This window comes from Aphelocoma coerulescens, chromosome 4 (assembly GCF_041296385.1).
Source record: "Aphelocoma coerulescens isolate FSJ_1873_10779 chromosome 4, UR_Acoe_1.0, whole genome shotgun sequence".
NCBI lineage: Eukaryota > Metazoa > Chordata > Aves > Passeriformes > Corvidae > Aphelocoma > Aphelocoma coerulescens.
The window spans coordinates 26,349,285-26,416,899 of record NC_091017.1 but is presented as its reverse complement, the minus strand read 5'-3'; the positions used below and the strand labels follow the sequence as shown (position 1 = coordinate 26,416,899).

Genomic DNA, 67,615 nt, shown 5'->3' with positions numbered 1-67,615 from the left:
ATGGCTTTGCAGGTAGGCAAGACAAAGACCCACAAGTAGCCTGGTGGTGGCCTACAAGGGACACCCAGCAGGTCCTGCTGGGTCCTGGGGACCCTGTGCCATGGTGGGCAGCTCTGGGGCTGTTCTTCAGGCATCCACAGGTAACCCCTTCGTTCCGCGGCTGTCACATTGTGGCCGCTGCGCTGTGCTGGGCCTGTTCCCTGGAACAATGTCCTGTAATTTAAAGGTGTTAAGCTGCATAGAGCTTAGTCTGTTATTTGAGGTCAAAGCTACTGAGGTGCCTCAATAGGGTAGCCTCATCAAGAGTTCTGATGCACTTCAGGACCTGCGTGGGTGGCAAAATTCCAAAGAGAGGAGCAGCAATCAGGACCTCTGGCTGGTCAAGAGTGAAACACAAACCTGCCTGTGGGAAACTGCCTCACTGCCTTGCATGGAGGGGCTTCTGTAGCAGCAATGTCAGCTTTTGGGGCCACATCATGGCACTCAAAGGAGCAGCACTAAACAGTGCAGCTACAGAACTCAATACCACAAAAAACCACGCTAAATAAAACTGGGAAGAAAGGTAGTGCTATGTGGGCAAGGAGCATTTCATCGGTTTCCATCTCTGCTTTCCACAGAGCATTTATTTTCTCCAGATTTGGTGCTTTCTGATAGAAAAGCAACTGTGTTACTGTGTTCTTTAGTATTATTAACAACTTTCACCTTTCTCATGTCATCAGTAGGACACTTGCCTGGTCAGGGCTGCTGTTTTTCTAATGAATGTGGCTCATTTGTCTGTTTCCCTCCCTCCCCGCTCTGCTTTTTGTCTGCTTGCTCTTTGGGTAGTAATTTGATGTATTGAGCTCTCACCACCTCCGCTGCCCCCGGGGCTGAAGTTCTGACAATGCTAAACAGTTAAAATGCAATGCAATTAGAGGCAGTACAGAACAGCAGAGAATAAGCCAGCAAAAATTCAGTCGTGCATAACGCTGTGGAGACTGTGTGGCTGTCAGTCTCCAACTCCAGGAGATAATTTGGGCTTTTTAAGAAGCAATAATTGAGCCTTTTGCATATGCTGCGGTTATGAACTAGTCAAAAGTCTGTTTGCTCTGCACCCTGGAGTACCAGATGGATTGGATTGTCCCTGCAGGTCTTCGGGGGCTGCCAGCTTCATACTTCAAGACTTTTCTAGCTCCTGTACTTGTAAGTTGTTCTTCTGACAACTCTTATGCATACAAGCACCTTGTCTGAATTTAGCTGGCAAAGTGAGGAAGGAAGGGTGAGGAAGAGCATACCAAACTAAATCCACATAGCTTGGGGAGTTCAGAGCCAGAGCTGAACTCTGCTGCCACATCATCCAAAGAAAAGCTGCATGTGAGAGAGAAAACCACCTCAGACCTTCAGCCCTCAGAGTATGGTAAGTGCTGTGTGCTGCAGGTCAGGCTGCAGCTGTCCCATGCCAGCCAAGCTGGTCACACTCGGAATCTTTCAGTCCTGTTTTCACAAATCCCACGTGCGCATTTCCAAAGAAGACTCGGTACTAGGAAGCTCAACAAAGAGCTGCTACTAGAAAAAAAGTAATCGGAGGGAGACTTTTCCCTTGGGATTTAGCAGCTGACCTCAGTGGAGCACGCACCTGATGGAAAGAGCAGAGAGCAGCAGCTGCTCTGCTGACGATCGGGGATGATTGGAGTTGCAGGTGAAATCCCGAAGGTGAGTTACAGAAATGTCTAAATGCTCCCCCCCCCCCCCCCCCCCTCAGTCAGAGCCCCTGCTTATGGAATGGGGAGCAGGAGGCAGGATGGGAGGAAAAGCACCTACTGGGTACAAACCCCTTATCAGCCCCAGGCTTGCTGGGCTTGCTTACCACACTCTCCCTAGGTCGCTTCCTCACATCCCCAAACCTGTGGGCATTCATTGCAGAGAGGGATAGAAAAGACTTAATCCTACTGCACTATAGTTTTAGTTCTGCTCAGTGCTCGGCATGAAGGGCCTGGCCTAAACCTCTGGAAGATGGAGATCAAAGGGGCCAGGATATGAACCAGATTGCACTTTCATGCTGCTTAAGCCAGGTGCTTTTAGGAGCCATGGCAAGCTGTCACACACCTGTGCCAGACTGTGCATGGCCAAGGGGCTGGGAGAGACACCAGGGGCCCACTCCACAGGGAAGCTGGCCCTGAGGCACTTGTGTTCCCCATCACCCCAATAATTTCTTTCAGGTGCCACTACTGTGTATTAACTGGGAAGATTTTGCCTCCCATCTCACCCTCCCTCTCTCCCAGGTAGGTTTCTTATTGTTGGGTCTGCTTTGCACCCTCCTAAATGCTTCTCTTGGCAGAGGATGGAGGCTTTGGGGCATCTTCCATCCTCCAAAAACCTGGACATATTTGGGTCCCCTTCAGTTGCCCAAGCTTGGCTGCCAGCTTAGGAGCAGGAAGGCTGAGCAGTGGGAGGAGGGGTTTGCTGGGGGTCTGTGCAGTAGTTCAGTACATTTCAGTTCCTAGTGCTTGGCACGGGATGATGATGGGTCTCAGTGAGGGGGAAAATTGTTACTGTCCTGTTGCCGCGTTCCTTCCCTTTGGAGAGGTGCTGCTTTCATCTGCTCCCTCAGGCAGGCCTCTTCTAAAAAACCAGTGTTACAAAGGACAAAACATCCACCCCTCTCCAGGCTGTGCCTGCTGCCCTCACACAGCCATGAAGGTGTCTGCACACTGAGAAGAGCCCCCTCCACACAGCCAGCATCAAGCTCTTTACCTAAAAACATACGGTTCAAAACTCCATTTTAAGATTGGTGTTCAAGGTGGGTACCCAACTCCCTGTTCCCAGTGCCCAGCTTCAAAACCTGTACATGATGCAATCCAGAGTGATGCTTGCCCCTTCAAACAGTTCCTCACAGCTCATAATTTTTAGACTTCTTTTAGACAGCATTTTAGCGGTTCTTTGAAACTTTGCTGGCCTGAAGCAGTAGCATGCACAGGACCGCAACACAGTGAAGGTGATGGAAGAATGTGGAATGAGAAGCATAAACAGGAGTTGGGCAGGTGGGGAGGGGCCAGCCTGCTGCTTCATGCAATGTCTTGAGAGCAAAGGTAAGGGGTGGCTTTTGATAAATGAAGAATGCCAATATGCTGCATCTCTGCTTTCTGGGCTTTCAAAGCTCCAAAAAAACCCAATTCTCCTGTGCCTACAGATCAATAATGGAATGAGCTGTTTGGGGATTGTCCCCTTGGTGAGGTGTGCCCCACATACTCCTTGGAGGAACTTCCACAGAAGTCATCCCTGTGCCATCTGTAGTCTGGAAAACACATCCCAGCCTTCCTCCACGTGGCTTTGTTAAATACTGCCCTCTTCAACACAGCAGGGCTGGGTCAGCTGTGATGGTGCTTTGTGCACACACTCAGTTTTCTACCTCCACACAGGTCATAAATTAAAGTATAAGGAGGAGGAATCCTGACACTGAAAAAGTCAGTGGGGTCCTGAATCCCTGGGGCAAGCGGGTGTGAATTTATGTACCTGTGCATCGTCTTGGGGAATGAAATTAAAGTGTGTCGCCCTCTATTTTCCTGGAGTGCACCAGGTGATCTGATAAGATTGTAGCTGTCTCTGAGGGACTGCAAGGCAGATGCGTGGGTCTGATGGGGAGATAAAGAGCCTTGCTTTCTTGCACTTGGAAAAAACTTGTCTGAAAAAACTGCAGCTTTCTGAGCCTTGCCATTGATTGCAGAGTGGAGGTGACTTCTAGATCCAGAAATGCTTGGTTTAAAATATTCCAGACTTTTTTTATTTCCCTCCTCATTAAATGAGGACACCTAATGTGCTGGTTTACTGTACCAGTTTTAGGAACAGAATCATTAGGATTCAGCTGCAGCACAAAGACAATGCACTAACTTCAGCTGAGCCTCAGTCATTAGGCACATATGGTTTCTATTTTCCATAGCTGTGTCTGACATATTAAATTAGTTATTTTGCCCCTGTGTGTTGGAAGCAGCAGGAATTAGTGTAGAGTTTAAACAACATACCTGGTAGAGCGAAATAAGGAAAAGTTAATGACCACAAGTACTGAAGAATTTTAAGTATGCAAGGTTGTGTTCAGGGAAGAAGAAACCCTATTATGGATCAAATAATCTCATGGCTTTCAGAGAACTCTTTCCAATAGAGCACATGAGTATTTAGAGTCTGTGTTTTGTAAGAGAAAATGAGTGACCTTATTCTCACGTTACCAAGGGAAAAAACAAGACTGAAAGTTCATCACGTTGCCAAGGCATGACAGGTGCCTGTGGTGGGGACAGGGACAGCTGCCATCCAAAGGTGACTCCTGTTTTGCTGTGCAGGTTTCATGTCCAGGGAAACACCTTTCAAGCCTGAAGTCCTGCAAGTGAAATAGAAACCAAGGGAAGCTGCAAGAGCCAGTCATCCAGGCTAATAGTGGGATAATGTTAACCCACCCTGTTTTATTTTTGTTTTTTTTAATTTAAATGTAATTTAACTTTTTAATTGTTCACCCCTCCATGTTTTTGTGGCTTACCTGAAGCTACATGACAGCAGGTGCCTTACCAGAAATATTTGGCAATCAAACTTGTTACATCAGCCCCCAAACTGCCTCTTGCCACCTCAGAGCATCAATGCCCCAACCACCACTCCCATGCCATTTGCTTTCATCTCCCACATTAATCAAAATTGTTTTTAGCTAAGCTGACTTGCAATCTCCAGCACACCATAGCAAATTGCTAGAGAAATACTGAAAACTTCTGGGGCAGGTGTAAAACAAGCAAACAAAATCAAAGCAGTGGTTTGGATCTGTTGGAAGAAGTAAATGCTCAGCACACAACCTATGAAATCTATAAACTTGCAATAGAGAACTAAAGAATTCTATCCTAAAAATACCTGTTAAAAAGTTCATTTACAAAAGGAAGCAGAGCTTTTTGTATTGGACAACTTGCAGCACATGTCTCTCTTTTAATCCAGAGAGACTAGAAATGTCAGTGTAACAAAGTAACCATCTTTTTCTTTTCTTCCTCCTCAAGCAGCAAGAAATTTGGTGTTCTGATTGCAAATGCCCTTAGATGAACCCTGGGTGCCCCACTTGCAGTGGTGGTGGGTAGGTAGCAAAGCCTGTGGTGGTTTATTTTTCCTTGGGGTTTCCGTCCCCTGGAAGTGAAAAGTCTGCTTATAAACTGAAGAATTTTTCAAGGGGAAATGCAAGAGGAGCCCTTGTGCAGGGCTGCCATGCAGGGAAGGATATTGCAGCAGCAGCAGCAGCCCCTGAGCTGTGAAGTACCATGGCCAGCTGGCAGATGGAGATGTTCACCAGCCCTGAAACCAGAGCTTGGGAAGTGTAGGTCTCACTTAGCCCTGCAGATAGTTAAAGAGCTGTGCCTTCAGCATGATGCTTTCTCCCAAATATATGGACAGGTACATGCCATTGGCACTTGCTGGCCATGTCCCATGTAACTCCCTGTGATGAATGGGGCCACTTGCTGCCAGCCCACATCAGCACCCTGGGTCTAGGAGCTGCTACTGGCTCCTTGTCCCCCCTGGAGACAATTTGCTTTTGCAGTGGGAAAGGTAAATGGTAATGATGAAGATGATGATGATAGTGATGGTGACGCTGATGGTGGTTGCTTTATTTCTTTACCTCACTACTTACTTCTGTCTTCTGTTTTGCACGCTAAGTGTGGAACACAGCAGTCTACACATCCATGTTCTTGTGATTGCCCTGAAGCTTACAGGCTTTTTAGAAGGGCAAAGAGCTTCAGAGAAGCTGGCAGTGCTCCTGTCATCAGCTGGCAGTTATCAATGGGATGCTAACCACAACATAATGGAGCAGCTTGGACCATAGAAAAGCTGTCTGGATACCTATTCTCAAAGAAAACTGTTTTCTTTGCATGCGTGCACAACCTGCTGTTCTTTCAATCTTCAGAACACCGAAATCATGACATTTTCACCAAAACATCCACCAGAGTCTGTCCTTAGAAATACAAGGCCTCACACCCCAGCAGGGCCTGTTTCTTTCTCCCCATACAACACACACTGGCCACAAGGACTACAAAGCTTATGTCTTTAGCACATTTCCCCCAAACCAATGACTACAGTGGGATGAAAGGAACGAGCTTCTGACTGCTCAAACCAAGAGCCTTATTTCCACCTGTTAAACAACATCTCTGTGTCAGCAGAGTCCAGCATAGAGGAGGAGACAGACTATATTTAAATCAATCATTTCTCATTGAATTAAATGAAACTATATACAGGAATAACTATATACATGAAGAAACAAGTCTCGACATCGCCTCTTCTCCAGGATCCATCTGAGTCTGTTCTGAGCAGCAGAAGTACTCATAGATAAATGGGATGATACAGTCCTGGACTGAGGTCCACCCTGCAGGTTGGGCACATGTCAGCATTCTCCAGGGCAATAGGGAGGCACCGACTACAGAAAACATGGCCACAAAGAGTTGACACAAGCTGTCGTTCACTTTGCACAATCTGGAAGAAAGAAAACCACAACATGTATTGGGAGGAAAGAATTTGAGTTTGCTGCTCCATTGGCACCAGGCAAATGAGACTTTAGAGCACCTGCAGTCAGAATAACCAGGGACCCACAGATTGCCAGTGCCATCTTGGCCAAGGCTTCTCCCTGTACGTTCACCACCAAGAAGGGACTTGTGGAGCTTCACAGCAAGGGCTCTGCTTCCAGCAGCTGCCCGCAGCATCCCACATCAGCCCACCGACTTGAGCAGCTCCCCTTCTGTCCCCTTCCCCCTCCCACAAAGCAGAAAAGATGACACTGTGTGGATCCTCACCTCTGAGTAAGTATCCATGCAAATTGGACACCTTATAACAACTCCTCTCTGGGCACTAGAGGGAACAGAACGAGAAAGAACATGCAGCTGTTAATATCACCACACTGCAGTGCTTATTGAGACATAAAAGCTCACATAATCCTGCAACTGCACTGACCAGCCATGACACATTTCCTTTGAAAAACCCTGCGGCCTTTAACTCTCTTTGCTGCACATGATGAGCAGTTAGGGTCTCCCTGCCCTGACAGAAAGAGTGTCCTGGTCTTTCACCAGGAGAAAGGTGCAGCCAGTCATTCTGCTCTGGGATTTGAAGTAACAGCAGTCTCTAGCAGTTTATGTATGGCAGCTTTGACTTCCACCAGGTCATCAATAACAGCTTTGGAACTACAGCATCCAGCTTTCCGCTGGGAACTATTCACCCCAGAATATTCATTCCAGGACCCAGGTCTAACGCTACAGAGTAACACGGCTCTGGCCAGCTCCAGCCCCAGGAAGGAGCCCTTGGTCCATGTTAAATGCTGCAGCACTGAGCTCTTTCAGCCTTACCTAAACAGAGCAGGAAGGCTCATTCAGTAACAGAGAAGCTTGAGACTGAAGGAACAAAGTATTCCTTTTTTATATTAATCAAGTGGTGGGATTTGTTCACCGACAGACTAAACAACCAAAACTTAAACATCTACAAATTCAATAGCAAAATGCATTATGGTTTAGAATAGAAGAAGCCCTTGAGGTGGCATATTTAAGACCTGACACCTAAAAGTTCCATACTCAAGTGCTCTCCTACGTTGCCTTGCCAAAAGGCTCAAAGCACACCAGCTTCGTTAAAACCTGTGTCTTTCCCCCCCACCCCAAAGAAACACTTCAGAAAACCTTATACCATCATTCTCATCTCCTTTGTCTCCCCTAGTGACATGGACACCTGATTTAATTTCACCAGTCTAATGCACTGCACCTTTCTTATCCTAATGGAGTTCTCCTACAGCAGGACTTTCCTGTTTCCCCCTGCAGAATGGGGCTTTTACTGTGCAGGCACCCAGCTTGGGCTGCAAGATCCCCATCACACATGCAAACAAATCAGGCCTTGTGACAGCCAGGACTGGCCATAAAAGCATGACCTCCACAACCGCCTGTGTGCAAGCCTGCCCTGGGAAGAAGGGCTCCAGCTCCAGGAGAGAGGCAGCCAGCTGATGCCACGTGTGAAAAAGCAGGGAATTTCTGCTGGAATTTGCCCAGCTGCTGCCTGCCGGTCCCATGATGCCAAGCCTCATCGATAACAATGGAATTATTTCCATATCTAACAGCGCTACTAGAGCTGGTCAGAAAAAGTAAATGCAATACATTATGAGCTGTGACCAATCCCCCTTCCTTGCCATACCCCCGCACTCGTCTCTAAGGTTGTGTGCAAAGTTGTACATCTGCCTTGGGCTGCCCTTTTCTCCCAAAATGCAAAAGGTCTCATTTACTCATCATGCAACATGGGAGAAGGAGGGAAATAACTAGAGTAAGGGAAGGCTTCCCAGATAAACCAGGCACAGCAGTATAACTCAGTCCTGTACAGAAAAGGAAAAAAGGCACAGAATTCCGTGTTTGGTAGGGCATGAGCCATACGTACTCTGAACTTGCAGTGGCCTCCTCCTCTGCTCCCTCTTCTTCAGGGGCTGCATCAGCCACAGGTGCATCATTAGCTCCTGTTCTATCAGCAGAGCCATCCACCTGCCCGTGGCTGTTCAGTGCGACATTTACCCTTTGCTGTTCATGCCCTGTAATTTAATTTTCGGAAGTTATATGTCATGCAAAATGTAGAATATGTAAAAGATTTCTTAAGGAAGGATACTGTTTGTATAGATATATTGGATCTTTGTATACTTTCAAGCCAAATCAACTAGAAGGGAGATTTAATCCATGAAATAGACAGCAACTAAGAGGCAAGCTCTAAGTGATTCCATGGGTTGGAAAAACAAATTCCTTGTTGGTAGAAGTGCCTTGTAAAGGTTCAGGGCTTGTCATGCTTCAAGGAGCTCACACCTAGGGGAAGGTTAACAAAGCTTGCCGAAAAGGATGCCCACTGAGAGTGGACACAAAGAATGCAGAATTGCTGCGCCAAAAGGACACCTGGCACAGCTCCTGAGACAAGGGAGAAACTGAAGAAAGCAAAAATCCCAGCTGTCCTGCAATCAGCTCTGGCCGGTAAAACTAATTCTGGCAGGGGGAGATTGCGACCACCGACTCATGGAGCAGCAACTCAAGAAATTCCCCAGCCCAACAGAAGAGAGAGACTGAGCATGCGGACTAATTACCAGGAGAAGTGAGACAATCATTAACCAGGAGAAGACAGAATACTAACTAATAAGATAACCATGTAACTTGTAACCAATAATACTCATTCCTTTGTTTGCTAAAATTTATAAATAATGAAAAGTTTTGATAGTGGGTGTGCCTGACTTGTGAAATACCACTGAGCACCCAGACTTGTGCAAGGCTGGAATAAACAATCACTGTCTGTCTCAAGTGTATAATTATTGACCTGTTGCACCCCAGTAACAAATTCAACTTTTGTGGACAACGTACTGACCAAGTTAAAGGGAGATCAATTTTTAATGGCCTGGTCAGATACACCCAAAGGGTCACAAAATGCTGTTTGCCTTTTACCCCTCAGAAACCACAGGCAGCAATGACCTCTGCAACTCCAGTGTCCGTGTAACACTAATCAATCACTAATCAATTAAAACTGCAGAAAGAGCCAGCAAATTAAAGTTCCTTCTGCATAAGTCTTCCGCTACAACTTTTACTGCAGGGATTTTCTGCCATGACTGCTAGAGGCCATCACACACACATTGGATCCATTCTCTAAGACACTGGCCAGAGGCTTTAGCCCTGGCCGTTGCCGTTTGCTAAAAGTAGTTTCAATCCCTGCTGCTCGAGTTGCTTGGAAAAGAACAACAAAAATACCTATAACACTTTAGATAAAATCCATTTTCAACTGTAAAACTTCAACTCACCTTGAAGAAGCTTCCATCGATGCATAAGGGAAGGGAGAGAAAAGAAGATACAATTAGGCTTTGGTGCGCACCCCCGTGCTGCAGGCAAACCTCAGCTCAGCAAGCAGCTATAGCACAGGAGGTGAGGAAGGGTGGCGTATCGCCCTCTAACTTTGGTTAAGAACATTCAAAGCAGTAGCACAAAGAGCTGCTGCCCTGAGAACAAATAAGTGGGTGCCACTGATTCTGCTCTCGCTGCTGCAACGGGGTAGAAATGGAGGCACTTAGGAACTACCTGAACACAGTACTCCCTGCTCCCCTGTATCAGTCCCTACTTGGATTGGGGCTGGAGCTGTTCCCTTCCCTCTTTCTCCCCAAACTGGCTAATTCTGCTATGATAACCCTAAACACTTCATATTGGAATATCAGCAGCTGAAGAATGGAAACCACAGAAGGGATTTGGGACTAAAGAATTCCATCAGTCAATGCTAGAACTACAAGGAACACACAGATCTGCCGGTGCCATCCTGACAAGGGCTTCTCCCTCTAGGGATACCACCAAGAAGGGACGTGGAGGGACGTGCAAGTTGGAGCTTCAGAGCAAGGGCTGAGCTTCCAGCCAGCTGCCCACAGCATCCCACCTATGACAACTGAGTTGTGCAGCTCCCCTTCTCTCCCCTCCCTTCCCACAAATCTGAAAAGACAACAACATGTGGATCCTCACCTCTGCGTTGTCATCCTCCCTAGTTGGAGTGCTAACAAGACCTCCTGGCGGTTCACTAGAGGGAGCAGAACCAGAAGAACATGCAGCCGTCAATTTCACAGTGCACAGAGGGTTACCAAGACATAAAATTGCAGAAATCAGAACATCCCCTTAGTCTCAGTTAGCAACATCCCAGCCCAGAAACACAGCCCGTGCAAGAGCTTTTATGTACTGCAAGCATTTCAGTCTGTCGCTATCCATAATGTAAGAAACATTCAAGAATGACTTCCTGAATGGAGAAGGAAGGTTTCTCCTGGATTTTGCTGGGTTTAGGGCTTTCTTTTCCATTACTTCTCTTCCAGACAGACCACTATGTTCAAGTCAGAATTCTTCAAGCAGAATCAAGCAAAACCCAAAAGATTGGCAAAATCCTGTGTCAACTGTATATCAGAAATTATGGATGCTGAGAAAGGCTAGCAGAGAAATTTTTCGAGCTTTTTACACCCTCTTGTGAAAGTCTCTGTTCTCACGCAAACTAGCTGAGAAACCGTTTGCTATTTTGTAAATTATTTTTGCAGGTGCAGGTTGTTGGGGAATACTGTGGATATTGTTATGGCTCATTGAGAATAGTATTTTGAGAATGGGTGTTGTAGCATTCAGCCAATCATTCTAGGAGGTGGATGGTCAAAGGACCAATGACCTCCAGCCACTCTTTTGGACCAAAGTGTATAAGCTGGTCTGTAAACAAATAAAGGAAGCTATTCTTCCCTGGAATTATGTCGTGATTCTTGCCGCCGTCCCTGAGGACAACAGCGACAAGAAATTAGCCTTTGCAGAGACACTTTATCTGTCACTTACAATTCAATATCTCTTGGCTCCAGAAAAAGGAATCTTGGCAGAGGTTCAGACGAAGTATCTGATGAGATGGAGCCGAGCGAGTACTGCTGGCTCCGTTCCCAGTCCTGTAGTGGGGTGAAAATGGAGACAGATTAGGATCTGCTTGAAGCCACTCCGTCCTGCTTCCCTGTTTCAGATCCCTGACTGGATTTGGGCTAGAACCTTTTCTTTCCCTCGTTAGCCCCCAAAAAGGCAACTTCTGCAGTCATAGCCCTAAACACTTCATGTTAGATGAACAGTTCCTGAGGAACGCAAACCACAACTACAGGAATTTGGGGCAAAGAATTGCAGATAGCTGCTCTATTGGCACCAGGCAAACAGAACTTGGAATATGTGCAGTCTGTCAGTCAATGCTAGAACTACAAGGAACACACAGATCTGCCGGTGCCATCCTGACAAGGGCTTCTCCCTCTAGGGATACCACCAAGAAGGGACGTGGAGGGACGTGCAAGTTGGAGCTTCAGAGCAAGGGCTGTGCTTCCAGCCAGCTGCTCACAGCATCCCACCTACGACAACTGAGTTGTGCAGCTCCCCCTCTGTCCCCTCCCCTCCCATGAAGCAGAAATGATAAGAACGTCTTATAAGAACATGATCCTCACATCCGTGATGTCATCCTGCGAATTCGGAGGACTCTCAAAACGGTCTGGCCATTCACTGGAGTTCAAAGAACTGAAAGAACATGCAGCCGTCAATTTCACAGTGCACAGAGGGTTACCAAGACATAAAATTGCAGAAATCAGAACATCCCCTTAGTCTCATTTAGCAACATCCCAGCCCAGAAACACAGCCCGTGCAAGAGCTTTAATGTACTGCAAGCATTTCAGTCTGTCGCTATCCATAATGTAAGAAACATTCAAGAATGACTTCCTGAATGGAGAAGGAAGGTTTCTCCTGGATTTTGCTGGGTTTAGGGCTTTCTTTTCCATTACTTCTCTTCCAGACAGACCACTATGTTCAAGTCAGAATTCTTCAAGCAGAATCAAGCAAAACCCAAAAGATTGGCAAAATCCTGTGTCAACTGTATATCAGAAATTATGGATGCTGAGAAAGGCTGGCAGAGATATTTTTCGAGCTTTTTGCACCCTCTTGTGAAAGTCCCTGTTCTCACGCAAACTAGCTGAGAAACCGTTTGCTATTTTGTAAATTATTTTTGCAGGTGCAGGTTGTTGGGGAATACTGTGGATATTGTTATGGCTCATTGAGAATAGTATTTTGAGAATGGGTGTTGTAGCATTCAGCCAATCATTCTAGGAGGTGGATGGTCAAAGGACCAATGACCTCCAGCCACTCTTTTGGACCAAAGTATATGAGCTGGTCTGTAAACAAATAAAGGAAGCTATTCTTCCCTGGAATTATGTCGTGATTCTTGCCGCCGTCCCTGAGGACAACAGCGACAAGAAATTAGCCTTTGCAGAGACACTTTATCTGTCACTTACAATTCAGTATTTCTTGGCTCCAGAAAAAGGAATCTTGGCAGAGGTTCGGATGAAGTATCTGATGAGATGGAGCCGAGCGAGTACTGCTGGCTCCGTTCCCAGTCCTGTAGTGGGGTGAAAATGGAGACAGATTAGGATCTGCTTGAAGCCACTCCGTCCTGCTTCCCTGTTTCAGATCCCTGACTGGATTTGGGCTAGAACCTTTTCTTTCCCTCGTTAGCCCCCAAAAAGGCAACTTCTGCAGTCATAGCCCTAAACACTTCATGTTAGATGAACAGTTCCTGAGGAACGCAAACCACAACTACAGGAATTTGGGGCAAAGAATTGCAGATAGCTGCTCTATTGGCACCAGGCAAACAGAACTTGGAATATGTGCAGTCTGTCAGTCAATGCTAGAACTACAAGGAACACACAGATCTGCCGGTGCCATCCTGACAAGGGCTTCTCCCTCTAGGGATACCACCAAGAAGGGACGTGGAGGGACGTGCAAGTTGGAGCTTCAGAGCAAGGGCTGTGCTTCCAGCCAGCTGCCCACAGCATCCCACCTATGACAACTGAGTTGTGCAGCTCCCCTTCTCTCCCCTCCCTTCCCACAAATCTGAAAAGACAACAACATGTGGATCCTCACCTCTGCGTTGTCATCCTCCCTAGTTGGAGTGCTAACAAGACCTCCTGGCGGTTCACTAGAGGGAGCAGAACCAGAAGAACATGCAGCCGTCAATTTCACAGTGCACAGAGGGTTACCAAGACATAAAATTGCAGAAATCAGAACATCCCCTTAGTCTCAGTTAGCAACATCGCAGCCCAGAAACACAGCCCGTGCAAGAGCTTTAATGTACTGCAAGCATTTCAGTCTGTCGCTATCCATAATGTAAGAAACATTCAAGAATGACTTCCTGAATGGAGAAGGAAGGTTTCTCCTGGATTTTGCTGGGTTTAGGGCTTTCTTTTCCATTACTTCTCTTCCAGACAGACCACTATGTTCAAGTCAGAATTCTTCAAGCAGAATCAAGCAAAACCCAAAAGATTGGCAAAATCCTGTGTCAACTGTATATCAGAAATTATGGATGCTGAGAAAGGCTAGCAGAGATATTTTTCGAGCTTTTTGCACCCTCTTGTGAAAGTCTCTGTTCTCACGCAAACTAGCTGAGAAACCGTTTGCTATTTTGTAAATTATTTTTGCAGGTGCAGGTTGTTGGGGAATACTGTGGATATTGTTATGGCTCATTGAGAATAGTATTTTGAGAATGGGTGTTGTAGCATTCAGCCAATCATTCTAGGAGGTGGATGGTCAAAGGACCAATGACCTCCAGCCACTCTTTTGGACCAAAGTATATGAGCTGGTCTGTAAACAAATAAAGGAAGCTATTCTTCCCTGGAATTATGTCGTGATTCTTGCCGCCGTCCCTGAGGACAACAGCGACAAGAAATTAGCCTTTGGAGAGACACTTTATCTGTCACTTACAATTCAGTATTTCTTGGCTCCAGAAAAAGGAATCTTGGCAGAGGTTCGGATGAAGTATCTGATGAGATGGAGCCGAGCGAGTACTGCTGGCTCCGTTCCCAGTCCTGTAGTGGGGTGAAAATGGAGACAGATTAGGATCTGCTTGAAGCCACTCCGTCCTGCTTCCCTGTTTCAGATCCCTGACTGGATTTGGGCTAGAACCTTTTCTTTCCCTCGTTAGCCCCCAAAAAGGCAACTTCTGCAGTCATAGCCCTAAACACTTCATGTTAGATGAACAGTTCCTGAGGAACGCAAACCACAACTACAGGAATTTGGGGCAAAGAATTGCAGATAGCTGCTCTATTGGCACCAGGCAAACAGAACTTGGAATATGTGCAGTCTGTCAGTCAATGCTAGAACTACAAGGAACACACAGATCTGCCGGTGCCATCCTGACAAGGGCTTCTCCCTCTAGGGATACCACCAAGAAGGGACGTGGAGGGACGTGCAAGTTGGAGCTTCAGAGCAAGGGCTGTGCTTCCAGCCAGCTGCCCACAGCATCCCACCTATGACAACTGAGTTGTGCAGCTCCCCTTCTCTCCCCTCCCTTCCCACAAATCTGAAAAGACAACAACATGTGGATCCTCACCTCTGCGTTGTCATCCTCCCTAGTTGGAGTGCTAACAAGACCTCCTGGCGGTTCACTAGAGGGAGCAGAACCAGAAGAACATGCAGCCGTCAATTTCACAGTGCACAGAGGGTTACCAAGACATAAAATTGCAGAAATCAGAACATCCCCTTAGTCTCATTTAGCAACATCCCAGCCCAGAAACACAGCCCGTGCAAGAGCTTTAATGTACTGCAAGCATTTCAGTCTGTCGCTATCCATAATGTAAGAAACATTCAAGAATGACTTCCTGAATGGAGAAGGAAGGTTTCTCCTGGATTTTGCTGGGTTTAGGGCTTTCTTTTCCATTACTTCTCTTCCAGACAGACCACTATGTTCAAGTCAGAATTCTTCAAGCAGAATCAAGCAAAACCCAAAAGATTGGCAAAATCCTGTGTCAACTGTATATCAGAAATTATGGATGCTGAGAAAGGCTGGCAGAGATATTTTTCAAGCTTTTTACACCCTCTTGTGAAAGTCTCTGTTCTCACGCAAACTAGCTGAGAAACCGTTTGCTATTTTGTAAATTATTTTTGCAGGTGCAGGTTGTTGGGGAATACTGTGGATATTGTTATGGCTCATTGAGAATAGTATTTTGAGAATGGGTGTTGTAGCATTCAGCCAATCATTCTAGGAGGTGGATGGTCAAAGGACCAATGACCTCCAGCCACTCTTTTGGACCAAAGTATATGAGCTGGTCTGTAAACAAATAAAGGAAGCTATTCTTCCCTGGAATTATGTCGTGATTCTTGCCGCCGTCCCTGAGGACAACAGCGACAAGAAATTAGCCTTTGGAGAGACACTTTATCTGTCACTTACAATTCAGTATTTCTTGGCTCCAGAAAAAGGAATCTTGGCAGAGGTTCGGATGAAGTATCTGATGAGATGGAGCCGAGCGAGTACTGCTGGCTCCGTTCCCAGTCCTGTAGTGGGGTGAAAATGGAGACAGATTAGGATCTGCTTGAAGCCACTCCGTCCTGCTTCCCTGTTTCAGATCCCTGACTGGATTTGGGCTAGAACCTTTTCTTTCCCTCGTTAGCCCCCAAAAAGGCAACTTCTGCAGTCATAGCCCTAAACACTTCATGTTAGATGAACAGTTCCTGAGGAACGCAAACCACAACTAAAGGAATTTGGGGCAAAGAATTGCAGATAGCTGCTCTATTGGCACCAGGCAAACAGAACTTGGAATATGTGCAGTCTGTCAGTCAATGCTAGAACTACAAGGAACACACAGATCTGCCGGTGCCATCCTGACAAGGGCTTCTCCCTCTAGGGATACCACCAAGAAGGGACGTGGAGGGACGTGCAAGTTGGAGCTTCAGAGCAAGGGCTGTGCTTCCAGCCAGCTGCCCACAGCATCCCACCTATGACAACTGAGTTGTGCAGCTCCCCTTCTCTCCCCTCCCTTCCCACAAATCTGAAAAGACAACAACATGTGGATCCTCACCTCTGCGTTGTCATCCTCCCTAGTTGGAGTGCTAACAAGACCTCCTGGCGGTTCACTAGAGGGAGCAGAACCAGAAGAACATGCAGCCGTCAATTTCACAGTGCACAGAGGGTTACCAAGACATAAAATTGCAGAAATCAGAACATCCCCTTAGTCTCAGTTAGCAACATCCCAGCCCAGAAACACAGCCCGTGCAAGAGCTTTAATGTACTGCAAGCATTTCAGTCTGTCGCTATCCATAATGTAAGAAACATTCAAGAATGACTTCCTGAATGGAGAAGGAAGGTTTCTCCTGGATTTTGCTGGGTTTAGGGCTTTCTTTTCCATTACTTCTCTTCCAGACAGACCACTATGTTCAAGTCAGAATTCTTCAAGCAGAATCAAGCAAAACCCAAAAGATTGGCAAAATCCTGTGTCAACTGTATATCAGAAATTATGGATGCTGAGAAAGGCTAGCAGAGATATTTTTCGAGCTTTTTGCACCCTCTTGTGAAAGTCTCTGTTCTCACGCAAACTAGCTGAGAAACCGTTTGCTATTTTGTAAATTATTTTTGCAGGTGCAGGTTGTTGGGGAATACTGTGGATATTGTTATGGCTCATTGAGAATAGTATTTTGAGAATGGGTGTTGTAGCATTCAGCCAATCATTCTAGGAGGTGGATGGTCAAAGGACCAATGACCTCCAGCCACTCTTTTGGACCAAAGTATATGAGCTGGTCTGTAAACAAATAAAGGAAGCTATTCTTCCCTGGAATTATGTCGTGATTCTTGCCGCCGTCCCTGAGGACAACAGCGACAAGAAATTAGCCTTTGGAGAGACACTTTATCTGTCACTTACAATTCAGTATTTCTTGGCTCCAGAAAAAGGAATCTTGGCAGAGGTTCGGATGAAGTATCTGATGAGATGGAGCCGAGCGAGTACTGCTGGCTCCGTTCCCAGTCCTGTAGTGGGGTGAAAATGGAGACAGATTAGGATCTGCTTGAAGCCACTCCGTCCTGCTTCCCTGTTTCAGATCCCTGACTGGATTTGGGCTAGAACCTTTTCTTTCCCTCGTTAGCCCCCAAAAAGGCAACTTCTGCAGTCATAGCCCTAAACACTTCATGTTAGATGAACAGTTCCTGAGGAACGCAAACCACAACTAAAGGAATTTGGGGCAAAGAATTGCAGATAGCTGCTCTATTGGCACCAGGCAAACAGAACTTGGAATATGTGCAGTCTGTCAGTCAATGCTAGAACTACAAGGAACACACAGATCTGCCGGTGCCATCCTGACAAGGGCTTCTCCCTCTAGGGATACCACCAAGAAGGGACGTGGAGGGACGTGCAAGTTGGAGCTTCAGAGCAAGGGCTGTGCTTCCAGCCAGCTGCCCACAGCATCCCACCTATGACAACTGAGTTGTGCAGCTCCCCTTCTCTCCCCTCCCTTCCCACAAATCTGAAAAGACAACAACATGTGGATCCTCACCTCTGCGTTGTCATCCTCCCTAGTTGGAGTGCTAACAAGACCTCCTGGCGGTTCACTAGAGGGAGCAGAACCAGAAGAACATGCAGCCGTCAATTTCACAGTGCACAGAGGGTTACCAAGACATAAAATTGCAGAAATCAGAACATCCCCTTAGTCTCAGTTAGCAACATCCCAGCCCAGAAACACAGCCCGTGCAAGAGCTTTTATGTACTGCAAGCATTTCAGTCTGTCGCTATCCATAATGTAAGAAACATTCAAGAATGACTTCCTGAATGGAGAAGGAAGGTTTCTCCTGGATTTTGCTGGGTTTAGGGCTTTCTTTTCCATTAGTTCCCTTCCAGGCCACTATGTTCCAAATCAGAATCCTTCACACAGAATCAAGCAGAATCCAACAGTTTGGCAAAATCCTGTGTCAACTGTATGTAAGAAATTACACTTTGGAGAGACACTTCATGTGTCACATACCCATCGTTGTCTCTTGGCTCCTCTTCATTGTAACCTGCCCACAGCTCAGCTGAATTCTCTGCCTCCCTGGAAACAAGTGGAGACTGCTGGCTCTGCTCCCTGTCCTGCACCTCTGAGTTGTTGTCCTCCCTCGTCACAGGAATAGCAGGACCTGCTGGCCATGCACTAGAGGGAACAGAACCAGAAAGAACGTGCAGCCATTTATTTCACTGGGCACCAAGGGTTACCAACAAAGAAAACGGTGGTACTTAAAACCTATTGCCCTATTCTGATTAAGCAACATCCCAGCCCAGAAACACAACCACTGCAACAATTTCTATGTACTGCCAGCATTTCAGCATGTCGAGCCTTTCTCTTCTATACAATTATGGCTTCACAAACAGAGAAGAAACGCTTCTGCTGGATTTTGCTGGGTTTATTTTAATTCTCTTCCAGGCAGGCCACTCTATTCCGGGTCTGAAGTATTTGCACAGAAGCCAAAAGCTTGGTAAAAACTTATTCCTACCACATATCTGAAGTTGGAGTTTAGATAGTAGATACTTTCTCTCTCACATACCCATCATTTTCTCTTGGTTCCTCTTCATCATCCCTTGCCAGGGCCTTGGCTGAATTCTCTGATGCTCTGGAAGGATGTGGCTGCTGCTGGCTCTGCTCCCTGTCCTGCAGGGCGATAGAAATGGAGGCACTTAGGAACCACCCTGAACACTGTACTCCCTGCTCCCCTGTTTCAGTCCCTACTTGGACTGGGGCTGGAGCTGTTTCTTTCCCTCGTTCTCCCCCAAACTGGCTAATTCGCCTGAACACTGCTTAGTACATGAAGAGCTGCTGAAGACATAAAACCCCATACCCAAAGCTGCTCTTCAGGAGATAGCTCCCATGCTATGTTTGCTGCATGTTTCTGCTTTGCACAGCAGCAGCGGCACCCCAAATTTGAGCAGACACACTGCCCTGTGGGCTGGATCAAAAATATTCTGAAACATGGATTTTAAAAGAAACATTAAGATTTTAGTTAAGGGATAGCTTTGTTGAAATTAGTTAAAGTAGATGGCCCAGCTGGAATTGATAAAGTGTTAATAAGTAGTTAAAGAGAGCCAGACCTGAAAGAAGTTTTTAGATGTAGGTAGCTAGTTGCCTGTCACTTTTCTATTTGTTTAGCTGTGCTTTTAACGAGAAACAGAAACCCTGATAAATAGATTCAAAGAAATGGAGACAATTTCTAATTTCCACCTCTGAGAGCCTATTCAGAAGTCACAAAAGGAGGAACTGGAAGTCCCCTAAGAGTGATTTGTATTGTCAAAAATCAGAAAGGTAGAAAGGTCAAAGTGAGGGAGAGTAGCTTTACTTCATCTTTTAAGACCACTCCCCAAATAAAGAGACAACCAACGCAATTCAAAGAACAAACTACGCATGCTTCATGACTTTCAAACTAAATACCATACGAAGAGGAGAATGGAAGGTGTCAATGTTATAAATATGCATTTGTATTTTGAATATTCAAGACCTCTTTAATTAAACAGACTCTGTGTTTGGCTAGTAATTTTGCAGTGCACATCAGGGAGCTATCCTGCACAGCTGCCTGGCACTGGAATAAACATACACTTTCTGACTCTACTCTGTTAGAGAGTATATGTCCGTCTTAGTTGGGTGTCGATATTAGATCAATACCCATATTTTGGTAAATCAATTCCTTCCAAATAGAAGGGGAAAATTTAAAAAAGCAAACAAACGTGACTCTGTTAAAGGCTTCTTGGAATAAGGAACAGAACTAGTTTGCACCCCAGTAAGGTGCAGTTGTGTTTTACACCTCAGTGGGAGGGGTACCTTAAACTGATGTTGCAGCTAAAACACTTCTCATTTGAGAAGTCAAAGACTTCCTGTGGTCTCCTTTAAATCACTGAAGCAACAACCTCTCTTAGGTTGTTCATCCCCTCTCTGCAAGCGATTCTCAGGGATGCTGATGTGTTCATGAGTGTGTTTGGGCTCGACTGGGAACTGTGTCTAATGTGGTAAATCAGAGCCATGTTCCAACCTTTGAGGCCAGGGTACTTAGTAAGATGCCAGAAGACAGGCAAGAAAACTAATTTGACTGCAAGATGGAGGGGAGTGTGCCATTCACTACTTACCACATCAGACTCATCGTCACTGATAACGATGACTTCAGGCTCAGAAGATTCGCCCGTGAGATCTATGACGACTTCTTCATCAGCTGAAAAACAGAACGTTAGAATCAAGATCAGAGATTGCAGAGGAATTAAAAGGGCTGCCAGTGCGGAGCAGGCTGAGGTTGGATTCACTGTGCCCTGGGTTTCTTTTTTTCAGGAGCACGTCCAACATTGCACTCAAGCTTTGCCCCAGCAGTCCACAGGGAGCACTACCAGCCCCGTCCTCTGAAGGGGCAGTGCAAGAGGAAGAGCAGCTGAGCCCCTCACAAGTTCTGTGGGATGTCAACAGCTATGGGAGCTTCACAGCAAGAAATGATTCATCTCACACAGGGGAATGTTTAGCACACAAAAGGAAAAAAGCAACCAACCAACACTAGAGGGGATCCTTTTTTTTTACAGTTTTACCATACTGTAGATTGTTCCCTTGAGGGATGGGACACAGCTAAAGACAAACTTTTCCTTATCTTCATCCACTTTGGGAGATCCCAAACTCAGCTTGCCACCCTCCCCTGTGGCATCTATGGTGACCACCAGCTCATCAGAGCACACATTCAGGTGTTTGAGCAGCACTGGAGGACCTTTGCTGCAGAGCTCATCTCCCACGAGCAGCCAGTGTATTGAGCTCAGGAACAAACCAAAACAGTTGTCAGAAGGCTTGCCGTTAGGGATGCCATATCAGGTGCTTCCTAAACCCCAAGGTTTCCCTTCCTCCCCAGTAAAGGGCCTAGAAACTGGCAAAAGCACACATTCAAATGAACCCAAACCTTCCAGAGGCAACTGCTGTTCTTACCAGGCTCAAAAGCAAGTGTACCACTTCCTTCAAGGTCTACTATCTCTGCCTGCGAGGTTCCACCAGGACTGGAGGGCAGCAGCCTGCTCCGTTTCCGAGCTTGAGTGGAATCAAGCGGTCCTCCAGGGCGCTTTCGCTGATGCTGAGAGAGAACAAAGCCTTAGCATTTTCTGTGGCAGCAATATTAGCACGGCCCTCGGGTTCTGCAGCACCAATGACAGCACACGAGGATACCGAAAACACTCCCGCAAAGGCTGGAATATGCATCAAATGGTGCTATGGACCATTTTCACCTTAGCACATCGCATCAGGGAAAAGACATCGCCCCTCATCTCCTACATGTTGCCTCACCAACAAATAGCCTGTCCAATGGCTTGAAAATGAGGAGACCAGTTCCCAATTCCATCATGTTGTTACTCACACTGTAAGCATTTCTGAACTATTGCCAGCACCCACAGAGATTCAGAACCTTCAGTATCCAAAAGCGGGAACTCACAGGAAGTTTGGAAAGATTTCTGTTTCTGTGCATTTGCTCCAAACTCTTGAATTCTTTTCTAGAAGTCCCTTGCAAAATGTTTCAAGAATCAGATTTGCATTGAGTAGTAAAGTACTTACTGAGCTCATGGTGTTTTGTGATCTAAAACCACCAGCAAAGCAAGTGGGACTAACACCAAAAAAGGAATGTCAGGGAAGAGATCCCTTATGTTCCTCCTGGTAGCCCACTGCAGATTTTTCACAGTTCCGGAAAACTGTTCTTCCAAACCTATCAGAAAAGAAGAGATCAACTATTTGGAATGCCTGTTCTCTTGAATACCCCCATGCCCCAAGACTCCCACTCTTGAGTCTCCAGTTTCTGTCCATAACTGGAGGGGAAGTCCGTGACCCCAGTACTTGAGCCCACCTGCAGCCCATCCTGCAGCCCAGACCAGCCCCTCAGCATCAGAAGCCTTTTCAAGAATTGTCTGCACTCACCTGTATAGTCAGTCCAGATTTTGGCTCTCAAAAGTCAGCAAATCGTCTTTATTCCCACCTGGGATGGAGAAGACGGATGCTCCACGTCTGCTGCGCAGCAGAGAATCCGTCAACTGGCTCAGCAGACTCTGTGTCAACAGAAGCTTGGGAGCAGGAGTGCCCCTGGCAACCGGTGCCAACATTCCATGCCCCAGTAACGGGTCTCCGTTTCGCACACCCATGGAGCTCCAGAATGCCATGGAGGCACCTCAACGATCACCTGGTTCTGCTGCCACCCCCCCGATCAGGCTGCTCAGGGCCCTGTCCAGCCTGGCCTGGAACATTCCAGGGACAGGACATCCACAGCTTCTCTGGGCAGCCGGTTCCGATGTCTCAGCACCCTCACAGCTCTGCCAAACATCTGATCCCAATCTCCCCAATCTTCTAGTCTGAAACCCTTGCCCTTCTCCCATCGCTCTCTGCCCGCTTTAGGCACTGGGAGGCCGCAGTGAGGCCTCCCCGGACCCTGCTCCTCTCCAGGCTGGACAGCCCCGGCTCTCCCAGCCTGCCTGCAGAGGACAGGTGCTCCAGGCCTCCACACATCCCCACGGCCTCCTCCGGCCCTGCTCCACAGGCACATCCTGCTGCTGCTGGGCAGAGCTGGACACAGCTCTGCACGTGGGGCCTCACGGGGCCTCGTGGGGCAGACCTGCACCTCCCTCCGCCTTCAGCCTCAGGAACCTGAGGATCACTGGAGCCCTTGGGTGGCAAAAGAAAGCCCACCCAAACACACCTGCCCAAAACAAAGAGAAATTTAAACTCTGCCTTAACCCTCCTCCTCCAGGTTTATTAGTCTGTTGCTGTTTTAACCCTTATGAGAGTGTTTTAACTTTAACCCAGGTAAACAGCAATTAAAATAAAATAAAGTTTGTGGGGTTTTTTCCAAACTGTTGGAAGTGTAGCCATTCAGATTGTTATTTCAAGTCTCTGAAGTCTTGATATTTTCAAATGTTCAACTATTCCTCTGCCAGAATTTTGTAATAGGGCTGAGGGGGTTTGCTCTGCTCCCAGGGACCGACCTGCTCTGTCACGAAAGGTAAAACAGCAAAAAACCAGAATTAATATTCAGTTTTCTTCTTGCCATGCTGCTGCTGGACCTGTGTTCAGAGGGATGGGCTGGTGCTCCTGAGAGCAACAGGGAACCCATCTCAGGCCTGCCAGAGGCAGGGCTGCTCCTCAGCCATTGGTCCCATGGGCCCTCTCTGGTGTGGGAAGAGGGGTGGAAATGCATCCAGTGCTGAATAAGGATATTTTAAGCTCATGCTTTACATGAGGAAGATCATTTCTCACAAAAATGTTTCCATTATAACTGTTGGTTTTAGGTAATTGGCAACACATTGAGTGTTTAAGAATGGGTGGGGATGACTTCCCACTTTTCTGAGTCCAGTGTCTGGGACCTGAAGCACAGGCTTGTTCCGGTCATCATATTTGCATCCTTCATTTCTCATACTTAGTGCTTTGAGACCAGTAGGAGCTGCTTAATTATTTATGTATTAAATTCATATTTGGAATTGCTTTAGCATATTAGCATTTTCATGCAAAGTATTAAATCACCTTTAGGATTTTTCTTATCTAATCCTCTGCCCTTTGGACCCAACATTTTTGGAAAGCAAAAGTGTTTAAACAGCTGAGGTTGTCTGAGTGGACTCAGTACCATGTGCATTTTGGGACAGGACTGGATGGCTTTTAGAAGAAATGTGTCATCATGGGTAAGGGACAGGGGAGCACTGAGGAAGAGGGGCAGCTTTCAGTAAGTCAAACATTTGAAGGCTCTAGGGCTTGATCTCCCTCATCCCCACTGAACAATGGCAGCAGGGGCTGGGAGACCTTTACTGTAAAGCCCAACACTTTTTAATTAAAGATCCTATTGAAAATACTTATCGCTCAATGGTGAGAGGGAGAGAAATTTCCTGCCCCTTCACTGCACATCCCAGGGAAGCTGCAAAGGCCACATTCCTGTTTCATCTCCTCCCATGTGGGTCAGCTTTGAAGCAAGGTGTAAGACCTTTAAACACCCACTGCCTTTCCATTTCAGGAAGGAAGAAGTTTTCATCTATTACCTTCCAAAAATAAAAGATTATTTATAGCCAACAGCCTAAACTAAGCCCAAATTGAGCTGGCTTGGTATACTAATCACCTGGAGGTACAGCATCAGTGTTTTGCACATGATTAGCTACAGTTTGCCAGGAATTTTTGGCAGGAGAAGACACCTCAGGGAGTGAGAAACCCAGAGTTCACTGGACAGGGGTTGTCAGCTCTGTACTCTCCCAAATCAGGGCTATCCTGAGGATCAGAGCAAGGGTCATGAAGTAATTTAAGAAGGGTGAATGTAGTATAGGATATTGTATATCAAAGTAGTCCACTGCAGGGCAATCACTGATGACAAGAAAACCTACAATGGCATGAGAAAACCTACTTTGCACCCCAGCTGGATCAATGCTGCCTCTCTCTCTGACTCACTCTCTTTATTAACCAAAATTATTTTGATCTGAAGGTAGACAAATAACTGGATTCCACAAGGCAGCAGAGGTCCAGCGACGAGCCCAGTCCTTCAGTCCCATGACCATGGTTGTGGTTGCCCACAGGGGTCCTGCCCATGGGCAAGCAGGTTTCACTACCAGGCAACCCAAGTGAAAATGGGATGCATCACCCTCCCAGGCTGCCAGGGACATATGGTGGGTTATTAGTGGGAGGCAGCCAGACACCTGGCTTCCCACACAGGTTGGCACAGGAGCAGGTCTGCACTCTCTAGAGCAACCCTGCAGACCAGTCCCTCTAAATCCACCATAGGGATGCAGGGAAATAGCAAGGATTACCAAAAGAAGCCCCAAAAAGATTATATTCTTGAATAATGATAATTTTTACTAGTCTCACTGAGGATTGCATTTTACTTCACATGTCAAAATGTGCCTTTGCTTGACTCTAGCAATGGTTGTGACTTCAGGGTATGTTTCCTCAAAGTGCTGATGGATGGTCTATTAGAGAAATACATATTAAGACTGTTCAGAGTAAGTAAAAACATTTTTTACCCTCCCTGATGGTAGGCAGTAGGGGATGGCTTGTTCTGCAGAACAAATATGTCTCTGTCTCTGATTTCCTTTGCTCATTTTTTTCTAATACTCCTCAAAGGTTTGAAATTCTTCCACAGAGTCTACATGGTCTTGAAAGCTGAGCAAGATTTGTAGCTTGCTCTGAATCTGAGACAACATCTATGAGTGTGCTTGCAGGGAAATGGGCTTTTCAGGCAGTAACGAAATGGGGAATGTTTTTCCATATATAGCCTATGTTGCTTGTTCATACCCCAGGCCTAACACCAGGAAAACTCATTTTCGTAAATTGCTTTCTTGTGAAGGCAGGTATCATAAAGCGTTTTATACAGCGTTAGGCAAAAATCATCTTTAAGAATTGGGTCACTGTGGTAACCACTTCTTATCTCAAAATCAAATAGCCGTTATGGCTGTAATTAAACAATATATGATTTCTACTAAGAATTATTCTGAATTATAATTCATTTTCTGTCACAAGCTGGAATTATTTTTATTGCCCCCAAGGGCATCAGCATTTGATCTAATTCAGCAGTGCAAAACTTCACAGAGAGAGACTATAACCTGCTTTGAATCTACTGTCAGAAATCATGGTCAATGCCTTCAATCTCTTAAATACTTCAACCAACTCCACAAAATATCAGTAATAATTTTTGAGGAAGGCAGAAAGTAAACAAGGTCTCCTGAATCTTGTGTTTCATTGCAGCTAGCCACATGTCCTGAGCCCAGTGGTGCACAAAGGGGCCAGGGCTGCTGCCGTACACAGGTGAGTGGACAGGCCACAAATTCAGATTTTCCCTTGGCTTAAGCAGAAACTTTATTTAAAAACAATAAAAAAATATTTTGAAAATAAGAAAACCTCTCCGTTTTTCTTCCTTGGGCATTTTTACCTGTCACTTCTGTTCTTGGGATCAAGGTCATGCACAGAAACCTTGGCAGACTACTGGGACACAGTAAACATCATTCACAGGTGAATCACTGTGACTGCCTTTAAAACCATAACATAAGTAACAGGAGCACGATGCTCCACGTGGAGCCCAATCAAGCTGTTTTTCAAATAAAGGGGAAAAAACCCAGCCTTGTGATTAGGTGAGCTGCACCAGCTGGCTCTGATGGGAGTTGTCCACAGGTGGCTTCAGGGAGGAGCAAAGCCCCCACTGCTAATATGAACCATTTCCAAGGGAGTAGTGGTAGGGTGGTTCTGTTCTTTCCTTCTTGGTCTGGAGCTGTACCAGGTCAGGAGGCTTTTAGCAGGACTTTTTGGTACTCGCACCTGGGAGTCCTTTTTTTTTTTTTTTGGGTGGAGGGCTGCAGATGGTTTGTTCTCTAGCTAACACATTATGGAGCAAATATATGCCTATGTTCTATGTAAATATTAATAGACTTGTTTGCCTGAATGTTTGGTTTTTTTTTTTTTATCTCTCTCTCTCTCTCTCTTCAAGAGAGAGGCAAAACAAACATTTATTTTCCTAAAAACCTGTAAATTTTTGAGGCACTTGTTTCCCTATAATGCAGTTGTGAATCCCTGTGGGCTCCTGAGTGTTTTCTCCTGGAAGTGAATTTACTCCTTAGTGGCTGCAGTTATTCCAGAAAAAAAACATGGAAAGCCTTTTGGTGCTTAAAATGAGGATTTTTCTCTTCCTGGTCTGGAGGAGCAGTTTCCTGTGCTCCAGATGAGCAGCAATGTTAGTTTAATGAGCCATGGACTAGTATTTTTTATTCTTTTGGAGCTATTCTGGCCACCCATCTACCCCAATGGCTCTCAGTGGAAAAATATTTACAAATCATCAGGCTGCCTAAAGACTTTCAGGAAAGAACCCTGTAGAAAACCCCAGTCAACCAGAAGAACCCAAATATGTCTATGGGGCCTGAGCATTGCACCCAGGACAGTGGCAACCCTGCCTGCAGTGGCACAGCCACTGCTTGTGTTTTGGGTCTTGCACAGGGATGCTCTCAGCACTGACTACAGCCTCCCCACCACAAGGGTAACGCTGTGGGCTTTCCAGGTGAACCTTTTGAGTGGTGAATGGCTTCATTAAGCCTGGACTAATAAATAGTTTAATTTGCTGAAGCACAGCTCAACAAAGTGCAGTTCAAAGGCGAGTTAGCTCCAGCATGCTGTGCGGAGGGCAGTGGAGGACGCAGGCAGTGGGAGGGCTCTGCAGACTCCTGCAGTGGTGCTTCCGTAGGCATGGAGTGACACTGAATGGAGGGGCAGCATCAGAGGAATGCCCTTCGCGAGAGGGGCATTCCTGACCCTGCAGTTTTCCCTGTCACTGCTCAGGGACAGGACTAAGTGTAAGGCGGCTCCTGTGGCAGAGGGATTAAGCCTTCTGGCCTTGAGGCATGTCTGTGGCTTTGCCCTGGGCATCCATCCCTTAGCTCCACTGCAGAGCATCAGTATTTTGACCTTTCCTCTGTTGGCTTTTTCCAGAGCCTCCCTGTTGGTTTCTCTGTTCTTCTTTGACAGCTCAAGCTAATGGTTTTGTCCCCAAACCAGTGTCTGATTTTTTTTGTCTTCTCTCTTCAATTTTTTTGAAATATCCAGCAATTCTCCTTTTTCTCCTGAGCTGCTGCAAAAGAGTCATAGCTGAGCTGTGGTTCAAGCTATGGGAAAATATCCTGTGCCCACTCCCCACCCCAGCCCCCAGTGCAAGTAGGTTTTAGTGTCAAGCAGTGTCTTCAAGTGGGATATCATTGGCAGGGGCTGGATCTTTGCACTGCCATGAATTGTTAGCCTCCTCTGCCACCCTCATTTCTATGCTTGCTGGCATAGCCCTACCCTTAGATTCAAGAAATGAACTTGTCTGTGTTGACCCTTGAGACTACACTTTTAGTTTTCAACAGAGGGTGTCTGCAGTGTGAAATCCTGCTCACTACCAAGGACGTGCTTCATAGTCCCAGCCAGTGGGGACAACAGCTCCTCCCTTGTCAAGCTGCTTCATGAACAGTGGAGTTGAGATGTGCTGCAAGCAACACGAAAAAATGGTGTGTTAGTGCTGCACCCTTGAAACTGAAGAAAGGCCTTCTTTCTTTATCCAGCCTTCTTATTTTGAGCTGATCTTCCCTTCCCAACTCTCCCAGCAGCACTTGGGGTCAGAAAGAGTTTTGAGGGAGGGGACTCCTCTGCAGCACTGCAATTTTGGCAGTCCTCGTGCTGAACTCTGAGGAGCCCTTGGCAATGATAATTACTCAAGATTGCAGAGGCTATGTAATCAGAGCCATGCGAAGCTTGGAGGAGCCTACTTCAGTTTGAAGTACATTAGCCTGCTCAGAACTGGAGAGCAGAAACCAGCATGAGGCACCCTCATGCCATGAAGTGAGAAACAAATCCTGTTGTTTGAGCTGGCTACCAGGATGAGGTGGCCCTTCAGCTACCTTCTCACACTGAATTCATTTCCTCATCCTCTGGAGAGGGCAGGACACGATGGCCCTTGCCCATCAGAAAGAAGGAAAGAAGAGAGATTTGCTCACAAGACAGAAACAATACATTGCCAAGGTAGGAACCACCCATCACCTCTCTTTTGGCAAACAGAACATCAAGCAGAGAAAAACTCTCCTGAAATTCCAACATTCACTGCACTCATCCCCTACTCATTGTCCTAAAGATGAGGTAATGTTCTTAAAGGGCTTCCCTGTGCAGGAGCATCTACCCTGCAACCTGCTGGTAGAGCAGTTCAAGAAACTGGGCCTTCACGCTGCTTTTTCTTCTCAAAATGACATCCTGCCATGCTATGGCTTTAGAGACTTCTCTTAGGTATGGCAGTGGGCTGGTTAATGGGATTGGAGGAGGAAAACCAGGCTGAAAGAGGTGACCAGGAGATCCAAGTAATGAAATGTGACATCAGCAGGGTCCCTGCCTCTCAGCAGAGGTCCTTCAGCCAGGTGTACCTGTGAGGGAGAAAGGACCTATGGATGTATCTGTTCCTGGTGCCTCTGATAGCTGTTGTGTGTGAACAGATTACTTGCACTGAAAGATGAGTACCTGAATGGTCAGAACAGCCTTTACAGTTCCCTGAGTTTCAGACTTCAGAGGGGACTTGTTGGGGTACCCTCTCCTGTGTCTCCTTTGTGCCCAAAGTCTGTTTGCAGTTTCAGCCACTGCTGTATCAGTTTTACAGACACATCCCAGATTTCTGGTACCAGAATGCCTGGGCCACAGGCAACCAGGTGCTCTCTCTATAGCTGTGGGCATTAAAGCACCTGTAACTTCCTTATCCATTTACAAAAGAAGAGTTTGCTCCAGGCATCCTGGGTGGATTACTGTTGGTCTCATGGCATTTCTTTAGTTAATAAAATGCCCTCATCTGGGAAAAGCCCATGCTCTGTGACCCTGCAATGTAAACTATACATTCAGGCTGGTTTATTTAGAGAGCAGACACAAGCACAGGCCTCCTCTTGCAGCACCTTTATTCAAAGGTAGATAGTCAAAAGACATTTGCCACTTGCCTTTACTGAGGGAAGAGTCATTGTAACCACATGATGCTTCTGCTGAAGCTTAGAAAATTTGTAGTCTCTTGCTGTCTTCCCCTCTGCCCAAATCTGGTTTTCCCTGCTCTCACCAACATAAGTACCCTGTGCCTCTATGCTGAACAAATGCAAGAGGAAAGGGAACTCTAAAGGGTTTCCTCAGGCCAGTGTTTTCCTGCATCAAGCAAAAAAAAACCCCAACCTGTTGTCTTTTGCCACAGGGATGCAAACGGTGGTCAGAGCAAACCGGAAAATTGGGTGTGTTACTTTTGCAAGGCCTGAGGCAGCCGTGGCTGGTGTCCACGGCTTCTGGAGCAGAGGAGTGTACGCAGCTGGGAATTAGGAAATACAATAATAGTTCCTGCACTATGATGTAGGGTGTGTATCTCATTCACAGGTGCTGCTGCCCCCCCCGCCCCCGATTCATGCTGTGCTTCTGCTACACTGAAAACTGCCCTTGCTGTTATGTAAGAGGTAACAGGATGCCAGTAGATGTATCAGTGAACTCTGAGGTTTATGTGACTGCTGGTTTTAAGATGCTTAAAGCCTATCAGGGCTGTGTTATTTTGTCTGGTTGAATCAGGGCAGTGCCTGAAGTCCCCAGGTTACTGCTCAGACCTGCTACCTGCCAGGACTGGCTCAGTTTAGTGTTGATGTTATGGAGATGGGAGTTGCCTTGGTTGTTTTGTCTCAGCAAGTTAGATCAAGAAAGCTTTAAGAGGAGTTTCCAGCAAGCTTTAGGACAAATGGACGATAGATTTAGCTCTGCTCATCTGCTGCAGTGTGGTCTTGCTATTTGGCCAAGACACCTGGGTGCTACAGCAGTGGTGGTGAGGCAGAGAGAGACATACACAAAATTCCCATCCTCAGGAGCCAAGGTGAATACAGAAGAAATACCTGAAAAGAAATTTTGCACTATCTGAGCTGCCCATTTATAAGGTAGTGATCAGCTGGGATTGCTGGGTAAATGAGTGCTTGCCAACTTCCAGGCAGGTAATTTCTATATGTGAATGAGGATGGCAAAGGCAGGTGCCATCGTTGTATACAGGCAAGAAACCAAGGGATCTTCAGGGTCTTTGAGTGGCAACTTGTCACCGCTCCAGCAAAGTTTGCACGGAAACACATCACAGTGGCTTCGTATTTACTTATCCAACAGGATTCTGGTTTTTGGTTTGAATTTTATTAGCTATTAAATGGGACTTATGGAGCACCAGACTGCATCCTTGACAGGTTGTGAACATGCGTTTTATTCACAAAACTCATTCCCCTCGTACAGCCAGGTGTAAAGGTGGTCAGGAAAGGACCAGCTGGGCTGGCAATGCTGTGCCAGTCCTCAGTGGCACTGGAACCTTTCTTCCATCTCTCTGCTGAGCACTCATCCTTTGGATGATGAGAATTCATTTTAGCCAGCTTTTTCTAAACATTGGAGCATCTACAAAAGGCTTTTCATGCTACAGTTTTTCATCCATTATATACATAGGGGGAAAATTATCCCAAATCTTATCTTTCAATGGGTACAGGAAACTACTTACTGGTCTGGTTCCCACCTCATATAAGAAGGAGGATGTGTGCAACTGGGTTTTCTCCTCATCACTGAAAAGGTGAGTTCTGTTACAGTTGTTACTGCTGTTTTGTCAGTAAGCTTTGGGCAAACAGCCTGGGAACTGCTGAACATGCCAGAGACTCAAGGCCCTGACTCATTTGTTCATCCCACTTTGCAAAATAATTTAATAGAAAATAATTTAAGTGTGGACTTAGCTGTGTTGCTGAATTGAGACTTTGGGGTAAAGTCCCTGCTGGATTCAGTTCATCTTAAGCAGATATTTATCAGAGCTTGGGCAAAGCCACTGACATTTTGCTAAAAGTGCTTCATAAAAATGCTGCTGCTGCTAACTTGGACACAATCACATAGGCATTTTGGGAAACAAATGAGTACCAATCAGTGTTGTGCTGGATGAGTCATATGGGAAAGGGGGAAAATTGGCTGATTTTGCTGTTTTTAAGGCAGTCAGCCATACTGATGTGAGTGGCAAATAGGAGAGCCAGGCAAAAGTCATCTATGATGGAGTCTATGATAGCCTGCTATTCATTTTGGAGGAAAACTGGCAGTAAAAAGGATCTGGTCATCAATGAGCTCCAGCAGAGTTTATTCTAATTTTGTCAAGCTGACTCCTTAATTAAATGGCTGTTTTATGGGGAACTGGAGAAGTATTGGATGTGTGGTAGCAACAGGTAGAGGCTGTCATCGCAATTCATCTATTTTTTCCGAACTCTGAGAAAACACTTTCCACCTCTGAGAGGCTCTTCTCCCAAAATCTACCAATCCTTCCCTGAGCAGACAAGATTAAAAGTGTGCATCTGGGGGTCCCCTTGTTTCTATCATAGCCACCTGCTGCTGTACCCCAGCTACAGAGGATAATTTTGCTTTTAGTTTCCAAACAGTGCCCAGACATTTTTCTTTTCCTAAGGGATAATTCAATTCCTTTTGTGAACTCATTTTGGGTCATACTGCGACTATACTTCAATCCTCTTATTAACCCCATATTGAAGGCAAGCATAGTACGATTGGAGAAAAAGAAGTACAGTTTGTTTATCTTTACTGAAGGTCTTGTTTCCTTCTCCCCATGCCCAGGGCTTTCTCTGGGTTTCAACTCAGCAGCCCCTCCATCTTAATGCTCTTCTAGAAGAGCCACAGGACATGCACCAGGGCACTTGGTGGAGCAGAGAAGAATGAACTGGGGGGTCCACAACTGCAGAGGTGCCACCTTCACAGTCGCAGCCAATTAGTATTAGTAACCTGTCACAGGTAGGTGTTTTCCAGACTCCTTGTGTGGCATGCAGTGGGTTTTTATCTGATCCCCCTGCCTAATCATGAGCAAACTGGAAAGCAGATGGCAATTATCCACAACACTAAGGGAGGCTTGGGGGGAAGGTGTTGTGCCTTTCCTTCCCGGTGCCTCAAGTGTGAAAGAAAGGTAGTGAGTCCTTGTTTACTGGGGTGAGGCAAAGCTCACAGCTAGCAGGGGTGCCCTGATCTCCAACTTGTGACTGAGAGAAAACAGCTGCTTGGAAATGGGTTTGAAAACATGGCGGTGCCTGGTTCAAAATGTCTAGCTTGATGACCTTGTGTTTTCAGGAAGTCCCAGTTAAGATGTATAACACTGGAAGATGCTTATTCTGCCTGCACTTAAGTCTTTCCCCAAACAGGTCTTGTTGATTGCTGAAGAGTATGTGTTGACATACCTGGTAGTGATAAATTTCACAGAGCTGGAGAATCACAGATGCTTTACTGCCTTTGGGAATACCCTAAGGATAATTGCATTTAGAGTTAGTATTCTTTATATATTTTACTGTCCAGTGAAAAACTCTGCTCCCTGAGGTGTGGATCCACACCTTTCTTCTGGTGAGGCAGAACTACAGTCTAATTCATTATAAAGATAATTTGGCAGCAGGAAACTCAGAGGCCCCTTGATAATATCAGGGAAACTGACACAACCTTAAAATATTTAGATTTTATTTTGTGATGGAGGTTTCCATGCAGCCTGGATTTTTACATTGCACTGCTTTTCCCCCCTGTACATCCAGGGCAGGGGATGAGGCCAGACACACCTTGGTGTTTGCTTGTAAGGCTGGGCTTGTGCTGTGGACTTGTGATGCAGAGCTGCACTGGGGCTGACAGTGCACTGCCAGCTCTTGAGAGCTGCAGCATCCCCTGAACCACTCAGCCTCGTGCCAAGATGTGTTCCCAGGGAGGCCTGAGGGCTCACACCCACCTTTAATTAACACTGCCCCATCCAGGCTTTGGATAACCTTGAGTAGTTTCAGGCCTTTGCAACTTTTACCATAAAAAAGAAAAAAAAAGGAATTTGCCAATGGAGAGGGGATGTTGCCAGGTGCTGTCCCAGCAGTACCCCCTATGTGGCAGAGATGGTTTTACAAAAGGTCCTAAATCCTTCTGGGACCAGTTGCCAGGGAGCATCCCATGCAGAACATGAACCAAGTAAAAATGCAAAGCTCATCTTGCATCTGTCTTACCTTAAGAAATTCTTAGGGCACTAAGGACATAGTATTACAGTACTTGTACCTTTTTAATCCATAAGTGAAAGCGATGTGGGTTATCATATGTGGTAATGTTTGAGAGCTGAATGACAGAGCTGTCAGCTGTGGGACACTGAAATGACAGCCCTTTAAAGTGCTGTCAGGTCTTGTCAGACACTTTTACCATAACACTTATTTTAGCCTCTGGAAGACAAATCTATTGTGTCTTCCATTTCTGGGGGTCTCCTTAAAGCACTGCTATTCAGCAGTGGGATGTTTAACAAAATGGCTTTCTTGAAGCTGTCTGCACTGTAGGTAAGATCTCCTCCCTTACCAGATACAGGAACCCCACCAATGCCATAGTCAGGGGCTTTGAGCAGGGTTCCCAAGACACAGAGACATTTTCCAGGCCTTGTGGCTTCCACAAAATGCAGAGATCTGTGTGCGATGCTCTGTGATTGCCTGGTGTTTGCATGTGACCTGCTTGGGCCTGCATGGGATCCCCCTGTCTGGCAAAGCCCACCACTTCCCAGGCCCCGACCTCTCTGGTGCAGAACAGCTTCATACAGCAGTGAAATCTGCTGGGGCTTGGCAGTGTGTTGGCCTGTGCACTCATTGGAGTGATAAGGAAAGAGGGGACACTCTCCATAATACCACCAGTGCTAAGGTGGGCTGGGCAGAACCTCGCTGCTCCCATCCAAACACGAGTGCCAGTGTTTGGCCTCGCCTTCTGCCCTCCTGTGAAAAACGAGGTTCACTCTCCTGTGAGAATTTAAAGGGTTTAATATAAAGGCAATAAGAGACACATAAAGTAAAGCAAAGGGGTAATGGCTGGGTGCCTTGGCGCTCTGCCAAGAGCACACCTGATGCTAGAGGTGAGTCCTTTTTATACCATTTTTACTGTCTGTTCTTCATCCATATTAAAACTTTTCCCGGAGTATTACCGCAGGCCTGGTTCCTACGGTATAGCACCGTGTCCCGCAGCCATAGGGAGGAGGAGGAGGAGAAGATCCAGCAGGCAGGAGTTGTGCAGCAAGATTGATTTATTTAATTATTTTACAAACTCTTTTATAGACTTTTTTCTTCATAGCCTAATTGGACAAAGGGCCAGCCACCCCTTGGGGGTGATTGGCTAAAATCCTAAAACATCCATTGTCAAAATATTTTTCTACTATACCATAAACAAGACTTTTCAAGGTTGCAGGTGTCTGGGTTGTTTACATTCCCTGCTACCTCTTCTGTGAGAGAGAAAAGTCTCTCACGGACTTAGAAAATAACAAGAAAATCCTCGCTAGCAGCATTTTTGTATCTACAGTTCCCCCTTTTTGTTTTATAAGATAACAACTCTACTATTAATGCCAAATAGAAATCTACATCAGTTATTAATTCTAAATATGTCCTTAAGGCTTTAACTATCTGACTCCATAACAAGAAATTTAAAGTTCAGTCTCTGCTTGTGGAAGGACCATCTGCCTGATGGTTGACATCCTGGTCATCATCAGAAGAGTCATTAGGCTGATGCTCTACATTCTGGTCGCCATTTGGATGATTGGCGTTCTGGTCATCATTCAGAGGTTGCCTGTTCTGCCTCTGGTGCCGTAGGTCAGGGCGAACGCATTTTGCAGGTAGCCACCGTATCCCAGTATCTGTGGAAACGCAAGCATACCCACGACCCCAGACGATAAGCTCATGTGGGCCTTCCCACTGGTTAGTGAGTAAATTCCGCACCCAGACTTTTGCCCGGGGCAGTTGTCTGTCACCTGCAGACTGCAATGAGAAAAAATGATTCAGAATAACAGGATTATTTGAATTTTGTGGTACTGTAAGGTGATTAATTGTATACAAAGCTTTTGCTAGTCGGCTCTGTGGGGTTTCTCCATGCATTCCCCTTTTCTGTTTGTCCAAAACATGCTTCAAGGTACCATGAGCGCATTCAACAATGGCTTGGCCAGTAGGAGAATGTGGGATACCAAAGGTATGGTCTACACCCCATAGGTGTAAAAACTGCCGTGTCTTCTCGGAGGCGTAGGCAGGACCATTATCGGTTTTCACAGAAGCTGGCACGCCCAGGACTGAGAAAGCCAATTTCCAATGGGCAATGACATCACGGCTCTTCTCTCCAGTGTGAGCAGTAGCCCACATAGCTGAGGAGAAAGTGTCAATAGACACGTGCACATATTTCAGCCAACCAAATTCTGGGACGTGAGTTACATCCGTTTGCCAAATCTGCAAGGCTTTTAGCCCTCTGGGGTTTACCCCTGCTGGCAAAGGCGCAGCGAGTCCGTGACAGTCAGCACAAGCGCTGACAATGTCGCGCGCCTCGGTTGGCGTTAAATGAAAACTGCTTCTGCAGGGTATGTGCACTTTGATGGAAGAAACCGTGCGATGCCTTGGCTTGTGCAATTTTGTCAGGCTGAGGCCCTACCCATGCAGGGTTTGCCAGCATGTCAGCCCTGGCATTGCCTTCCGTTAGAAAACCTGGTAAATTGGTGTGGCTTCGAATGTGCAGAATGTAATACGGATGCACTCGAGCCTGAATTGCAGACCACAAGGTTTGCAACAGCGAAAACAGAGCCGCATTATTCACCTCCTTCAGAAGGGAACAATCTAAGCGTTGGGTGATATCTGCTACATAAGCAGAGTCAGTAACCAAATTCAAAGGTTCCTGTGAGAATCACTGAAAAGCCATGGTAACAGCCCTTAATTCAACTAACTGAGCAGAGTCTGACTCGGATTGGTGTGTTAATGAACCACCACAAAGGCAGTGTAGGATACTGTGCGCCCTTACACACAGTGACCCCTGCTAAAATTTGTCCCAATCCGTACGCCCCAAGCTGCCAACACATCCCGTCCCCAAAGGTTACAGGAAGTGGTAGCAACATAAGGCCTAATTGTAGCTGTGTGTCCCTCTGAATCCTTCACCACCACAGGCCGTTCACTTAAATAGCTCTGTGTGGTTCCTCCTAATCCTGCGATGGCCGATCCCACCGGGGCTAAAGGCCATGAGGGAGGCCACGCAGAGAAGGAGATGATAGTTACATCAGCACCCATATCAATCAAACCTCGAAGCTGAATCCGGGGTGGTTGGGCGCTTGGCAGGACCAGGGTACGTGTCATCTGTGGCCTTTGGTCAGAGATGTCTGCAGTCCAGAGGGCCTGTGGAAGTCCCGTAGATCCACTGCCGTTATCTTCCTGAATTTGTTCTACCCTGGGGACACAAGACTTAAAAGGCACTAATTTAGCAAGGCAGGTCTTTTCAGGAATAGTTACAGGGGGGTTTTGCATGGAGACCATAGCGCAAATCTGACCTTTAAAGTCAGAATCAGTAACTCCTGAGTGCACTAAGATTCCTTGATGGGCAACATCAGATTTTCCCACCAGCATCGCACTGGATCCCTGGGCTAAGGGTCCATATGCATCCAAGGGAACCTTATAAATACCGCTAGAGTCTAAGACGACTGTGGCTGCGGTGTGGACGTCAAACCCGTCTGATCCGTGGGTGCCGTCTGATCCCTGGGTGCTGTCTCTAGGGTGGCTGGGTAGGCCTGTGCCTGTACCTGTGCCACTCTCTGGGGGAGCGACTGCATCGGAGAGCAATTCCCCCTCCTTGCACCCCGGCGGAAGTTTCCCGACAAAGGCCGACCATCGGCATGAGTCCGGGATCTACAGTAGCCCGTACAATGGCCTGGCCTGCCACACCTCTTGCACTGGGGGATCGGTGTGTTCTCTTTTTGGCTCGGCTTAGGCCACTTCCGTCTCTTCACCTGTTTTGGTGGCTTTGGTTCACGACCAGAAGATGCGTGAACAGGCTGCAGGAAAGCAGCCAAAGCAGACCTTTTCTGGTTCCCAGATCCCACCTTAGCACAGGCTTCGACCATGTCTGTTACCTCAGGGTCCCCTGGTAAGGCATCTATGATTTTTCTGCACTCCTCGTTTGCGTTATCCCTCACTAACTGCCTTAACAACATCTGTCTTAACCCGTCATCCTCAACCTGCTTCTCAAGAGAAGCAGAAACTTTCTCTACAAAAGAGAGGAATGACTCTGATTTGCCTTGAACTATTTCAGTATATCGCTTTCTGGGCGCAGACAACTCTATGGTTTTCAACAGGGCAGCCATGCCGACCTGTTGAGCTTGCTGCAGGATGCTAGAGGGCAAATTACCCTGTAGACTGGGATCAGAGAAGGGACCAGTCCCCATCAAAGCATCCACTCCTGCTGTCTGTCTAGGATCAGCAGCAGGGAGCTGCATATTTGCTAATGCAGTCTTGCCGGCCAGCTTTCTCCAGGTTTTCTCAAAAACTGTCAATTGTACAGGTTGAAATAGAATTTGACCTAAGTGTCTGATATCAAATGGAGAAAGCAAATCCGTATTTATCACCCTTATTATCTGCATAACCTCAGCAGAACCTAGTCCATATTGTGCCACCTTGGATTGGAGGTCCTGGGCAACTTTCCAGGCAATTACCTCATGCTTGTCATGCTCCCCTGAATCTGGGAGAGCCTTATACACTGGGAAAGCTTGGATCTCCCCTTTAGGGGAAGCACTACCATCCTGAACTTCTGGCACCGCCTGTGGATGGAGTGTAACAGCTCCCCGGTTACCCCCAGAATCCGCAGATCTATATGGCATTCCAAGGATTTTTAATGACCTCCAGTCACCCTCCTCCAATGCTCGCATCTTAAGGGACTCTAAGAAGCGATTATAATGCGTCGGACGCACTGTTACTGTGCAGTCCTGAAAGGTCCAGGGGCGAGACCGGCGCAGCCTTTTTCTTCGCCGCGCGGCTACAGCCGCCTGACGACCTGGGGCCAGCACCTCATCTGCCTCACTGCCTGACGAGGAATCATCAGGCAAAGGCAACTTTGGGGTGCTGGGAGTGAACAGAAATTTACGTGGAGGGGCACTTTGGCTAAGTTCGCTAGAGGCAGAACAGACAGGACAGACTGCAGCTGGCTGCGCGGCAGTTTTTGCACCAGTTTCTATACGGGAGGCCGTCTCGGCCAGCCCCGACCGAACTGGTACTGGAACTGCTGCCGCCGTCTCTGAGGCTACAGCCGCTCTCGGCGCCGCCGCCTCTGGCACAGCAGCTGCGTTCGGCGCGGTCGCCGCTGCCGCTGCTGTTTCGCGCTCCCCAGCCGCGCCCGGCGCTGCTGCCGCTGGCCCGCTCTCGGGGGTCGCTCTGGGTGCCGCTGCCCCTGCCCGCTGCTCCGCAGCCGCCGTCTCTGGCCGCGTCTCCGCAGCCGCTGCCGCTGCCGGGTTTTGCCGCGGCTGCGCCGCTGCCGGGTTCGCCGCCGGCCGCGCCGTTTCTCGGCTCGGAGCCGCGTCTCCCGCGGATGGCGGGGGGGGCGCGGGCGGCGCTGGTTCGGGCATTCGCCGCTCTAACAGGGTGAGGAGTTCCTCCATCCTTCGGGATAAATTTGGCAGCTCCATCAGCAAAGGCAAATGCTGCACTAAGAGGTCGATGGCTCGGTTCTGCGACTGCGCAGAACAGTCCAGCGCCAGGGAGGGCAGCGGACCACACCCAGGGAGTCCCGGGGCAGGCACGCCCGGCGCTACGCCGGCTAAGAAGTTAGATCCAGGTCCATACGGAACCGAGCTAGGAGCCTCTCTGGGCATCCAAGTGGCTAAGCCGCTGATCTGCAGCCCTGGATAAGCCGTGGCCGCTGCCCAGCCGACCGGCAAGGCAGGCTGTGCGCCCTCCCGCTGCTCTGACCCCCCCGCCTCTGGCGGCGCGGGGTTCCTGGGGGCTGCGGAGTCCTGCGATTGTGCAGGGTGAGCCGTCGCAGGCTCTGCCTGTGGAGCCGGGGGGGTTTTCCTGAATCCATTATCATTTTCCCCGGAAACCCAGTCAACGGGGCCCCCTTCGGACGTTCCTCCGTCACTCATCACCGAGATAGACGAGCCAGCCCTGCTATCACAGTCAAGGTCTATCAGCAGGATAAATAATGAACGCCAGGTTTTGTATCATTCTAACGCTGCTGAGTCCCCAGTCGGGAGCTCCTGTCGGACAGCGCATCCGAGTTCCTGCCATAAGGCAAAGTCCAGGGCACTATCTCTGTCCATGGAAATCCCTTTTAAAGTAGCCCAGTCTAATAATTCCCGAACTGAGTTTTCAGGAATGGAGGTGCGCAATATGCTAAACACACCTTTCCAGACCAGCATCGCAGCTTCGGTTTGTGAGCCGCTGTTTGCCATTTCTCAGTTCTGTCGGACCTCCCGGTCCCGGGGGGCAAAGGGGAGCAGCGTACCTCTAGAGGAATTCGGCTTGGCTCGCAGCAGCAGGACACGTCAGAGAGTGCAGATCACGTCGGGCAGCACCAAATATTACCGCAGGCCTGGTTCCTACGGTATAGCACCGTGTCCCGCAGCCATAGGGAGGAGGAGGAGGAGAAGATCCAGCAGGCAGGAGTTGTGCAGCAAGATTGATTTATTTAATTATTTTACAAACTCTTTTATAGACTTTTTTCTTCATAGCCTAATTGGACAAAGGGCCAGCCACCCCTTGGGGGTGATTGGCTAAAATCCTAAAACATCCATTGTCAAAATATTTTTCTACTATACCATAAACAAGACTTTTCAAGGTTGCAGGTGTCTGGGTTGTTTACATTCCCTGCTACCTCTTCTGTGAGAGAGAAAAGTCTCTCACGGACTTAGAAAATAACAAGAAAATCCTCGCTAGCAGCATTTTTGTATCTACACAGGGCAGCATGAGTGTCAGGGAAGGGGTAAGGGTGGGAGAAGGAAGATGCTTCAGTCTTCCCTCCCCAGAGAGTCCAAGCCTGAGGCTCAGTGGTTGCAGGAAGAGTAACAGGAGCAGCAGGTTACCCTGCTCCAGAGAAATGGGTAATGTTTGGTGAAATGGAGCTGGAGGTGCCTCTCAGTGTGTGTAAGTGCCTATACACAGAGGCAGTGTAAGTCAGAGGCAGCAGCCAAAATTGTTCTCCCTCTTTTGCAGATGTTATCTTGCCAATTGTCATCACCCTGATAGTCATTACCCTCTCTGTCTTCTCACTGGTGGCTTTGTACAAGATGTGCCAGAAGAAAACTCCAGGTATTTGGTTTGCTTTCTCTGCAGGGGATGGGGGGGGAAATCAATGTGCTTTTCATTATTAAAAGATCTCTTTTAGATTACCTTAACCATCACTGTTGTGGCAGTCTGGTGGGAAAGCCTTTTGTATTTTGAAGTGTTTTGCCTAATGTGGGAAACTAACACTTCATTTTCAAAATCAGTAGGAAGAGCAGAGTGAGCAAAAATGATTTTTGGAGAACATATAATGCTGTAAAGCCTTTTGTTCATGATTTTGCAGCTACAAAGAGCTAACAAACACCTGTGCTAACACAATCAATCAGATAGAAATAGACAGTGAAAACTAAATTTGAAGATATTCAACAAAATCCCTTTATGTATTTTATCTTTCTTCTAGACACAGGCAAAGAAATATCAATGTTTTCTTTTGGGATATACCTGGTACATACACACACACACACATGCACATGACACATGAGTAAAATTTTCCAGTTACAGTATAATGTGCAGGGAACAAAATCCCTGAGCAAACAGTATTTGCAGAAATAGTCATTTTGACAGAGCAGCTAAAGTCAGTATCTCTTTCTTTGTTGTCCATTAAATACTTAAGATAATGGGTTATAGTTCCATCAGAGTCCATTTGACGAATATTTCAGGGCTGCCCAGGCAGGCCACAGGTAAGTGTAAATCTCCATTAAGTGAAAACCCAGATCTGAATCCAGACTGTGGTTTTTCTGTCCCTGTGAGCTGGTGTGAGTTAGGAGACCTGTGCAGAGCTGTGAAATCACCTGGCCTTGGAAATACAAAATCACAACAGGGTATTGAAACTGTAAACCAAGACAAACAGTGTGTCACAACCAATTTAGCCAATGACATGGCAAAACAGACCCAGATAAACAGAGGAAGGTATGATCCTTACTTAGGAAATTACTGAATATTCAGAGTTGGGAGACAAAGATGTGAGATGGAGAACATTTCCTTACCAGCCTCCCCTCTGTGCAAATGCCATCAGGCACTGTATTAGCAAATTCATTTTGAAGATAGAGTAGATACCTGTGGTGCTTCCTGTAGGATTTGCCCAGACCCATCCAGTGCACTTCCCCTGCAGATGGAAAGCCCTGTACTTGGTGCCATGGAGTTGGTGCCGTGTCTCTGATGTAACCCCCGGCCCCTTGTATCTGCCCACACTTGCACGTAAGCATAAAATACATTCAGCATATGATTCATTTTGGAGACAAACCTGTTCCTCATCGATGGGGATGACAAACTCTGTTCTCGGATGTCGTGCCAGGTTGTACCCCACAGGGGGTACGGCCTCAGGAACACCCTTGTTCCCTCAGTCCCCTCACCCCGTATCTTTTAGCTCAGTTGTTGTGTACTCAAGAACCATCGCATGCTCATGTCCTCTGCGCCAGCTACCCAGGGATTTGGGAGCTGCAGGGAAAAAAACGTGCTTCTGTTGTGCTCTTGGGCAAGTCCTCTGTCATTCTCCCTGGTTTCCAGAAGCATCAGTAGGAGCAGCATCAGTTCACTTCCATAGATGACCAGAAAAATAACAATTACTATTCAAGCTGATTGATTGTGTGAATGAACTTAATGCAATACTGCAAAATTAGAACTGAGCCTTGTGCCAGCAGCTGCAATAGTCATGTCTAAATGTCTGGGGTTTGAGTTCCAGCAGTCAAAATGGTATTAACTTTTTTTTCTTCTTCCAGAGAGACAAGAGAACGGTGCTGAACAGTAAGTTGAATCCTTTTCATTGCTTTGAGATCTATCACAGGGCACTTGTAAATGTAGCAGATTTTGCATAGGATTTTCTTTCATCTTTCTCTGTTTAAACATAATAATCAGTTGCCAGCCCAAAGAGAAATATCCTGTTGAAAGTGCTGCACTTGCAGTTATTGTAGACCTGTATGCATGATAAGCAGCTGTTTCAGCATGGGTAGAAATGTGGTGACTCTCAACTGTTTTGCAAGTGGTCATTTTGAAATGGATAAACAGCTTATACTGTGCCACAGGACTCATTGGCCCAGTCTTTTTCTTTTTTTTTCCACTTTTTGCCCCATTGATCCTTCCCCTCTCCCCCCACATCTTTTCCCACTCCCCTTCTTTTGTTCATGTTTTCTTTCTTTTTATTGTGTTTCCTTTTTATTGTGGGTTATTTTTATATTTACTTATTTATATTTATATTTCTTTTGGTCCCCATTATATCATGTTCCTCTGTCCCATCTTGTTTCCACTAGACCATTTGCGTAGGCTCAGTTGAAATAGTAGCGGCATAAGGAGTGTGAGGAGAGGGAAACTGAGAAAGATCCATTAGAAGATATGTGCTAAAGGCCATTGAGCTTGGCAGTGGCCACTTCTATGACCAAAAGCAACATTTGGGCTGCTGATTTACTTGGTAGCCTTGACTCCCTGGGCATCTGAAGTGGTCCTTCTTTGCAATTCAATATGTCTAAAGGGCTTGCATTGACAGAAAAAGTATGACTCCTTTTCCCCAGATGTATCTCCTCTGTGAAGTCCTAGATTAAGCCTGGAGTCATTAAACGTGATTTATTACATATTGTAAGAGAAAGGTATTTTCAGAGATACTGTTATATGGTGTTTTCCACCACCAAGATTTCCACTTCATGACCCCATGCAAAGCCCTTTTTAAGCCTGCCAGTGTAGACTGGAGTAGATGCTGCCTCCTTGGGACCATCATTTTAGAGTTTTGTTTGGCTGACCAACATGTGTGCTGACTGTCTGCTTAAATGTTTTCTGACTTCAACAGGGCCCAGTCAGACAAAGAAGGAGTCAAACTTCTTTCTGTGAAGACAACTTCTTCTGAGACTGGTGAGTGTTGCCTTTGTGTGTATGTCTGTTTCCCTGTGAGCTCAGAGAAGAGCAGTTTTTGGGATGTCATTTCTTATAGCAAGCCCATGTTCACTTCCTGTCAGGTCAAAGTCGCTGCAAACAATTCCTCTACAGTGCAAATCCCCAGACTGGGAGCCTGTAGAGCTGCAGTTCAGCTGTTCTGTGTGTGCTGTCAGTACTTGGGAATGAGAAGTAGGACTGGTTTAGGAAAACATTTTTTAAAATCATTGATGGTAAGCGATCTAGCGAGGCATGTTCAGGAGTAACAGTGATCACAGTATTTATCAGCTAGATCTGGCTGTAAAAGGAGGTTTGAGGACTGGTAATATCAAAATCACAGAATGTTCTGAGCTGGAAGGGACCCTCAGGTGAATTTAAGTGAATGGCCCACATGAAGATCAAACCCATAACCTTGATGTGGTTATTACCATGCTCCAACCAACTAAGCTAATATCCCAGGGATCAAAAGGTTTGGAGTCAGTGCTGTATGTAATCAGGGTTCTGTTGGAGTTGGTGTCAGTCAGTGTACAGTGACTGAGCCCTGTACTCAGTCACCCTTTGCATTCAAAATCCTACTCTCATTGCAAATCCCTCTGTCCTGTGCTTCAGGTTCTTACAAAATAAGTGATATAAAGCCTAAAGGAGCAAAGGTTATTCATAACATGCACAAAAGAAAGCAAAGTCTCAAAGGAAAGAGATGGATGGAGTAATAGATTCTGCAAAAAAATGGAGTAGCACAAAATAAGACTGAGGCAGAACAAAATTCTGACTAATCAATCAAAATCCCTAAATCTCTCATGGTGATACTTCACACCTTCACCCAATGCTTTCTCAGTCATGTAGGTCCCCCCTCATCTGCAGAAGTCTTTCCATCGCTTACTTCCTACTTTTTAGGTATAAAGCTCTTTTTTTGTCTTTAAGCTTTTTGGCCATCTGTTTCTCCTACTGACATTTCTGAGGTTGACCAATCGCTGCTTTCTCCTTTTGTCCAAATCCTTGGGAAGTCCTCTGAAATACAGCACTTGATCTGAACTATCCTCTGCTTGCTGGACAGGCACAATTTAGACTCTCCAGCCTTCTCTGCAACTCCCAGAACTTTTCATGCAGTCTAAAACACCTACAGGGCATCTCTGGCAGCCGTTGCAACAAATCAGAGTCGGGCAAGGTCCCTCCCCATGGCCTCATGACACAGAGCTAGGGGTAGAGTGGCACAGGAAGGGCCTGCTCCACCACAGGACACATAATTCTGCCCCACTGTTGGGTTTTTTTGTTTGTTTGCTTGTTTTTTAAACTGAATTAAGTTAGAAACTAATTAATGGACATTTTTTGATTGATTCTGCCCTCATGCCATTTCAGAAATAAAGTGACTTCATTGACAGTAGCAGAAATGTTTGTGGCTTACAGCAGGGTAAACGAGAAAAGACACAGGCTCACTTTTTTTTTCCCCAGATGAGCTCTGGTGCTTGTTAATCAGCTACTGGCTCACGGATTATCTGAGCATCTTCCATCCAGAGGATGCTTGATATTCCTTTATACTGAAGTATGATTTGTGCATGCTATAATTAGAAGGTTTGAGTCATAACCACTTAGAAGACAAGATTCTTGCCCTCTTCTCATTAATACAATTCATATTTAAACTAGCTGCCATTTTCTCTTGAATTCTTACATCATCATATGTTTCAAAATTAAACATGCTTTCACAGAAATTGAAGTCCTGCTTTGCCCAGGTTTTTAGACTCACTTACTTCTTAAATTAAAAGCACTCTGGCAGAGGGGTCTCCTTCTTCCAGAAATATCTGTCACTCATACAGGTATTTCAAATATGTTAGGATGCCTCCCCATTGGAATCAGATTTACTTGCTTCGTTAAAAGCTCAGGCATAAAGGCAAATATTTCTTATAGTACAGACACAAGAACTGTCTGACTCATGGGCCTTCTCACAGCTACTGACAACAATTGCCCTGCATAAAACTTCTTTGCCTGTGTTCTTTCCTTGGTCCAGCTGTTTAAAAAGTGTGTGTTGTGGCTGTCTCTGCACATACCAGCAAAACTACAAGGAGCTGTGAGTAGAAAGACTAAAATTAGAAAGATCTAAAGAGCAGCCTAAACTTTACAGGCAGGGCTACATCATCCTCTCACTATCAATAGGCAGCTCCTCCCTAAGGTCAAGCATATATACAGTGCAATTCTGCTTTGATATGTATTCAAATTAAGCTTTATTAGAAGTATACATTGGGGTTTTTTTTCATTTTTGCTTTTTATTCCAAACAGAAGACTTTGAGATTATATAATTTTGTAAAATATATACAGGACAAATACGGACCTACAAACTGTTCAAGCTAGCAACTTAGAAAGACCCTGTGTCAGTGTTGTGCATAGATCTTGATCAAAGGTTATGGTGAGTTTAATCTTGCCTTATTTTATCTGTCTAAAAACTAGGCCAGCTGCACATAGTTGAAAGAGATGTATGTGTCCAGAGGGCTGTTTATCCCATCTGCCTTGAGCTGGAAGGGGCTGACCTGTGGCAGTCCATGGACTACTGAAGGATCCTATTTCAGGACTTCTAAAATTAGGTTCTGAATATGAAATGAAAGGAAAAGGAAAGACTCCATTTTCAGAGACACAGCTGAATTCAAGAGTATTATTTCAAATACCTACAATTAATGTGAAAAGAGTACAGGAAAAGAATGGTTTTCAATTAAGCCTGGACTTATGTAATGTTTTTAATGGTATTACACTAGGTAAAATGGAGCTTTAATATTCTCATTTTTTATAAGTCTTCTTAGAAAGATGGAATTGCTAATGGCTTTGAGCTCTAAGGCACAACTGGTGTAGAATTGATGTAAAGTAAAAAAACCTGAAAACTAAACTAGACTCAGTAAATTTTTCATGCATGTTTGTCAGTGAACTGCAACACCTGATGCAAGATAAGTGCCTCTTCTTGCATCTAACTTGAAAACTCGTCTTGGGTAAAAATGCTCAGGATGCTGAATCGTCTCAGAAGTTTTACACTAAAGTACAAATGCAGGACTTATGGCAGCCATTTCATGTTGGCTGTACAGGCAAATTTAGGGTGACTCTCCCTAGGGAGAATAAATGGTCTTCTACAATACAGCATTCTAGAAAATCTACCTGCAAAAATATTTATTTGAGATTCAACATAGCCCACAGAACTGCACATTTTGCTTGTCAGTGACAGTTATATTTCCTGAGAATATAAGATGAAGGGTTTTAATTGATGACTAAGAGATCAATACCATCAGGCATGAGGTTAAAGTATTGCCTGTCTTGAAAACAGACCTAACTTTTTCTGTAAGGGTTCTTGTGTATTACACTGAGAAACAGCAAGGGTATTGATCACCTTTTTAGGACTGATGAAAAACATCAAGGAATGAAAATTGTTCAGTTACAGAAAGGATAGTAAATAGAAAATTGGGTAAGGCTACTCCATACAGGTGTATGATGCGTGATAGAAGTATTGATACCTGAGTAATGACTTGACAATTTTGTTTTATGGCCCTTGCCTGGAATAACTATTCTAGAGCAGGTAAAATGTATGAAAGGCCTTTTAATGGAAGCACACCAGTTCAATATTCAATGTAAAGTCTTGTAGGGATGTGCAGGTGACATAATATTTCCGGCATGGGTATAATCTTGGCACCTAAGCATAAGCTGATCCAATAAAGCGTGATTTATGACCAGACTGAGCTGTTTTGAGGTGAAAGAGTAGGATATGACTTACTTGGCTTGTAGGGGTATTGCCTGTTCTGCACTGAGTTTGCTGAAAGGCACCTGAGGCTGGAGAAGGGTCTGTGGTACTTGTCTGCATTAGGGCTTCCAAGGATACCCATTGTGGACAAAAATGAAAATTCAAGTGTTGCTACTAAACAGAGATGAGAAAACGTACCAGGCAAAGATGGATATTTGGGAGACACTTAACCTGGTCCATTTGAAACCCCTTTAACCTATTGCAATCATGCTGGGGAAAGAGACCGTTTAATACCTAGAGGTGCTCTGAGATGGCAGTGCAGTGCACGATAGCATGAACCGAGGAAGCAGAAAAACTTGCATTCTCCATACGCTCCACATCTCTTCCAAAAGCTGCTGCTGTTCAACAGGAATGATGGCCTTAGAGCTGTTATCTGCTTCTTCAACTGAATGTACCTCAAGACAACCCACTGTGGTGCTAGGGCTTGGACATGGAAAATCCTGTGATGTTCTGAAACAATGTGGTGGGATGACATTGTCTTTGTCACTGCTTTCCACAACCCTCCAAATGCTGAGACTAATTGTTCTGCCTCACTCATCAAACCACAGATGTGGTTTTGGAACAATGGGACAAATCAGGAGCTGGTGCAGACCTTGTTTCCTGTTATGTTGAGTACATCTAAGCACAGACCGTGACATTTAAGAAGGTAAGAAATCTTTGGGGCTTACCTCATTATGGACCCAACCAAGGGAAATTTACCCCTGTGAGGGGGTATAGTTCCATAGTGGGCCATGAGGTTTCTCAACATGCATTGGGACTTTGACCTCTTTTTCTTTATATCTAGGATCCAGATGTCTTTAGGAGCAGAAGAATCTGACCCCCTAGATGAGACACTCTGTCAATGGAAATTCCCTTCCCTCTTCCAATTACTTGCAAGATAAGCAGTGTAGGTCAGTGAAGAGCAGTCTGCTGGCATGCTGCATGCTTAGGAACAGTAAGAGTGGGTGTTCCTGCTAATGTAGGATATGATACTGATTTTTTCTGTTTCCTATTCTGAGATGTAGTTTCAGGGTCTTATGTTTTTCCCCCTGCAGGTAGAACACCTAGATGCCGCTTTGTAGGAAAGGTTCGCCTTGCAACAGAGAAAGATGTCAAGTACCTCCCTCCCTTTCCTTTTCTTTCTCACTTTCTGATACTCTTATTTTTTTAACCTTGTATTGTATAATAGCCTGAAGTTGTGTTTCTTTCTTCACAGAAACTGTGGAATAAACTTTCTTAGCTCCTTACAGCTTGTGGTTGGACTCTGTTTGTGTTTACTCTCACCACCAAGTTCTGACTGCACACACTTCCAGCTGAAACTTTTGGACAAAACCATAGTCAAAAACATAGTCAAACTGTAGTCAAAACAGCATATGCTTCCTGCTGTATTTCTAATTTGACTTGTGAGCTGTGCACATTTTCAAGGGTTTTTAAAGCAGTCTTAGATTCAGACTGCTGAGGGTCAGGTGATGTTTTCCCCTGTGAAGCATTTGCTGACTTTACAGCCTGCAGTTTTCTGAGATGCTCCTCATGAGGGAGCCACCTCCCACTCTTTGCTGCCCATTCGGCAGCAATTGCCTTCCTGTCCTTCACCTGAACTTTTCCACACACCCTCTCTCTGCCATGGGGAATTTTTCAGATCCTTCTGTCGTGCTAGCCATAGCGAGGAGCAGTTTGCAGGGAAATGGTGAAGTGTGTGGCAGGGGAGCTGCAGTACATTGCAGGTGCTGGACCCACTGGCCCACATCAAACCTAGCTACTGGTTCCCAGTTAATGCTGTTCTCCAGCATCTGTAATACACCCCTCTTTCTTTTATTTCAGCATGGTAAAAACAGACATTTTTTTTCCCTGTGTCTGCAGAGGTAGTTTTATACTTTTATAAAAGATAGGCTTCTGCAATCAGATTTTATGGAAAGCTTGCTTTAATTCTTTGCTCCAAACCTGAGTGCCACTTACCAGCAATTTCTCAGCAGCAGATATTACAGTGAAATAACAGCACAATTAATTTCTTTCTTACAGACAATGTAATTTGAGATGTGGTACAACCTATTTTTTATGTGAAAGACTGTTTTTACATCCTTTTTCTTCCAGCTTTCCCAATAATGTCAGAGGGCTTTACCCAGGTCAAAGGCTTTCTGTACTCATAGTACTCAGTCTGTACTCTCTTTTATGTCATGATGTTCTGCAGTGTGTGTGTATTCTGAATACTATATTCAGATTCTGAATCAAATGTGGAGGGGCAGGGGAAGAGGGCCAGTTGTAGTGAGATTAATCCAATATCCTTCCACAATGGTGAGACAAAGAAATGTTTGTTTCAGAGCTTCAAAACTGACCTTATTGTAATCTGTAATTTCAGTTGATTGTACCCATTACTTATTCAGGTACATGGGCATCAGGATGCAACATTAATAGTTAGAAATGGATATATTTGTGAGGGAAAAATCAAAACAAATACTGCACAAGTGAAATTTTAATTAGGAATAAAACCCTGCATTTTCACTGCAGCACTATTTCTTTCCTGGCTATCTTTCAGCTTGGAACAGCCCTCAGTATCCATGTACTCAGTCTACCTTCCATGAACTCAAAACAAGTATGTTGAAGGATGAGGATTTATGAGTACAAAAGTTGGTTTTTTTTTCTTTTATGTCTTCCTTATCTTTATCCTTTTGAACCACGGCCTTGTTTTAGAGGAGAATGCGTGCAGGGTGTATCGGATCAGGCCCAGTGCTTACGCTGCCAATTTCTTTGGGTGGATCAGTGACCAAGGCTCTAGCAGAAGTGTTCAAAGGGTAGCCACATGGAGGCTGTGTGTATGAAAGACCTGTGCTGTATTGTAGTGGTTGCTGCAGCACTGACTCCTTTAGTACTGAGGCTAAGAAACCATCATCTGAGCCAGCTGTACCTGCTCGGACCTTGGATCTATGTAGCCTCAAATCCTGTCACTGAGGGTGGATCACATGAGGTGTGAAAGGAAGCGTGACAAACAGGAAAGGACTCCAATAGCCTGTCCTCCACCATAGTCTTTCAGCAGTCCGTGGCTTGGAGACATCCTGAATCAGACTTTGTATCCTTGGTGTTTCACAGATTTCAGTGGCTATTAATTCCACAAATTTGTCTGGTTTGCTGTGATATCTGCAGCCTCCTGCAGCAATGAACCTGATAGTTTGACTAGAGATCTTTCTGTTATATGACAGTAATAGTTAGAGACCTCATGATGCCTATGTCTTTGTTTTTGCAATCCAATTTCAGACAAAAATCAACAAACAGATGCAACACTGGAGTATGAGAGGGAGAATAAAAGGTGTAATGTGAGGCTTTGCATGTCAGCTAAAACTTCCACATCAGTATCTGACTTCATTTTCCAAATATTCTGCCTAAGGCCTCTTTCTCAAACTGTGCATCATTTCTTTCAGTTTTTGTAGAAGTGCGTGATATATGTGAGGTTGGCTTCTCACTGCCCTCTGCCAACCTATCTGAGCCCACAACTCCTCCTCCATCAGGAGAGGTGTCACAAGGCAGGACCACAGGTAAAGGGGGTCACGTAGCACTTGCAGCTGTGCAGTTGGTAGCACTTTAAATGCACCAAATACTTTCTTCCAGTTCCCTTCATCTCCCATTTTTCTGAGGCTGCACACTTACTTTTCAAGGTGGACAAATGTACAGTGAATTTTCAACCCATTATCAGAAAGTTATTGCCATACTATCCATCAAATTGGATCAGAATATCAGAACACCAACCAATACCTTTATTCAAGATGCTGAATACCTATATAGTGAGCAGCTGACAGTTCAGGTTTCTCCTGATACCTTCCATCTCCTGCTGCACAAAACTAGAGTTTGTGTATCATCTTTCTCTAAATGCATAATTCAGAATAAATAAAATCCCAGTTTTTCACTGACGATGTTGTGCAGCAATTTTGCTCTTGTTGGTATATTTTGTGGAACTGCACCCTTTCTCTTTCAATGATGGCCTCAAGTTGCACCAAGGTAGTTTAGATTAGATATTAGGGAAAAATTCTTCACAAAAAGGGATGTTGTTGAAACAGGCTGTCTAGGGCAGTGACAGAGTCATCATTCCTGGAAGTGTTCAAAAATGTGTAGATGTGGCACTTGAGGACATGGTTTAGTGGTGAACATGGTGATGTTGCTGGGTTGATGGTTGGACTTGATCTTAAAGGTCTTTTCCAAACTTAACAATTCTATGATTCTGTGACAGCCTTCAAAGGATCCAGGTAATCTATCTGGACTGGTTGAGCACCTCCAGTGCACCCTCTATTTTCTCAGTCACCAAAAACTTCAGTATGAAATAATTTCTTCAATCTATTAAAATGCCATCTGTTCTAACAAGCTACTGAACACAAGTATTTAGTTTTCATTTCCTTTATGGGAAGCAAGGTTTAACCCATTTGTTTTGGTGGGTGATGGTTTGGGGGCAAGTTTGGGTTTTTTTCAGTCTTGGAACCTGTTTGTGTGAGTTAAGGCTGTTTTGAGATCAATATAAATGTCTTCTTACTTGCACCTAGTCTGAATGTTCTTCTTGGTTTGCTCTTTGAGTTGCATCTGGATATTTAGCAGAACATCAAACTGCTGAACCATTGAACTCCCAAACTGATCTGGACACGTCTCTGTGCAGTCTCCGGGCATACTGCAGCCCTGTATCTAAATCCATCCATTACCCTTTTATCTCTTGAACAGAGAGCATCTGTGACCACTTCTTCTCCAGTGTATAATCATTGTCTCATCGTCACTGAATTGTTGGCTGGCACTAATGATCACAGACCTTAGGACAAAAATATCTTCAGGCATATTTGCAACCATGGAGCAGCCATAACTTGGTTTCGTTTCACAAGTCTTGCAGGCTCCTGCCCTCTTGGAAGTGCAAAGCAACATAGAGCATCCCTGCCTGCATCCATTCCTCACCAGACATTGATATTATAGGGGGACACTGTTCACTGTTCCAGGGATAAAGTGTGTAGCACCAGGAAATCTGGATAGGGCGTGAGTGTCTGTGTGCTGCAGTCTCAGGGTGTGCAGAAAGGCAGAGTCACCCTCCCTGGCCTGGCTACCGCTGTGGGCAGGTACCACTCAAACACTCTGCCTTCTGCAGCCAACGCTGCTTGCCCATTTCATACTCTGATCCAAGGTCTAGTGGCATAAATGGGATGTAATCAGGGAGCTACGTTGACTCTGGAGCCTGCCCTTAGACATGTTATTCTCCTGGGGTGCTTCCATGTGAATCTGTCTGCAGAAAAAACAGCTGAGAGTGGAATTGATAGAAAAGTACTGATATTTATTACCACTATTGAGTATCTTCTGCATGGTAATATATTTCACAATTAATTTCTCCATCGCCTTCTTTTTTAAATAGTTTTGCCAACTTCTCTCTTTCATTCTCTATTTAATCTTCTATTTCTATATATTAAGCAAGGAAAGTAGAGACATGCAGAAGGGGAAAAGAACTAAAAAAGAAATGAGCGTTCTTGAAAATATCATTCCTTTGTTAGTATAAAACTGTGCAATATTTGAACTGGTTCACTTTATTTTAGCTTTTCAAAACAAGATTTTTATCTAACAAAAAATATGCCTTGTTAAGATGTTTCAGTTTTTTCCTAGAAGAAACCTGTGATTCCCTTTTCTCTACCTGAAATGTGACATGATCAGAACTTCTGAAGCTCTATCTTAGCAACACTTCAAAATTACTTTAAAATATTTTTTTCCAAAATTGAACCCTTGGGAAGTGAACACAATTCCAGCACATTATTGTTGAACAGTTTTTAGCAGATACCAAGTCTTGTACTCATCTCCAAAAAGCTGGACTAAATTAAAGAGCCTTTTTTGCTGTGAAGAAAAGCTGTTGGAAAACTATTGATAAGTCTTTTCCATTCTCTTCAGGAGTGCAACTATTTAATTTGGCTGCTAATCATTTAAATGCCTAATCAGTGAATTTTTCTATAATCCTAACTTGTATTACAATTTGCAACCCCAGGCCCTTGATCATTTGTAGCTTTTTAACACATATTCACTTCTCCTGGAATGTAATACATCACTTCCTTGCCTCTCATGTGTGCATGAGGAATTAAATTGTCTCCTGCAGGTGAGCAGGGAGGCAGAAGGCAGTTTCCTGGAGGCATTTGGGTTTTCCCACCCTCATGCCTATCTCCATGTGGCTCTGGACAGTCTGTGAATGCCACTCCCTGTTCATCTCCATGTACAAATCTCTGACACAAAGTAATTCCACTGCCATTCCTGAGTCATGCCCTTGGAAACGGGACATCTGTAAACACGTCCTCATCTGGATTCTTATTTGCCTGCCTGTAACTGCTGGTAGTGCCTCTGCTTCTCCAGGGAAGGAGGATTGAGAACTGTGTGAAGTTCTTAAATATTCATCCTTCTGCTTTGGAGGAACTGAGCTGATGTCAGTGTTACTGGCAAAAATTAATTTTATAGTTCTATCTTCTTATTTTTATAGTTCAATGTTCTAATCATAGCTATAAATTAATTAAAGTCTTATTCCTCTTCAACCTTGGAAAATACATTGTGGTAGTAACCCACCATTTTTGAGCAAATCACAGGGGAGATAATCGATAAACTAGGAAGAGTACTAAAAATCTATCGTGTGAACAATTTTTGGCATTAAGTAAATCTGACAAGGAGACTGGCTGGTTTGTACAGTGGTCAGTGATGTGTTCCTGCTAGACTCATTGGTCCTTTTGTCTTTCCATGTTTATCTGATGCAAATATATTTTCTGCTTCTTAGGAGAGCACTCATCTCATGGGAAGAATAAAACTCGGCAACTCTTCACATCTCAGCAATAAATATGTAAGTTCATAGCCTTTGTTTTCCATCCCATAACATTAGTGATTGTCAGTCCCTTTAATACTTTTTAGTCTCAGTATTGTGCCACATAACTAAAAAAAAGGGTTAAAAATGCAAACCAAAAAGAGCAATGACTTAAGTTGGCAGCAGCCTCAAGGAAAAATGTCTTAAAGAAAGCTCAGCTTGAGCACACCATCGTGACCAGATTCACAGGCAAACTGAAGAAGCTTCCAGCTCCAGAGACAGACCTATATGGGCAAGAGCATGTGACTTTAACTGTTCAGCATTTCCTGGATGTAAATCCCTGAGTGAATTTTCTTTCTGTTTGTGTGAGAAAGAATAGATTTTTAAAGGCAGATACCTATTAAAAAAAAATATTTGGTACCCAGAAATTTTTTGCTCCTTTTTTTTTCCATGAAAAATCTGAATCTTTTTCACTTCATGAAAAAAGCCAGCACTTTGATTGAGGTAGTTTATTACCTCTTGAAATCCTTGGTGGTTAACATACACAGCAAGTGCTGGATGCTATTTTTATGTGTGAGAGGGCAGAGACCATCAGAGCACCTCTGAAACCCAGGTTTTGATGTGGGCACTGCATTGTCCTTCATGTATGAAGCTTTCTCAGGCACCACAATATCCACTTCCCATGGAGCTGCTTCTCTCGCTTGTGGAGAGCTGTGGTCCTTTGCTGAGGGAGAAGGAAGCAGCTGTGGGAAGGGTCCTATGTGACCAGGGTAGAGCAGGAGGTAGGGGAGAAGGATGCTCTGAGGAGCTGGGTGTCCCAGCATGTGTGGGATGGACCCAACAGAGGCTCTGGCAAAGCCCAGCCTCCCACCAGCACTGTAGGATGAAGCCCCTCTAGAATGGGTCCCATCACCCTCCACTGAGAAATACCTGGCTGACCAGAGATGTGAGGAACATCTTTGATGGTTTTGACCTATTCTCATTTCCTCTAGCATGCAGAGACCGAGCTTTCCTGATGCCAATAAAAAGGACAAAATTACCTCCTTTTTTCCTTGAATTAGAGCAGCAGAACGCAGTTTTGCCTACATTATTGAAAACCCAGAGGTGGTTCAGTATGTGTGGATGCAAGACAATGGCCTGGACAATGAATTTAATCCTTATTGTCTAACCCATATTGGATTTATTCTGTGTCTTCCATTTTAGCTTGCTCTTATGTTCCTGAACAACCTTACCTGGAATAATAATCCTGAGATACTCTTGTCATTTCAGATGTGAAGCAGCCTGTTTTATCACGATATCCAGGAACATCCCACCAAAGTTGCATTTCAATGGGAAATGTGGAGCAGCTGAAGCTTTTTACCATCAGGGCACTTGTGTTAATGACCAGGTTTTGACTTCTAAATCTCAAGCATCTCCTTTCCCTTCTGGAAAGACATGTAATTTTTTGATGGCTTAATTACTGGTATATCATATATATTTATTATTTTCACATATAGTAAAAGCAGGGAAACAGGTTGAAGAGAATGTAAAAAGAAGAAGGGTGAAGATAATGTAAAAATTAGGTGATGTTTGCATAGTAGCTACTAAAAATGTTTTCTGCACACAGAGGAAGGAATATGTCAGTATACTTTGTTGAACTTATGGTAGCTAGGGATCTTTTAATTGTATGTAGCAGAATACAAACAAGGCCTGACCCTTGAAACAGGACTGGGCAAACAGCCACTATGAAAATTAATTCAGTGTTTTCCATGAGACTCCTCACTGTAGCACATGCTTTGCTTGTCACAAATGTTTACAGGGTGGGATGCCCGGCTGAGATGCTGAAGTGTGTGCTTGTTTTCTGTGAAGGGAGGAATATACCTTGCACTGAGGCTCTTTTAAATTCTGTAAATTACTGAATATAATCCTTGTAATGTAGCAGGCAATAGTTGGTTTTCACCTGTTCCTTGGCTAATTGCATTATGTGTGCTACAAATATGACTCCCATATAGCCTGGGGCACACAGTGGGAATCAGCAAGGGAAGCAATTTCACAGATGAACCTTCGTCCCTGTGTTCTGAGTAATGCATTGGATTCCTGTGGGTTATTGAATAACTCTGGAAGTTTAGAGAGTGTTTCAAGTGCTAGTTACAGTAGCTCTTAATTTGTACAGAGCTGGCAGTTCCAAAATATCAAGTAGTGCTTCTATCTGCATGTACCCTACCTTTCTAGAACTATAAATGTTTGAAAGTTGTATTACTGTGAGCATCTGCTCAGTCTCAATCCACTGACTGGTAGCATTCCAAGAATTACTTTTTTTTAAATTGAACATTGAAAGAAGACAACTGTTGGTCTAAGTGTAGGACCACGATCCAGGATGATCATCTAAGTTTTGTTACCTATTGATGCAACACTTTTGAGGAACTTCTCTCTCCAATTTCCTTCTCTGAAATATTAAAACTTGCCCAGCATTATGGTAAGAGACTGAGCAGATTTATTAGTTCATGTCTATAGACAAATGTGAAAAGTGTTTTTTTCCCTGTGCTTGGCCATTGCTCTTACTTCCACTTTGTTGGATCTGACAATCTTCTGTCTTAGTGGCACCATGGAAGACTTTTGATGAAGCTTGATCAAAGATGGGGAACAAACAAGTGTCCATGCTTCAGCTGAACTTACGTGGTTCATTCAGGTATTCCTGGATCACTTGTGTTCTTCAGGAGCAGAGGAGTCTTGGATGCCTACTTTGGAAAGGTCAGGCCATCTGAAATATGCTAGTTGGCATCTACAACTATTCTGGTTCCTGATTGATGAAGTTTCCTTCAAAAAAAAAGCAGTCACTGTGGATTTTCATGTTGATTAAAAACCCAAGATATTTTGTGGTATGTTGTACAGTGAAAGGACAGTAGAAAAAAGCAGAGAAAGATTGTGAAATACCTGTTTGTGTTTTTGTGCAAAATACTTTCAGAAAATACCATGTTGCGTCAAGAAAAAAAAAATGTACTGCCTATTAAAATGTATTATCTTTATTAAGTAGCTATCCTTTTCTGTTTGCAGAAATGTAATCCGTTACCCGTGTCTAGCACAACTATTGTCCATTACTCCACATTCCTGTATCACAGAATGAGCTGGACCCTTTCTGACAAGCCTGGAGAGCAGGCATTAGATATTCTGGGCATGGTGGTGGCAGGAGCGCCATGAAACCTTGCAGAAGGCATGCTGGAGGTGGCAAGTGGAAACTCCTCCTCATTACAATCAGTGATGGGGAGAGAGCAGGCCTCTGCAAATCCTGATGCTGGAAAAGTGAAAAACACCAAAACAGGGAAGGTGTTTGGGCCCTTCATGATAAGGGGCACGGCAGACAACCAACTCATCAGAAGGCTGGGAAACATCTCTCAAAGGGACTGACTTGTGCTGAGTGTGTATCAAGTAAAAGAGGTGAGTTTAGTGGAGAGCGGAAATAAGAGCCTGAGATCCTCTTAACCCCTGAAATTACAAAACTTGTAGTAAAGGGAGACATATGAACTTCCATGCTTGTTAAAAATCACAAGGGAATTAATGTTGGTATGAAGGAGAGAAGACAGATTTGCTTGAAGGATATCTGTAAAGCACAGAAAGGATTTGAAAGAATATTTGGGGCACTTCTGCAGGGCTGGAGGTGCTGGAATTGGCTTTAATGGGAAGTGATGAACTGTCTGCAGAGAGAGCTCAGTATTTAAAGAAGTTACATGCAATGGATCAGGTAGATGAAAAAGAAATGAAAAATCAATTCAGGTTGTCTGGCTCAACAGCTCCACTGTAATACATGTCTAAAAGAGCCACTACAGTTTTTCTAGCCACTAGTATGGCAAAAAAAGCCCCCAAAAGTTAAAGTTGGTCCTCCACTGTGAGTTTCGTCTGTATGAGAATACCAGGAAAATGGATCTATATTTGTAAAAGTCTTTTCACTAAAGTTTGGTTAAATCCTCTGTGGACAGTCCTATTTAAATTTTGTGTTCTTCAGCTTCTGTGTCCTAATTTGCTAAAGCAGTAAATGACATCCACTTCACTGTGGAATGAACATGCCCACAGAAATGTAATTGAACTGGATCTGCTTACAAATTAGTTCAGCTCGTGAGTTACTTGTTGAACAAGTTTGTAGGTCGAGTATATAATTCTGATCTACATGTTACAATCCAAGACTAAAGAACGTATTTGGGTGGCAAAGACTTTGGGGTATCATTAATCACTGCCAGCAAAGTGTGCAGGGCTCAGTTTTGCCAGGAGAAAGTGTTTTCAGCACTGCTTATCTCAGGCTCAACTTGGGAAAGCAAGTCACTGTTTTCAAGCACAGAAAAGTTTCCCTGGGCTCTTCCCAGAGTCTAACCCTGCTCAGTAAAAAGCTTTGCAATATTTTGGGAGTGACCAGTTGCAGCATGCTGGGATTTCGGACCCAGCTCTAAACAAGACAAGTGGGCACTGAAGGAAAAGAACCAACCAAACAAAAAACCCCATGTGGCACAGTCTATTGACTATTGGCTTTCTACCCTAAGATGCTGTATCAAGTAACTTATCTGACTCACAGACAGAAAAATGCTTTTGTCATTATTTACAGGGAAAAGGTCTAGAAATGAGAAAAACAACATAGAAAAGTTGAAAATAATTATTTCTAAAAGGTAAATGCTGAAGAGGTAGGCATGAAATGCTTTTCAAGCACAAGCAGCTTATTAGCCTTCTAAGTACTTACATTTTATTCTCACACGTTTGGCCGAGGGCCTCATGTTGGCTGCTTGTGAATGGGCCAGTCTTCTGGGGTTTATTCTGCTTATTGGATCACAGGAATGATTCTGATCCTTGACACTCCATTGTTTGTGGACAGAATTATTTCACAGGCACTGCTCAGAAAGTTGTTTAAATGAAAAATATTCCTTGGCCTGTTTGTTGTGGGAAAGTTGTATGGCCTGCCAGCAAGGCTGTTGCAAGGGAAAGCAGTAGCCCTGTCAGGATACTTCACCTTCCATAAGCCCCAAAGGCACCTGTGGTTTTGGAATGACTCCACCCCACTGAAGAGGGGTGAACCATTTCACTGCATACCAGTGCACAGTAGACTTAGAGAAAGGCATAAAGCACATCAGTCTCACTGGCTCGGGACAGGGAGGCCATTGGCAGCATCTGTGACACTCCTTGGTTGTCAGCAGCCAGCAGATATGGCTTTTCTGCAGTGCCCTGTGGTGACAGCACTGCCTTCACAGCCGTCCCCTCAATTTCTGGGCAGAGTGCTGGCTATTGATTTGCTGTTGGATTTCTGCAGTGCTCCTGGGAGCTCACTCACCAGCGCTGAGTGAGCCTGGCCTCAATGCTGTGCCCCGGCATGCTGGGCATCTCCAGCACGCTGCCTGCAGCAAAGCACTCTCCTCAGGACGCTTTGAACATACATCTCAGGACCTCTCTGGCACCATTAATTACGGCCCTCAATTTTTTCCAATTAGAACCCTATATGTAATAAAATAAAAGAGCTTAAAGATTGCTCTATTGATTTCCAGTTGAGGCAGCTTTCCGTTTATAGACAATCTATAAAACACAGACTTTAATTAACCCTGGTGAGTGCAGCTGACATGAAATGTCAATACCCTCAAAATTTTCAGCATAGACAGCTGAAGGATCTTCTCAGCTCCCTCACATCCACTCTGCATGTTCCCTGGGTGGAGAGCCACAGTAGAGGCACTTCCCTATCAGGCTGCACTGGAACAAGGACAGAAACCTCTCTGCTACCACAAACATGTTTATTGCTGGCTGTGCTGGCCGTGCCTGTGGATGTGCCTCTGTCTTTGCTTCATCTTGAGGGCTGGACAAGACCTTAAAGGTCCCTTCCAACCCAAATCATTCTGTGATCTTCTCCCCCCATGGCTTTGCAGGTAGGCAAGACAAAGACCCACAAGTAGCCTGGTGGTGGCCTACAAGGGACACCCAGCAGGTCCTGCTGGGTCCTGGGGACCCTGTGCCATGGTGGGCAGCTCTGGGGCTGTTCTTCAGGCATCCACAGGTAACCCCTTCGTTCCGCGGCTGTCACATTGTGGCCGCTGCGCTGTGCTGGGCCTGTTCCCTGGAACAATGTCCTGTAATTTAAAGGTGTTAAGCTGCATAGAGCTTAGTCTGTTATTTGAGGTCAAAGCTACTGAGGTGCCTCAATAGGGTAGCCTCATCAAGAGTTCTGATGCACTTCAGGACCTGCGTGGGTGGCAAAATTCCAAAGAGAGGAGCAGCAATCAGGACCTCTGGCTGGTCAAGAGTGAAACACAAACCTGCCTGTGGGAAACTGCCTCACTGCCTTGCATGGAGGGGCTTCTGTAGCAGCAATGTCAGCTTTTGGGGCCACATCATGGCACTCAAAGGAGCAGCACTAAACAGTGCAGCTACAGAACTCAATACCACAAAAAACCACGCTAAATAAAACTGGGAAGAAAGGTAGTGCTATGTGGGCAAGGAGCATTTCATCGGTTTCCATCTCTGCTTTCCACAGAGCATTTATTTTCTCCAGATTTGGTGCTTTCTGATAGAAAAGCAACTGTGTTACTGTGTTCTTTAGTATTATTAACAACTTTCACCTTTCTCATGTCATCAGTAGGACACTTGCCTGGTCAGGGCTGCTGTTTTTCTAATGAATGTGGCTCATTTGTCTGTTTCCCTCCCTCCCCGCTCTGCTTTTTGTCTGCTTGCTCTTTGGGTAGTAATTTGATGTATTGAGCTCTCACCACCTCCGCTGCCCCCGGGGCTGAAGTTCTGACAATGCTAAACAGTTAAAATGCAATGCAATTAGAGGCAGTACAGAACAGCAGAGAATAAGCCAGCAAAAATTCAGTCGTGCATAACGCTGTGGAGACTGTGTGGCTGTCAGTCTCCAACTCCAGGAGATAATTTGGGCTTTTTAAGAAGCAATAATTGAGCCTTTTGCATATGCTGCGGTTATGAACTAGTCAAAAGTCTGTTTGCTCTGCACCCTGGAGTACCAGATGGATTGGATTGTCCCTGCAGGTCTTCGGGGGCTGCCAGCTTCATACTTCAAGACTTTTCTAGCTCCTGTACTTGTAAGTTGTTCTTCTGACAACTCTTATGCATACAAGCACCTTGTCTGAATTTAGCTGGCAAAGTGAGGAAGGAAGGGTGAGGAAGAGCATACCAAACTAAATCCACATAGCTTGGGGAGTTCAGAGCCAGAGCTGAACTCTGCTGCCACATCATCCAAAGAAAAGCTGCATGTGAGAGAGAAAACCACCTCAGACCTTCAGCCCTCAGAGTATGGTAAGTGCTGTGTGCTGCAGGTCAGGCTGCAGCTGTCCCATGCCAGCCAAGCTGGTCACACTCGGAATCTTTCAGTCCTGTTTTCACAAATCCCACGTGCGCATTTCCAAAGAAGACTCGGTACTAGGAAGCTCAACAAAGAGCTGCTACTAGAAAAAAAGTAATCGGAGGGAGACTTTTCCCTTGGGATTTAGCAGCTGACCTCAGTGGAGCACGCACCTGATGGAAAGAGCAGAGAGCAGCAGCTGCTCTGCTGACGATCGGGGATGATTGGAGTTGCAGGTGAAATCCCGAAGGTGAGTTACAGAAATGTCTAAATGCTCCCCCCCCCCCCCCCCCCCTCAGTCAGAGCCCCTGCTTATGGAATGGGGAGCAGGAGGCAGGATGGGAGGAAAAGCACCTACTGGGTACAAACCCCTTATCAGCCCCAGGCTTGCTGGGCTTGCTTACCACACTCTCCCTAGGTCGCTTCCTCACATCCCCAAACCTGTGGGCATTCATTGCAGAGAGGGATAGAAAAGACTTAATCCTACTGCACTATAGTTTTAGTTCTGCTCAGTGCTCGGCATGAAGGGCCTGGCCTAAACCTCTGGAAGATGGAGATCAAAGGGGCCAGGATATGAACCAGATTGCACTTTCATGCTGCTTAAGCCAGGTGCTTTTAGGAGCCATGGCAAGCTGTCACACACCTGTGCCAGACTGTGCATGGCCAAGGGGCTGGGAGAGACACCAGGGGCCCACTCCACAGGGAAGCTGGCCCTGAGGCACTTGTGTTCCCCATCACCCCAATAATTTCTTTCAGGTGCCACTACTGTGTATTAACTGGGAAGATTTTGCCTCCCATCTCACCCTCCCTCTCTCCCAGGTAGGTTTCTTATTGTTGGGTCTGCTTTGCACCCTCCTAAATGCTTCTCTTGGCAGAGGATGGAGGCTTTGGGGCATCTTCCATCCTCCAAAAACCTGGACATATTTGGGTCCCCTTCAGTTGCCCAAGCTTGGCTGCCAGCTTAGGAGCAGGAAGGCTGAGCAGTGGGAGGAGGGGTTTGCTGGGGGTCTGTGCAGTAGTTCAGTACATTTCAGTTCCTAGTGCTTGGCACGGGATGATGATGGGTCTCAGTGAGGGGGAAAATTGTTACTGTCCTGTTGCCGCGTTCCTTCCCTTTGGAGAGGTGCTGCTTTCATCTGCTCCCTCAGGCAGGCCTCTTCTAAAAAACCAGTGTTACAAAGGACAAAACATCCACCCCTCTCCAGGCTGTGCCTGCTGCCCTCACACAGCCATGAAGGTGTCTGCACACTGAGAAGAGCCCCCTCCACACAGCCAGCATCAAGCTCTTTACCTAAAAACATACGGTTCAAAACTCCATTTTAAGATTGGTGTTCAAGGTGGGTACCCAACTCCCTGTTCCCAGTGCCCAGCTTCAAAACCTGTACATGATGCAATCCAGAGTGATGCTTGCCCCTTCAAACAGTTCCTCACAGCTCATAATTTTTAGACTTCTTTTAGACAGCATTTTAGCGGTTCTTTGAAACTTTGCTGGCCTGAAGCAGTAGCATGCACAGGACCGCAACACAGTGAAGGTGATGGAAGAATGTGGAATGAGAAGCATAAACAGGAGTTGGGCAGGTGGGGAGGGGCCAGCCTGCTGCTTCATGCAATGTCTTGAGAGCAAAGGTAAGGGGTGGCTTTTGATAAATGAAGAATGCCAATATGCTGCATCTCTGCTTTCTGGGCTTTCAAAGCTCCAAAAAAACCCAATTCTCCTGTGCCTACAGATCAATAATGGAATGAGCTGTTTGGGGATTGTCCCCTTGGTGAGGTGTGCCCCACATACTCCTTGGAGGAACTTCCACAGAAGTCATCCCTGTGCCATCTGTAGTCTGGAAAACACATCCCAGCCTTCCTCCACGTGGCTTTGTTAAATACTGCCCTCTTCAACACAGCAGGGCTGGGTCAGCTGTGATGGTGCTTTGTGCACACACTCAGTTTTCTACCTCCACACAGGTCATAAATTAAAGTATAAGGAGGAGGAATCCTGACACTGAAAAAGTCAGTGGGGTCCTGAATCCCTGGGGCAAGCGGGTGTGAATTTATGTACCTGTGCATCGTCTTGGGGAATGAAATTAAAGTGTGTCGCCCTCTATTTTCCTGGAGTGCACCAGGTGATCTGATAAGATTGTAGCTGTCTCTGAGGGACTGCAAGGCAGATGCGTGGGTCTGATGGGGAGATAAAGAGCCTTGCTTTCTTGCACTTGGAAAAAACTTGTCTGAAAAAACTGCAGCTTTCTGAGCCTTGCCATTGATTGCAGAGTGGAGGTGACTTCTAGATCCAGAAATGCTTGGTTTAAAATATTCCAGACTTTTTTTATTTCCCTCCTCATTAAATGAGGACACCTAATGTGCTGGTTTACTGTACCAGTTTTAGGAACAGAATCATTAGGATTCAGCTGCAGCACAAAGACAATGCACTAACTTCAGCTGAGCCTCAGTCATTAGGCACATATGGTTTCTATTTTCCATAGCTGTGTCTGACATATTAAATTAGTTATTTTGCCCCTGTGTGTTGGAAGCAGCAGGAATTAGTGTAGAGTTTAAACAACATACCTGGTAGAGCGAAATAAGGAAAAGTTAATGACCACAAGTACTGAAGAATTTTAAGTATGCAAGGTTGTGTTCAGGGAAGAAGAAACCCTATTATGGATCAAATAATCTCATGGCTTTCAGAGAACTCTTTCCAATAGAGCACATGAGTATTTAGAGTCTGTGTTTTGTAAGAGAAAATGAGTGACCTTATTCTCACGTTACCAAGGGAAAAAACAAGACTGAAAGTTCATCACGTTGCCAAGGCATGACAGGTGCCTGTGGTGGGGACAGGGACAGCTGCCATCCAAAGGTGACTCCTGTTTTGCTGTGCAGGTTTCATGTCCAGGGAAACACCTTTCAAGCCTGAAGTCCTGCAAGTGAAATAGAAACCAAGGGAAGCTGCAAGAGCCAGTCATCCAGGCTAATAGTGGGATAATGTTAACCCACCCTGTTTTATTTTTGTTTTTTTTAATTTAAATGTAATTTAACTTTTTAATTGTTCACCCCTCCATGTTTTTGTGGCTTACCTGAAGCTACATGACAGCAGGTGCCTTACCAGAAATATTTGGCAATCAAACTTGTTACATCAGCCCCCAAACTGCCTCTTGCCACCTCAGAGCATCAATGCCCCAACCACCACTCCCATGCCATTTGCTTTCATCTCCCACATTAATCAAAATTGTTTTTAGCTAAGCTGACTTGCAATCTCCAGCACACCATAGCAAATTGCTAGAGAAATACTGAAAACTTCTGGGGCAGGTGTAAAACAAGCAAACAAAATCAAAGCAGTGGTTTGGATCTGTTGGAAGAAGTAAATGCTCAGCACACAACCTATGAAATCTATAAACTTGCAATAGAGAACTAAAGAATTCTATCCTAAAAATACCTGTTAAAAAGTTCATTTACAAAAGGAAGCAGAGCTTTTTGTATTGGACAACTTGCAGCACATGTCTCTCTTTTAATCCAGAGAGACTAGAAATGTCAGTGTAACAAAGTAACCATCTTTTTCTTTTCTTCCTCCTCAAGCAGCAAGAAATTTGGTGTGCTGATTGCAAATGCCCTTAGATGAACCCTGGGTGCCCCACTTGCAGTGGTGGTGGGTAGGTAGCAAAGCCTGTGGTGGTTTATTTTTCCTTGGGGTTTCCGTCCCCTGGAAGTGAAAAGTCTGCTTATAAACTGAAGAATTTTTCAAGGGGAAATGCAAGAGGAGCCCTTGTGCAGGGCTGCCATGCAGGGAAGGATATTGCAGCAGCAGCAGCAGCCCCTGAGCTGTGAAGTACCATGGCCAGCTGGCAGATGGAGATGTTCACCAGCCCTGAAACCAGAGCTTGGGAACTGTAGGTCTCACTTAGCCCTGCAGATAGTTAAAGAGCTGTGCCTTCAGCATGATGCTTTCTCCCAAATATATGGACAGGTACATGCCATTGGCACTTGCTGGCCATGTCCCATGTAACTCCCTGTGATGAATGGGGCCACTTGCTGCCAGCCCACATCAGCACCCTGGGTCTAGGAGCTGCTACTGGCTCCTTGTCCCCCCTGGAGACAATTTGCTTTTGCAGTGGGAAAGGTAAATGGTAATGATGAAGATGATGATGATAGTGATGGTGACGCTGATGGTGGTTGCTTTATTTCTTTACCTCACTACTTACTTCTGTCTTCTGTTTTGCACGCTAAGTGTGGAACACAGCAGTCTACACATCCATGTTCTTGTGATTGCCCTGAAGCTTACAGGCTTTTTAGAAGGGCAAAGAGCTTCAGAGAAGCTGGCAGTGCTCCTGTCATCAGCTGGCAGTTATCAATGGGATGCTAACCACAACATAATGGAGCAGCTTGGACCATAGAAAAGCTGTCTGGATACCTATTCTCAAAGAAAACTGTTTTCTTTGCATGCGTGCACAACCTGCTGTTCTTTCAATCTTCAGAACACCGAAATCATGACATTTTCACCAAAACATCCACCAGAGTCTGTCCTTAGAAATACAAGGCCTCACACCCCAGCAGGGCCTGTTTCTTTCTCCCCATACAACACACACTGGCCACAAGGACTACAAAGCTTATGTCTTTAGCACATTTCCCCCAAACCAATGACTACAGTGGGATGAAAAGAACGAGCTTCTGACTGCTCAAACCAAGAGCCTTATTTCCACCTGTTAAACAACATCTCTGTGTCAGCAGAGTCCAGCATAGAGGAGGAGACAGACTATATTTAAATCAATCATTTCTCATTGAATTAAATGAAACTATATACAGGAATAACTATATACATGAAGAAACAAGTCTCGACATCGCCTCTTCTCCAGGATCCATCTGAGTCTGTTCTGAGCAGCAGAAGTACTCATAGATAAATGGGATGATACAGTCCTGGACTGAGGTCCACCCTGCAGGTTGGGCACATGTCAGCATTCTCCAGGGCAATAGGGAGGCACCGACTACAGAAAACATGGCCACAAAGAGTTGACACAAGCTGTCGTTCACTTTGCACAATCTGGAAGAAAGAAAACCACAACATGTATTGGGAGGAAAGAATTTGAGTTTGCTGCTCCATTGGCACCAGGCAAATGAGACTTTAGAGCACCTGCAGTCAGAATAACCAGGGACCCACAGATTGCCAGTGCCATCTTGGCCAAGGCTTCTCCCTGTACGTTCACCACCAAGAAGGGACTTGTGGAGCTTCACAGCAAGGGCTCTGCTTCCAGCAGCTGCCCGCAGCATCCCACATCAGCCCACCGACTTGAGCAGCTCCCCTTCTGTCCCCTTCCCCCTCCCACAAAGCAGAAAAGATGACACTGTGTGGATCCTCACCTCTGAGTAAGTATCCATGCAAATTGGACACCTTATAACAACTCCTCTCTGGGCACTAGAGGGAACAGAACGAGAAAGAACATGCAGCTGTTAATATCACCACACTGCAGTGCTTATTGAGACATAAAAGCTCACATAATCCTGCAACTGCACTGACCAGCCATGACACATTTCCTTTGAAAAACCCTGCTGCCTTTAACTCTCTTTGCTGCACATGATGAGCAGTTAGGGTCTCCCTGCCCTGACAGAAAGAGTGTCCTGGTCTTTCACCAGGAGAAAGGTGCAGCCAGTCATTCTGCTCTGGGATTTGAAGTAACAGCAGTCTCTAGCAGTTTATGTATGGCAGCTTTGACTTCCACCAGGTCATCAATAACAGCTTTGGAACTACAGCATCCAGCTTTCCGCTGGGAACTATTCACCCCAGAATATTCATTCCAGGACCCAGGTCTAACGCTACAGAGTAACACGGCTCTGGCCAGCTCCAGCCCCAGGAAGGAGCCCTTGGTCCATGTTAAATGCTGCAGCACTGAGCTCTTTCAGCCTTACCTAAACAGAGCAGGAAGGCTCATTCAGTAACAGAGAAGCTTGAGACTGAAGGAACAAAGTATTCCTTTTTTATATTAATCAAGTGGTGGGATTTGTTCACCGACAGACTAAACAACCAAAACTTAAACATCTACAAATTCAATAGCAAAATGCATTATGGTTTAGAATAGAAGAAGCCCTTGAGGTGGCATATTTAAGACCTGACACCTAAAAGTTCCATAC

The 67,615-nt window shown here is 45.5% G+C and overlaps 1 protein-coding gene across 10 annotated transcripts; it reads left to right on the top strand.

Annotated features, from left to right (window-relative positions):
- The first annotated feature begins 26,398 nt into the window (after positions 1 to 26,398).
- On the top strand, positions 26,399 to 57,219 carry LOC138109563 (endomucin-like). 10 transcript variants are annotated; one of them, XR_011150590.1, is made up of 8 exons: positions 26,409 to 26,523; positions 31,279 to 31,359; positions 32,391 to 32,564; positions 40,754 to 40,849; positions 42,541 to 42,565; positions 43,599 to 43,660; positions 54,187 to 54,249; positions 55,480 to 57,219. XR_011150590.1 is itself a non-coding variant. In XM_069013195.1 (6 exons), the coding sequence occupies exons 1-5, from the start codon at positions 26,454 to 26,456 to the stop codon at positions 54,243 to 54,245; spliced, it is 312 nt and encodes a 103-aa protein (XP_068869296.1). In that variant the 5' UTR covers positions 26,418 to 26,453; the 3' UTR covers positions 54,246 to 54,249; positions 55,480 to 57,219. The 10 variants fall into 10 exon arrangements, 6 of the variants coding, with proteins under 6 accessions (XP_068869294.1, XP_068869297.1, XP_068869299.1 ...); XR_011150588.1 differs by lacking the exons at positions 31,279 to 31,359; positions 32,391 to 32,564; positions 54,187 to 54,249; positions 55,480 to 57,219 and adding exons at positions 47,999 to 48,096; positions 48,235 to 48,340; positions 48,485 to 48,643 and having other exon boundaries at positions 26,407 to 26,523; XR_011150591.1 differs by lacking the exon at positions 32,391 to 32,564 and having other exon boundaries at positions 26,416 to 26,523.
- Positions 57,220 to 67,615: the final 10,396 nt, after the last annotated feature.

Excerpts from the sequence above, each read along its gene's own strand:
- LOC138109563 (XM_069013193.1), top strand. The coding sequence starts at position 26,454 with ATGAACCATTTCCAAGGGAGTAGTGGTAGGGTGGTTCTGTTCTTTCCT. Across the intron at positions 26,524-40,753 it reads TTGGTCTGGAGCTGTACCAG|ATGTTATCTTGCCAATTGTC; the intron begins GTCAGGAGGCTT and ends CCTCTTTTGCAG. Across the intron at positions 43,661-46,120 it reads GACAACTTCTTCTGAGACTG|GCCAGCTGCACATAGTTGAA; the intron begins GTGAGTGTTGCC and ends TCTAAAAACTAG.